Genomic DNA, 72089 nt, shown 5'->3' with positions numbered 1-72089 from the left:
ATAACTCGTTGTGCCACCATCTCCACCACCTGAGCTGGCCATTATGTGCTCTTGCCCATCTGTTATGGTCGTGTGTTTGAAGGTTGGCCCTCCAACCCCGAAGGTATAGCTTTCATTATGTAGTTGGGCATTTTTGCTTACTTGTTATGGACACTCCTAGGCATGGATTAGTGGGGGGATTCGAAGGAAAGAATGGGCTTGGTCTGTACTCTTGTCCCCTTGTCCAATTTGGTGGTTAACCTTGTATCCTAGTCATGTGGGATATCCTCTATTGGCTACTAGCTTTAGGAGTGGCACTACATCCGAAACCACAATTTTGGTTGCATGGTCCTTCTTCCTAACATCACATACATCACTCCCCTCCTCTCATTATAACCCATTTTCACATATTTCCCATCCAGTTCCACATTTTTCCATTGGGTCCACAAGGGGTTAGTCTCTCCCTCCCCTTGTCTACACTTTGGGTTGAGCCTTGAACGATGCCTCGAAGGTTGATGCAGCTATAAAGAAAGTTAAAAGCATAATTTAGCCACTTACAACAAGAAATGTACCATAAAATGAAAAAAATGGTTGGGACAAAAATTTAGTACGTGGGCAAAAACCAAACATGAGCCCTACCCCTTATATCGGCCATCAGCCTAGTTCCTAGGGCCTATATGAGCCCCCCTACATCATTAAGGAACCCATGATTGTCCCAACCTTTGGTGGGCGATGAAATGCCCAACCTTAAAGGGGTATTCACTATTATATCATTCACATCATGTTCTCATTCCCTAGAGCCCCGAGCAGTTATAAAAATAAAAATCAATAAAAGTAAAAAGGCATATGATGAAGGGTGGAAAAACAAAGGTCAAGATAACCCATGTACCACGATTGCTCCCACCTACATCTATACACCCATGTGTGGGCTTCCCTCACTCTAGCTTACCCTTGTACCATGGCATGTGGCTTGGAGCCCCCTGCTACCCCGCTCTGTTTCATCATTATATCATGACACTTGCCACATGACGAATGTACCATGGACCTATGACTCCCTTAGAGGTTGAAATCGCCTAATAGGGTTCTTGATTAACCTTCTCCTTAAACCTAGAGACACTTGTACATTGTAAAGCCCATTATGAAAGGGCGTGCCACTATGAAGTGCCCACTTCGTTCCATGATTTGTAAGCACATTTGCTCAATTGCACTAATGAATTGTGGTACTGGAAGGTGCGGAGACGCATTGGATCCTATACAAGATTGCAGATGGGTCTTCATCTTGGGGTTTAATCTCTCTATACAGGCTCCAAGCCTTCCAGAGGGTCTTAATGGCATTTATAAGGTGGGCATTGAGAGCCATGGGCCTCCACTATAATAGAGAGCAGATAGCCACGCCATGGGATCCTCAGCACCACTCATTTCTTGCTCATGTCTCACTTGTTCAATGATGATGATGCACTTGGACCACCTTGTCCAAACGGCTATGCACGTGCACCACACACTTGGCAGTTGATCCAATGCCCAGATGGGGTTTTGTCTCACCATGGGAGACAAGGAAGGGCTTGCACCATCGTTCCATCCACATTGCAGATGGGATACATTCTTGTTTGATTCAGTTGGAGACCCATCACAGCCACTTGGGAGCACCACAGGTCGTTTTTCTTGGAGATCAAGGGGCCACCCCCCTCATCACTATTATTGGAGCCCTCCTATTCATTATCGGAAAATTCCAAAACTGAAATCCTATTGCAGCAACTGGAATTTATTTTCCTAATTGTTAATTATTTTAACAATTTATCTGCTACGACAAATATCAAATAAATCACACTGCAACTTCACAAATAAAATATTGCGGAAATAATACTGCTGGAAACAAAGAAAATACTAGCACACACAATAAATTGACACCGTTATTTTTGGACAATTGTCCCTGGAAAAACCCAACTTGGGAAAACCGATGCAGTAGTGAGGGTTTTTATTATTATGCAGCAGTGAAAAATCTGAGTACAATCTGGATGCACAAACTGGCAATCCACTACAGGAGAAACTGGCCACAAAAATTAGTGAGACAAATTTTGTCTCACCCGACACTGATCCAGCTCCAAAACTAGCTCTGAATGGGCTCCACGAAACCCCTGCGTTAGCCTATGCATCAAGCCTGCGCAGCCACTGGTACACTCTGCCTGGAACTACAACTGATCAAGTCGTCTACCCAATCCAGCCTCTGAGAATGACTCACTAGTCCCTTCTGGAAATCTTCCCGGCCTCCAGCAACTGAATCGACCCTCTGTCTGGCCAAATCGAACTACTGCCTCTGAAGCTTTTGCACTGCCTCACTAAGGAAACTCGGCCCTCTTGTAGCTGACTCTCCGGATTTGGAAAATCTCCTTCGACTCACTATCCCTACCCCTCACTCACTACTTTGATCTCTGACTCTCCAACAATTGAATATTGCTACTCTGGAAATTGATCTGCCAAAGAAATCGAACTTCTGGTGGTTTGGTGTGTCTTCTCCAAGTGCCCATCAACTTCCTCTTATAATCCACCGTTGGAGCACCAACGACCAAGATTAAATCTTAATCAATGGCTAGGATCATCTTGGAGTCGATCCGTGTGAGTTTTTAAATGATTCGCACCTTGACTTAATTAATTTTGATTAATTAACCCTATTCCCTAAGTTTGGACTTAGGAAATATTTAAAAACTGGTTAATAATATAATTAAACCATCTCTAGGTGGAATATCCAGAAACGATTTATGGGTTTTGGAGATCTCATGTATTCTAGCCTCTCCAGCAAATTTTGTGGCTAGAACACATCCAATGCTACAGAAACTAACACTCCCTCTTAGCAATGATTATGTTCTCTTTGTAGTGTTGCACATCCTGCCACAACACCCTGTCTTTGTATCACCTTTGTCACACTGCTGATGTCTGGCTATTGCTACCCACCAACTACTGCGCAACTCTAATGATGCATTTGTGCTGTTGTTGACACTGTTATACTGCTGCTAACTCTGCATCTACACTGCAACTCCCTCTCATCTGTTATTGTTGCAACTGTAACTACTGCAACTGAGAAGCATCCAAAATACTGAATCAATTGTGTTCAGTATGATGTATCTGTTTCCCAAGTCTCTGACTGCTACTAGCATCTGCACCGTCACTGAAGAATCTGCGATGTTGCTAACTCTGAACTAAGCCACCTACTCTGTTGTCAACACTGCACGACGCTCCTTAGCATCCGACTGCAACTAGTTTGCAACTGTCACTCTGGTACCTAATGCGTCAACTGTCACTCTGGTACGTAATGCATCAACTGCCACTAATCCATCCTGCTACTGAATACTGTGGGCCCCCGTAGCTAGGTAATGATCCAGTGGACACCTCAAGGACCCTGCCTATTCTTTGTAGCTCTTTGGGGCTACAACTCCAAGTCACCCCACCTCACCCCTGGAGGTATGGCTACCAACATCGATCTCAGTTGATGCTGCCTATTGGCCCTGCTTCTCTGGCTTGTCCTTCTTCCTAAGAGGAAACTGTGTGTTGTAGTGACCGAGCTCACCACATCTATAGCACTTAACCTTTGACAGGTCCTTCTTCTTCCTTCTTTGTTCCCCTTGTCCCTGACTAGGACCCTTTGATGCGAGGGCCACATTCTCCTCCTCCTTCACCACCTTCAATCCGCTGCTACTGTTGCCATTGATGGAGCTCTTTAATGGAGCTCACCTCAATTCCTCCTATTGCAAATCTGACCACATCCTGTCCCATTCTGGTAGCTTATACTTTGGACAAAAACTTGCCACTCCTCAGAGACACTGTTCAGTGTCAATCTCACTAGCTCTGTTGGTTGAGGCACTGCTCCAACAACTGGAAAATGGTCTCAGACCTCCTGAATCCTGGTGAGGAAGGGATCTACACCTTCCCCCTTCTGCATCTTGATGCATCTCATCTTTCTTCCAGGAACACCTTCCACTGCTCGGAAGTGCCCTGATATAGCGTGGAGAGAGCATCCCACATCTCTTTTGCAATATCTTTGCCAGCTATGTGTGAGACTATACCCAAACTCCATCCAGGATCAATTGCTTCGCCTACGCCATCTCCTTCGTGTATTCCTTGAGTTGATCTGCATCTTGGGGAACTGCCACAACGCTGTCTATGTAGAGCTTTAGGCCATATTCATCCAACAGGAAGGACATCCTGGCCTTCCAGATGACATAGTTGGAGGATTCTCCAACCAGTCATGATCTCTAATAAGTTCAGCTGTGGTCATCTCCAGAACTGTCGAAAACCCCCTCTTTCCTTCTACCTAGTTGTTGCTCTGCTACTCACACTCCCTTTTGGAATGCGTAGATCTGCTAGTTGCTACTGCCACTCTACCTGAAAAAATTGAACTTCTGAGACTCAAAGTTCCTTGAGAGAAAATTTCCCTCTGTTGTGTGTGCTTTTCTCTTCCACTCGATGTTGGTTTTGTTGCGGCAAAACACATTGCATCCAACCAAAAAATCTACTCAGCGAAAATCTGAGTTGTAGCTGCTCCCTCTGACTGTTGGAATCACAATCCCGAGCAATTCGACTTTTCTACAACCCTGCAACTGAAAATCAAATTTTCTACCCCAAAAATTTGGCCTGCCTATCAATGAAATGCGCAACCTCTAGGAATTTTGGCCTATTCTTCCCACTAAACAATGATTCCCTTCTCTGCTTCTGAGCTTCCCAGCTAATCACTCACACTCTGATACCATGTGAAAATTCCAAAACTGAAATCCTATTGCAGCAACTGGAATTTATTTTTCTAATTGTTAATTATTTTAACAATTTATCTGCTACGACAAATATCAAATAAATCACACTGCGACCTTCACAAATAAAATATTGCGGAAATAATAGCGCTAGAAACTGAGAAAATACTAGAACACAACAAAATTGACACCGTTATTTTTGGACAATTGTTCCCGGAAAAACCCAACTTGGGAAAATTGGTGCAACAGTGAGGGTTTTTATCATTATGCATTAGTGAAAAAACTGAGTACAATTTGGATGCACAAATTGGCAATCCACTACAAGAGAAACTTGCCACAAAAATTAGTGAGAGAAATTTTGTCTCACCCAGCACTGATCCAACTCCAAAACCGGCGTTGAATGGGCTCCACGAAACCCCTGCGTCAGCCTCTGCGTCAAGCCTACGCAACGACTGGTACACTCTGCCAGGAATTGCAACTGATCATGCCGTCTGCCCAATCCAGCCTCTAAGAATGACTTGTTGGTCCCTTCTGGACATCTTCCCAACCTCCAACAACTGAATCGACCCTCCATCTATCCAAATTGAATTGTTGCCTCTGAAGCTTCTACGCTACCTCTATGCAGACTCACTAAGGTAACTCGACCCTCCTGTAGCTCACTCTCCAGATCTGGAAAATCTCCTTCAGACTCACTGTCCCTGCCCCTCACTCACTGCTTCGATCTCTGGCTCTCCGACAACTGGTTGCTGCTACTCTAGAAATTGATCTACTAAGGAAATCGAACTTCTAGTGTTCTGGTGTGTCTTCTCCAACTGCCCATCGAATTCCTCTTATAATCCATTCTCAGAGCACCAACGGCCAAGATTAAATCTTAATCAATGGCTAGGATCATCTTGAAGTCGATCTGTGTGAGTTTGTACATGATTCGCACCTTGACTTAATTAATTCTTATTAATTAACCATATTCCCTAAAAGTTTAGACTTGGGAAATATTTAAAAACTGGTTAATAATCTAATTAAGCCATCTTTAGGTGGAATTTCCATAAACGATTTATGGGTTTTGGAGGTCTTATGTGTTATAGCCTCTCCACCAAATTTCATGGGTAGAACGCATCCGATGTTACAGAAACTAACAATTATGGCACATGAGGAACTTCACTAAGCCTTCCAACGACCCTCCTAGTTATTTTATTATCATTTTGGCCTACTTAAGAGGCTTGTTTTTCATATTATAGAGCTATTTGGTGGGCTTGTTACCAAAGGGATGTTATTTTGCACATTATTTTTATTGTAGGGGCATTATTAGTCATAATTAAGATTTGAATCCCTTGGAGGATCATATAAACATAAGACAGAATCATTTGATCCCTCACCATCACTTGGATTTGGGATATATCTTTCGAAAGACTTCGGACCTACAATTTGTGGAATGATTTGGATGATTAAATGCATTTTGATGTGTGGAATATTTTTGCTATCTCTCTTGGAGCTTCTATTTTGCAAATGTTATGGATGGGTATACTCTATTGACATGTAAGTGCTCTTTTCATCCAAATTTCTTGATAATTTGTGTCTATGTATGGAACACTATGCTTTGATTTTGCTTGTGCCCTAAAAATTAACATGAATTTATTAACCACTTGTAATCTTGGCTCGTTGCATATGTTATTCATATTGGCAAAAAGAACGAATTCTCCTAGGGGTAGGCTGTGCACCTTTTACCTTCAAACTCCATCAAATCTTGCATATTGAAGTATAAAAGTCTGAAGTTTCCGTGTAGTTGCATCCATTAGTAGTGAAGCTACTTCTTTAGGCCTCCTTGAAGAGCGAAGTACCAGAATCTTGATCATTTGACTCCAATCCTCCCAATAGCCAGGCATTAGTCCTAGATCCTTGATGGTCAACCCTAAAGCTATTTTTCTTTCCCCTTTTCTTTTTTTTGCCTAACCTAGAAGGCCAACTAGGGCCTAGCACAAATTGCATTGGAGACATCTCTTTGGGTTGCAAATTGGTACTCTATTGTGTTGTCCCTTTCTATAAGTGCCCTCAAAGTTTCCAGCAATTCCTGTGGCTAGTTTGAGAAAAATCTCAAGCCCTAGCTCCAAAATCGTTTCTATTCTTCACCTTCCTTGGTTAGAGGCATTTCTAGGGTCATTTGCTCTTAAAAACTCATTGGAAGTTCACCTTTCTTCGACCCTTTTCTTCTAATACTCACTTGACCTAGTCATATTGTTGATGATCACCCCAAACCCTAGGCCTCACTTGGATCCCCTAGGTCTCTCTTGTGGTCCCAGCCTTTGTATGATCTATATTTCACAAAACCTTAAGAGAGATCCTCCTCCCTTTCTAGGAAACCTTGATCTAGGCATAACCTTTTTTTATTGAATATCCTTTCACCTAGGTTTACGCCTCTTTCCCTCGAGCCTTTTTTGGAGAGCCCTTCTTTTGCTTCTAAAACAAGCAACCTATTATATGAGCCTCTCCTTTATGTGAACTTTGGAAATCACGTTATAGTATTACAGATTGTTATTGACCTCAACATTCTAGTGATTTCCACCATATCGAGACTCCTCCCATCGGTGAAAGTCCGTAAAGAGCAAGGGACGTCGACTGAGGTGACAGTGGGTCCTTGTCCCATTGTTGCCACTTGGTCTAGTAGTAGTGTCTTTGGAACCCGTCTTAGGATCCCTACTAAACTGAGCGATAGTAGGTTGCATTGGAAATTTCATTACACTTAGCCCTAACCTTCTAGCCAGTTAGGATAGGAGTAGGTCTAGTTGCATTTTAGTTTCCTTTTGCATTGCATCCACCCTCTGTTATGCTCTCCATTTACTCTTTTCTTTCTTCTTGCTTTCGTTCTGCATCTTGCTTTCAATTCAATCTTACATTTTCTTTCTTGCTTTTGTATTTTCTTGTCTTTTCTTTTGTCTTTTGTTTGATAAGACTCTGCATGAAAACACTATTGCTTGGCTCAAAAGACAATATGGTGAAACTTGAAAAGGAAAATTATGACGACATATGATGCTTGACTAATCTGTAATCCTCTTCTTTGTCTTGGTTTATACATATTTTAAAGTCAATGACGTCCGAATGGAAAATACGATCCATTTGAACGGAAAGCCTTAAGCAGAACCATGATGCCCGCATCCATTTTAGGATCTTCATTCCTTGACTCGGTATGGTAATTGAATGTTGTTTTTTTTCCAATCAAGTAGAGAAGGGAAAGGGCAAAATCAATAACGAGAATATCAATTTCAAAGGTACATATATAACTGTGTCTGAAGGAACAACCTCTCCTGCTCTCAATAAGTTGGGATCCCTCTTTTGCCCAAGCGATATAAACGCCGATAAAATGCCAATGAGCATAAACTAGTAAAATAAATAAAAGGTGAAAGAAGATAAAGGCTTCCTGCACAGAGGTGAAGCAAGCAACTTTGTCGAGGTACTGGCCAGACTCATTAGCAGCGAAGCAATGCCTGTGTTCCTGTAGTGACTCCGTCGAGGTACTGAACAGGCTCACTAGCAGTGGAGCAACACCAGAGATGAAAACTAAGACTCTGATTATCTTAAACTTGCAATTACATATTAGCCTTATCCTAGATCGAAATAATTGTGAGATGGAAAGCTTTGTAAATGTGTTTGACCGAGAAAAGGAATAGAGACTATATTTATAACCAGGTCAAATGGGGGAGCCAAGGTAATCCTCACGATGAATCAATACTTCTTGAAAGACTGATACCTTGCACTTAAGGGTAAAGCTTAAATAGAGGAGTTGGAGTTCTACGAGTGTGTCACCAAGTGTTGACGTTGTGATCAACACCCTCTACAATTTTGCCTACACTTGAATTTTGGAGCCTACTGAGGATCTTGTGATCTATCATTCCATGGTTGCTTCATGGTCAATTAATGTTTTAGTCTTCTTCCTAGATTTTAAGTGTCAAAGTCACTTGCTCACACATGCTCGGTCCTTGATAAGTTCAAAAATGCACTTATTTCTATGCAAGCTTAGATAGGTATTGCGAAACTCCTAAAAGTAAGGCTTGCGCAATCTCTAGGAATAGTGCTTGCGCAATGTTCAGCACAAAACATTGTGCAACCTATGTCGACAGTCAGTGCGCACTCTCCATTGACAGTCTCCCTCTCATTTTGGTTACAATTGTACTACTATTCCAATTAGTTTTCTCAACTATAGCTTTTGTGCACCTTTGTTTTGCAAGTGTCGCTTTCACTTTCGTGATTGTCGTTTTTGCTTGCTTTCACTTTAACAAGTGTCGTTTTCACTTTATCTTCACTCTGGCATGTGTCACTTTCACTTTCTTCAACTTTAGCAAGTGTCATTTTCACGTTTGCTTATTGTCGCAAGTGTCGTTTTGACTATTTTCACTATGCATGTGACACTTTGGCATATTACCAGAGGCAACTCTAACACACTCTCTTCTGCGTTAGTTGATCTTATGTATCATAAGAATATGCGCTAGACACATTCCTACAGCTTAGCGCACCTTCTGGTCGTAGCCAACACTTGTGTCACAACTTGTGTTTGAAGTATCGCAATGCTATGTCTTAATTGTCGCACTTAGAAATAAGTGTCGCTTTGCTGTCGCTTCAAGGTACGCATGATGATTTCGAGTATTGTGCATCCTTCTGGCTTGTGTTTGATGGGATTCATGTGTGTGATCCTATTTGGAACTTGTTCGTACGTTCTCTCCTCTCGTGTTCCATTGGTCTGACATTTAACCATTTTTGAGCTTTTCCCTTACATTAGCATCTTGCACACTTAGACTCCTAGTCAATGGATGAGCGCATGTCGCATTTCTAGTCAACAGTGGTGCATCCCTTACCCTCTGCAAATGTGCCCTGTGCAATCTTGCATTGCAATCTCTCAGTCTCCTTCTTGCTTGCCCTTGAAAGTTGCGCCCAAGATACAATCTTGCTTGCCTCCCTAGCACATGTCGCATTCACAGTGGGCGGTGGAGCCACTCCTTCACCTCTGTAATGAGAAACTACGCATACCCTGAACTTTCCCCTCAAGTACTACGCACTGCACAGTTACAGTGAGCAGGCTTGCCTCCCTTACCTCTTACACTTGCTCATTGCACCAAGACTGAGCTTTGCCTGTATTCTTAGCGGCATGGCACAGTTCTAGTGGACAGTGCAGCCTTTCCCAAATAATTGTTGAAGAAAACTAAGTTCTTCCTCAAGCTTGCCTCTCAGTCACAACGGATGGCACAGTTTTAGTCAACAAGCCATCAGCCCTTGTTCATTAAACTTCCCCACTACACAGAGTGCATAATCCTAGTTCTCCCTCCTAGTGCATAGAGCAGTTCCAGCCAGCAGTAAAGAAGTCACCTAGTATACTATCCCTCTTGAAGAAGGGGTGAAGCTTGTAAGACAACAATTAAGAAATATAAACCCTAAGTTGGTCTCTTTAGTTAAAGAAGAAATCCAAAAGATGTTGGATGCCAAAATCATTGCCCCCATAACACATTATTCATGGATATCTAATCCTGTAGTTACTCGAAAGAAGACGAGCAATATTAGAATGTCTGTTGACTTCATGGACCTATATTGGGCATGCTTTAAAGACAACTATATGTTACCAAACATGGAAAATTTATTACAGTGAATCATTGGGTCCAAAATTATGTCCATGCTTGTTAGTAGTAAAAGAAGAAGATCAATTGAAAATTGCATTCACAACCCCATGGGCAACCTATAAGTATTTGAGAATGCCTTTTGGTCTATTAAATGCAGGTTCTACTTTTCAAAGGGCAATGGATTTTGCTTTTCGGGACCTTATTGGTAACATTGTGGAAATATATCAAGATGATTTCACTGTAGCTTCTAAAGAGAAGCAAGACCATTGTAAGCATATGAGAAAAGATTTTGAAAGATGTCGAAAGTATGGTATATCCTTGAACCCTAAGAAGTCAACTTTTGGTGTTGATCAAGGCAAGTTATTAGGACACATTGTTTCAAAGACGAAATTGGCATTGACCTAGAAAGAATAGAGTCCATCAAAAATATCATGCCACCTAAAGACAAGAAAGCTTTCAGATCTTTCTTTGGAAAATTTAACTTCATGAGAAGGTTCATTCCAAATTTTGTTAAAATACTCAAACCCCTAAATGACTTGTTAAAGAAATATGCAGTGTATACATGGGATGACAAAAGGGACCTAAATCAAGAATGTTTTAAAGAGAATTATCCCTTACTGAACTTGGAAAACTTATAACAACAAACCATTGGGTCCAAAATTGTCCATGGTTGATGGATTTTTAGGTTATAACCAAGCAATAGTAAAAGAAGAAGATCAATTGAAAATTGCATTCACAACCCCATGGGGAACCTATAAGTATCTGAGAGCTAGTCAGGAGCTAGTATTTTTTTGGGAGCATTTAGGGGACCGTTCGGGAGCGTTTGCTCCTTGACCACTCCCATACACTTCGAGAGCGTTTTACAGAAGAGGGAGCGGTCAGGGAGCGATTGCTCCCGACCACTCCCCCTCTGAAAAAACGCTCCTGTCCAAAAAAGACATGTGGCCAATAGGGAGGGCGACGGTCAACATCGAAGGAGGAGAGAGGAAAGGGATTGAGGAAAGGGAGGGAAAGGGCAGGGGGGAAAGCATAAATAGACCCTCCCCCCTACCCATTATTCACTTCATCCATTGAGAGCAAGAGGAGCAAGAGAGTTTGGAGCAAGAGAGAGTTTGGAGCTTGGAGGAGCTTGAGGAGCTTGCAAGGGGAGATTGGAGCTTGGGATTGAAGGCCAAAGAGGTAGGATCTACACTCTAATCTAGCATTTTTTTTTTTATGTTCATTGCTAAATAAATAAATTCTCTATTTCCCATTCCCATTCCTCCATTTTTTTGCAGACTCAAAACTTCAAAGTTCAGACATCATGGTTATATGGCTTGGCATTTTCTTCTTCTTGGTTCCTTTTTTGGTTATTATGGTGTTGGAGAGTAGAAGAAGGAGGGTTGATCAAGAAGAGGATGAAGAAGTGGGTTATAGTGGATTTGATGAAAACCCCGGAGAGGAGTACCTTGGTGAGGAGGAAGAGAGTGAACATGATTCAGCCCAAAAAACTAAACAAGACCAAACCCCATTGTGGAAATATGTTTCTAGGCTTGAAGGAGGGAAAGGGGCTGGAATCACTAAATTTGATTGCCCCCATTGCAACAAAACTTACATAGGTTCATACACCCGTGCCAGAAGGCACCTCTGTGGGAAAAGGTCATGGGATGAAGATAAACCAATAGGAATCAAAACTTGTGCAAGTGTCAGCGACAGATAGAGCCAAATACATAAGGGAAGAGGAGGAAGCCCAACATAAATCTAAAAAATCAAAGGCTTTCTTTGAACATAGCTCACAATCACATCAACATGCACAAAGAGCTCCTTCAGCATCCTCCCATAGAAGTGGATATGGAGGCACAGGACCAAACATCTCTTTAAGGTGTAGAACCTATGTTGCATGAAACGTCGAAATGTCTAGAAGTTTCTGAAATAGGGACAACCTGAACCGTGAACCCCGGAAAATGGGAACGCAGCCGAAACGTCGTGTATGTATATATATATATATATATATATATATATATATATATATATATATATATATATATATATATATATATACAATATTAAATAAATTACAACACATTATTTTGCAAGAAAAGAAATAATGAGACATATAAATGGCATTTTAGAAGGAAATCCAAATTTATATTAACTCCAACAGATGAATACATGATGCAAATATCCAAAATTAGCCTTTATAGATGAGGCTTTACATTCAAGACTCCAAATTAGCCTTTATATGTGAGGCTATATGTGCTAAAACTAAAATAAAACATGAACTAAAGACAATCATGGCTACATTAACATATCATTACTTATAAAACTTCTCATCCTCATCAGCAAAAATAGAACAAGATGCTTGTTCAGCAGAAGAGGCAACTCCACTAGTGCTTCCAGTTGCACTTGCATCGCCACTGGCACAAATATCAAGAGCAGAAAGAGAAAGCTCTAAATTTGGACATTCTGCATCCACATCCCATTCTTTATGAGGTCCACAATGTGTGAGAAATGAGTGAATGAAGTGTCTTTTTAAAGAAAAAAAGAGGCTCATAGGGTTTCTAGAAAATTCAATTCTTCGCATCTTCTAGAAAATTCCATTTGTAAATTTTTTTACTAAATTTAGCTAACAGTCACATAAAAAATAGTTTATTAGTGTGTTTTGGTGTTAGATGGAGCCCACGCCCTCTTTCCAGTTCTTGAGATGGTCCAAAAAGGCCCAAAATTTTTTCCATTTTTCTTTATGGTTGCCGAAACTTGGCCTGTTGAGGCCGAAACTCCGCTGAAACGTTGTTGGCCATACTGTCCAGCATTTTGAAATCTTGAAACATCATATGGTACAGTCGGTGGCATTTCGACGGCGTTTCAATGAAGTTTCGACGTTTCGGGTCGTCCCGAGTACTGGTACACCACTAAATTTGGCGTTTCCTGCAACATAGCATGGAACCATATTAGATTTCTTTGATGAAAGGTGTAGGATGTGGATTCAAAAATGTATCGGTTTCTCTATGCATGCGAGATACCATTCAATGTTCTTCGCTCACCTTATTGGCATGAAATGGTTTCTGCCATAAATGATGCCCCTAAAAGATATAAGAGCCCTAGGTATGACAAGGCCAGAACCATTGGACTTGATCATGAAAAAACAAAAATATCACATTCTTCGAGTAGAATGACAAATTCTTGGACTAAGCATGGGGTGTCCATTGTATCTTATGAATGGACAAATGTAAAGGGCAAGCCATTGATAAGTCTTCTTGTTGTGTCTGTTAGTGGTGTCATCTTTCTTTCAGCATATGATTACTCAGAGAAGTTCAAGACCGGCATCAACATTGCAGAACCATTACTTGAAACAATTGAACATATTGGGTCGTACAATGCCATCCAAGTCATCACTGATAATGCTACTAACTGTAAGGCAACGGAAGCAATTATTGAGGATAAATACCCCAACATATTTTGGTCTAGGTGTTTGGTTCACACAATGAACCTTTTAATGAATGATATTATTAAAAACAAAAACCAACAATACAAATGGATTGGTGATTTGTACAAGAGAGGCAAAAAAATGATAAAATTTATTACAAATCATAGCAATACCCATGGGATTTTCCACAGTCACTCAAGATTGGAGTTGTTGAAGATTGTGAAGACTAGATTTGCTAGCTATTACCTCACCTTCAGGCGCCTTTTGAAGGTAAGAGAATCATTGGCTAGCATGGTATCAAGTCCACACTGGCAGGCATTAAAGGAAAGGGCTACAAATGCCGCTGACAAGCAAGGTTTTGAACAGGTGGAGGAGACCGCTCTTGATGGTCTATTTTGGGCACGTGTGAGGCAAGTATTGGAATTCACCAAGCCCATTTATAACATGATTCGTTTTGCAGATACAAATAAACCAGTGATTGGGGAGGTGTATGAGTAGATGGATACCATGTTGGGGCAAATAAAAGATATTGTTCAGAAAAATGATCCCAACTTGTAGACATTGATTCACAATTGTGTGTACACGATGATATAAACTTAATGTTCCACTACATGCTTTGACGTATATCCTTATGCCAAAATACTACTCTCCATCTTGGTTGGGCCAACCTGCACCTAGGGGTGGGGTTAGGGTCAAACCCCATACAGACCCAAAGGTATCTACAAGATATATGCAAGCATTAGACAAGTTGGTACTTGACAAGGAGGAGTGTGCTAATCTGTCTTGAATTAGGTAGATACTTCAATTGCACTAGTTTGTTTGTTTCTTTGCATGCAATGGAAGATAGAGACAGATTTGATGCTCTCACATGGTGGGAAGCATATGGCAGCATGGGACTTTTGCCAAAATTGGGAAAAAAAAGTTCTCTCACAGATTGCAAATACTTCTTCTGTAGAGAGGTGTTGGAGCACCTACAGCTTCATACATAATGTGAGAAGAAACAGACTCAATGAAAACCGGGCAGAAAGCTTGTTTTAAGTGCACTACAACTTGAGGTTGTTGAGTCATTATTGTGATTGGGCTTATGAGGATCCAACATATAAAATTTGGGACAACCACCCAGAAGACGATAATTTGGAGGATGGCGCTATACATCTTGAAGAACTAGAAGCAGAACTTATGAGAGATGAAGATGAAGCAACAACAACCATGCCACCACCACCATCCAGTAGCACTGCCAATGCTCGAGTTCCAAGTCTTGTTCCTCTGCTGCCGCAGCCTCCATGTACATCTTCACATGGAGGGCATGTGCCTTCTGGTTCTCGTCGTGGGACTGTGCAAGAGGAGACTCCCAGAAGACCACCACAACCTGCTCAGAAATTAGAGATTTCTCGTGGCGACAAGAGGAAGTTGTAGATGATAGATTTACTTGTCTTTTCTAGTTTCTAGTAGTTTTAAAACTGTTGATTCTTTCATATTTTTTACCATATTTTTTGGAAACAATATATGACAATTTAAGTTTGAAGTTTGAATTTGGCAATTATAACTCATTAGTAATGAATTATGAATATGATGCATCGTGAAAGTTGAAAGTTGCTTCATTTCATGTTAGATATTCTTTGTTGTAATGGTTACACTTAGCTTACAAGTACAACTTTGGTGATCAATTATGACAACTGTTATATATTGAATTTTGAAAGCTTGAAACTTTAAGATTGATGAATCATGAGACTCAATATGTTGTATGTTACTAACTTGTGGACGTGGTTGATGAAGATTATAACTTCTAAATGATTGTTGTTATATGGTTCAATCTATGTTTTTATGTTTTTTATGTCTAATTCGTCATTCTACATGCTTTTGTCGACATATATGCATCAAAATATAAAAAATATATATTATATAAAAAAACACTCCCGAAATTGCTCCCAAACTGGGAGCTTTTGAAAATGTCACTCCCGCTCCTGCTCCCCGTTTTCGCTCCCACTCCCAAGTAACCTTGTTTCAAAGGGCAATGGATTTTGTTTATCAGGACCTTATTGGTAAAATCGTGGAAATATATCAAGATGATTTCACTGTAGCTACTAAAGAGAGGCGAGACCATTGTAAGCATCTAAGAAAAGTTTATGAAAGATGTCAAAAGTATGGTATATCCTTGAACAATAAGAAGTCAATTTTTGGTGTTGATCAGGGCAAGTTATTAGGACACATTATTTCAAAAGACGGAATTGACATTGACCCAGAAAGAATAGAGTCCATCAAAAATTTCATGCCACCTAAAGACAAGAAGGCTTTAAGATCTTTCTTTGGCAATATTAAATTCATAATGTTCATTCAAAATTTCGTTGAAATAGTCAAACCCATGAATGACTTGATAAAGAAAGATGTAGTGTATACATGGGATGACAAAAGGACCAAGTCCTTTGAAGAAATTTAAAAAATAATAACATCGGCCTTGGTCCTAGTTAGTCTTGATTACTCCAAGGACTTCATTATTTATTGTTTTGCTTCCAAGGACACGTTTTTTGGTGTTTTGATGCAAGAAGATGATGAACGGAACAAGAAACCAATAGCATTTATGGGCAAGTCTTTGCCAGTTGCAGAAATTAGATATATTATCATTGAAAAGCACGCTTATGCTCTAGTTAAGTCCCTCACACATTTTTGGGTGTATGTGGGGTACAATAGGATCCATACTTATGTCCCTTACTCGGATGTTAAGGACATCTTGACTCAAAAATGATTGCTTGGGATCAAGGGGAAAATGGGTCTATAAGATTCAAGAATATGACCTAAATATCTGACCCAATAAAATTATCAAAGCCCAAGGTCTAGCGGAAATGTTGGTAGAAGAGATGCCAAGGATTTCTAAATGGGTGAAGAGGGACAAGTTTGTGCCATCACTATTGAATTAGAGGATGATGAATCGTATTATGATGTTATATACTACTTAAAGAATTTATCCGCTTCTCTAGGGTTCGTTGATCATAAGAGAAGAGATTTAAAACTGAGATCTACGAAGTATTGCTTGACCAAGATGGACCGGGATGGATGAGCCTTGATGGGGTCATCCTTAGGTCTAGGAACAAAGGAGAAGGCGATAAATTAATTAAGGAGTTCCATGCTGGATTTTGTGGCGAGGATGATGTAGCGAAAACTACTACCCACAAAATACTCGAGGCAAGTTATTATTGGCCTACTATTTTTAGTGACACTTAAAAACTTGCCATAACTTGTCAACCATGTCAATTATTCGTTGGCAAGAAACAATTGCCCACCCTACCACTAAAAATCGTTGTTGTCGAATCACCATTTTAGCAATGGGACCTTGATTTCATTGATGAATTCAAAGACAACTCCAATAATGATCATAGATGGATTTTAACAACCGTGTATTATCTGACTAAGTGGGTTGATGTTACCCCTACAAAGAAAGCCACAAATCAGGTAGTGATTGATTTTCTAGAGGATCACATTATCACTAGATGTGAGGTCCCTACTAAGATTGTAATTGGCAATGCTAAAGCTTTTAATTCCATGGTTGTCGCATCCTTTTGTTGTAAATATGGTATTGTGTTGTCTCACTCTTCGAATTATTATCCCCAAGGGAATGGTGAAGCTGAATCAAGCAATAAAAACCTTATGACCATTATCAAGAAAATTGTAGGTGAAAACAAGAAGAGTTGGGATAGCAAAATCAAGTATGCCTTAAGGGCTAATCGCACAACTATCAAGACTTCCACGGGTTTCAACCCTTTTCAACTTGTGTACGAGACGGAGGCAAAGTTTCTGATCCAATTGTAGCTCTCTATGTTGGAGTGCCTCAAGGCATTCCCCGATCAACAAGATGTTGTACAATCTAGAATTGATCAAATCATTGAGATGGATGAATCCCGACGTAAAGCCCTCAATCAAGCAGGCAAAAATCAAGAAAAGACTAAGAGCACCTATGATTGAAAGGCTCAATCTATAGAATTTGAACCAGGAACTATAGTCTTTTTATGGGATAAAAGGAAAGCAAAGCCTAGGATGCACAAGAAATTTGATAACCTCTAAGTTAGATCCTATAAGGTAGCTGGCTTAGCTGGTACAAATGCATACCACCTTGAGACACTTGAAGGAGAGGTTGTTCTACTTCTAGTGAATGGCCAACTCCTGAAGGAATACTTTCCTAGCATAACTTGGTGTATTATATATAGTTAGTTGCATTGCAAAATTGTGTCAACATCCTAACTATTGCATTCTTCATAATGTTGTGTTTCATTATAGATTAGATTGCATTTTGGTTAGATTTTATTTTCTATATGGATTTTATCATATCATAGAAAACTTGGGTGATAATCAACACCCAATGCACATGCTTCCAAACAAGTTGATTTGAGTGTACAAGTAACAAGTCTATGAACCCAAGGATTGTTGGAGTTCTCATGAACTCCCTATTCGTGTTGGAATTTGTGACTAGGTTTGGTCGTCATTATGATGTAATTGTAATCATGACATTGTATATTCTTTATAAAGAAAGAAAAAGAAATTATATTTTATTTTTGGAGTATGGGTTTCATACTCAAGTTTGAGTCAAATGCATGTTCTTCATGCTTTTAGGTCTTCTAGGTCTTTCTAGGTATTTTTAGGATAAAGAATAATATTGGTCATGTGTCATAGTCCCATTTGGACTCATTGTGAATAAAGTTGAATATAAAATATTTATTTTGTCAAGAAAAAACCATAGAGAAGCCCAAGACCAAGTTGACCCAAGGACCAAATCTATGGAAGAATGTAAAACTAGGTTCGGTCTTCATATTTGTATTTGAGTCTTAATGAAATGTATTTATCAAAAGAAAGAAAGAAAAATTAATATTATTAATATGACTTATTAAAGCATGGGTTTCATGCTTAGGTCATCATGTTTTAGGTCAAAGTCGCCATTGAGGACTTCTAGGATTTATATTGAGTCATTAGAGTCATTTTCCATTAAAAGAGACCCTTCTTGGGCTTTTGAATCATGTAAAACGATTTATTATTGAGTCAAATAAGTTATTTGTCACCACCACGCCACGTGAGCCCCAAGGAGATCAAGTCGTCCTCAAACAGGGTAATTCGACCTCACCAGAAGCCTATATATTGGACAGTTCGATCCATTTGGAGCATACTCACTCACACAAGTTCGATTTACAGGGAAGGTCAAGATCGAAGTTTTGGGCCATCTATCTCTCACACGTGTGAACTTTCTAGGAAGATCGAAGACTCTACCACTGCATCGAAGTTGTTGCTGCCAGGTCGAAGTTGCTACTGCTAGGTCGAAGTTGCTACTGTCTTGGTCAAGAGACTTGGATTATCTCGTGAAACTATTGAAGGAAGAGTTGTTGACTGGGTTTTCCCCTAGATTGGGGTTTTGCCCTGGTTGTCCACTTACACCGGTGTCTTTGATCTTCGTGCTATTGTTTTGGTAATTGCTTGATGAACTAAGATAAAAGGAGAACACAAGAAATATAATAAGATCATAAGAATCTCACAAGTAATTATCAACATAAATAACTCTTTCTGCCTTTATGATTTTCTAGCATGGTATCAAAGCTAAGTTGAAGGGAAAGGAAAAAGGCAACTTGAAGATCTATTGAAAGAAGAATAAGGAGTTTTAAGAAGTTTTAATAAGGGTCATCAAAAGGGTCATAAAAGAAGTCAAGCCTACCATCTTCAAGGACAATCAATGAAGGGAGAAAACAAATTATAAAGAGCATCCAACTACAGGGCATGGAAGAAGAGGATAGACCTCATCCTCGAGAAGAATACAGTGTTGGATTTAGTAACAGGAAAAGTAAAAAAGCCTACACATGAGTCAAGTGATGCAAAAAAGGCAAAGTTCAAGGAAACAAAAATATTGGCCATGACACTAATGGTGGATGGAATAAGGGATAACCTCATTCCATATATATCCAACATAGATTCTACTCAAGAGATGTATGAGGCATTATCCAAATTATTCACTATCAAGAACCTTGGTCAAATTGCAAGCCTTAAGAATGAACTAAGATCTATAAAGATGACAAAAGAAGACATTGTGGCATCCTTCTTTGTGAGAATTGCTAGAATCAGAGATGAACTCTAGGCAATTGATGAGATAATACTTGAAAAGGAGCTTGTAATCATTGCACTTCTAGGATTACCAACATCCTGGAGTGCCTTTTCATCAAGTCTCAACAGCTGGAAGGAAACTCCTACATTAGAACAATTATGGAATGCATGCAGTCAAGAAAAGGTTAGAATTTTTCTGGTAAGCAACAAGGAGAATGAAGAGGAGAAAGTTTCAAATGCCTATTCTGCTCATTACAAGAAAAAAGGAAACTTCAAGACGTCTAAAGGGCCTAGAAGGAAGATAGACCTATCCAAAATTGAATGCTACAATTGTCACAAGATGGGTCACTATAGAAGTGATTGTCCTGAAAATCCTAGAAATAAGAAGAGAGAAAGGGAACATGCAAATGTTGTTGATGAAGGACCACCAAAGAAGAACAAGAAGGAAAAACCCGAAGTCAAAGACTTATTTGCTAGGGACTCTATCCTTCTACTCTAAGTTTTTGAATTGTTTTGTATTTTGATGTTTAGTACTTATAGGTTTAACATGCTTTGGAAAAACATTGTTGAATTGTTTTGTTAAATTTATAGGTATCCCTCGAGATTGGATTAAGAGGGAGCCCTCACCATTTTTCAAAGATAAGTAGCTTACTCCTTGTAATATCTTTTAAGTTTGCTTTTCCTTTTCTTATCTAGATGTGTTTATACTAGATGCTAATAACATTTCTTTTTATATTTTCCTTGTTTAGGAAAAGCTTGATGATATGCTCAAGGGCTATGAGGAAGACCTCACAAGACAAAGCATAGAAGTTCTATTGGAATTGATGTCCTATAAGGTTTGTCTAAACTCAAAGGTATGTCTTAAACTATAAGTTTTGTTTCTCTTCGTTATAAAGGTATATTCATTCATTCTAAGAAATCTGCTTTACATTACTAACAAGTGTTATGTCTAGGACCTTTGAATCATAGAGATTCTTGTTTGGGTGATTAATCATTAGATTGAATCTACCCTCATTAAAAACATCATGTTTGTGGAACCCTAATAGGTTCTCTATAAAAACCCTAACCTAAGGGTATGTCAATGCTAATGTGAAAAACCCTAGTCTACTTAGGGTTACTAATGAAATCTAGAAAATACTATTCTTTTGATGTTTGGGGTTTTGATGGTAATGTCATGTTTGGAGTTTTAGTATTATTATGAAAACCCTAGTCCTTTAGGGTTGGATGGTAATGTGTTCCTAGACCTTGAGGTTTTGGTAAATTAGGGTTTATGAGCAAAACCCTTATGTATCAAGAGCAAGCTCCTAGGAATGAAACCCTAGGTGTATGATTTGTTCGTCTGATCAAAACCCTAACCTAATCAAGGTTATTATATGTCTGACTTTAAATGTATTGATATTTGTGTCTTGAGTTTGTCCTATATGTGTTATGATATGCTTGTGCATGATTATCCTAGATATGTGTTTGTGCTAACCTAGTTGTTGATAAGTTCTAGGGTTTGTAACTAAGCCCTAGTAAAAGTTTGATATTCTAGGATATGATGTGATGATATTGTTTCCATTATAATGATAAAATCTAGGGTTCACTACAAACCCTAGTAGAAGTTGGTCATTTAGTTGAAACCTTAGATTGTGTTGTGATTGGTTTTGTTTGTTGACATCTAAGGCTTAGTATCTCAAGGATGGAATCTAGGGTTTGCATTAAATCCTAGTAGTCTAACATATGAAATCTAAAGTTGATAGATGCATTGTAAGTGTACTTGTTTCTAGGGTTTGCAATATATTATAGTAGAGTATGTCATATCTCTGGAAGAAATATTGAGACCCTAGATATAATGAAGATTGTTATCCTGATTTGCTCAAATGTCTTGATGATGAAGTCTAGGGTTTATGACAAAACCCTAGCAAGAAGTTGAAGTATAAAAGTATGTGTCTCTTGTTGTTTGTGAACCTAACTAAGTTTAGGTATTTGATAAAGTCTAATGCTTTCATTGTTGTATGATTTTGATATAGTTAAGTTCATGCTTCTATATATGTATTTGGTTGTACTTGTTATCTAAGTTGTGCAGGTACATAATCTTCAAGATGTTGAAGATATTCGTAAGTAAAGGTGATTTGATTGATAAGCATGATGAAGGAAGTTATATGAATGATGATGATCAAGAAGAATGGAAGCCATGAAAGATTCTTCGATGTCATAAAAGGAAATAATCTCCCTAAGTTAAGAGGGAAAGGAAAGAGTATAACTCCCAAAGTTGAGAGGGAGGGCATATTATAGTCATGATGGATACCTTGAAGAAGAAATTGGAGAATGAATGATAAGGTGTTGTTGAAAGAAGGAAAGTAGGATCCGGTTGTAGAATATGTTGTTGCAGGAAAGGAAGTTGTATGACTGAGGAATCTTTTGTCATGATTTGTTTGAAGCCTCTAATTCCTACTGAGATAAATTGTGAAGCAACATCAAGATGTATGAAGACCCTGAAGGTTTGTGTTTACTCATGAGTAATTGAAAAGTTGTTACTGATTGGGGTTGTGACTGTTCAGGAAAATCTCTCCAAGTTTTTGAAAAGCATGCTTGAGGTTATAGAGATTTGATGTGTTGAGCATTGAGTGTGTAAAATCCCTAGGAGGACATCTGGCCAGCATATGTGATGATATCTAGTTCCCAAGTAGTAGGGAGGGTGGCGTTGGTCATAGAGCTTTGACCTTGCATTATTCACCTAGTTCCCTGGGTTGATGGTTAGCAAGTAAGCCTAATGGTACCTAGAGAGGCTGAAAACTTTAGTCCATCTTAGTCCCACCCAGAAACATTGTCCTAGTCAAGAATCTAGTTCGTGGCACCATAAGTGCCTAAACTCTTCATGGTTCATGTGTTTTGAGATCTCCCATGTACTCGTATATGTAAGTATGAATACCTCCCTAGTTAAGAGGGAGTGTTGAAGAATGTAACTAGGTTCGGTCTTCATATTTGTATTTGACTCTTAATGAAATGTATTTATCAAAAGAAAGAAAAAGAAATTTGTATTATTATTAATGACTTATTAAAGCATGGGTTTCATGCTTGGGTCATCATGTTTTAGGTCAAAGTTCCCAATGAAGACTTCTAGGATTTATAATGAGTCATTAGAGTCACTGTCCATTAAAAGAGACCCTTGGGCTTTTGAATCATGTAAAAAGATTTATTATTGAGTCAAATAAGTTATTTGTCACCTCCACACCAAGTCGGCCTCAAGGAGATCAAGTCGACCTCAAACAGGGTAATTCGACCTCACCAGAAGCCTATATATTGGAGCAATTCAATTCATTTGGAGCATACTCACTCACACAAGTTCGATTTACAAGAAGAGGCAGCTAAAATGTGTGAAGTTGGAAAAGGAGGAGGAGAATTGCAGGGAAGGTCAAGATCGAAGTTTTGTGCCATCTATCTCACACGTGTGAACTTTCTAGGAAGATCAAAGTCTCTATTGCTGCATCGAAGTTGCTGCTGCTAGTTTCTATTAGGTTGAAGTTGTTGCTGCTACGTCGAAGTTGATGCTGCCAGTAGTTGCTGCTAGGTCGAAGTTGTTGTTGAAAGTGTTATCATCTACAGAAGGAAGAAAGGGTTGACTTGGTGTGGAGGAAGTTTGTGCCTAGGTCAAGAGTCTTGGATTATCTCGTGAAACTATTGAAGGAAGAGTTGTTGACTAGGTTTTCCCCTAGAGTGGGGTTTTTCCCTGGTTTTCCGCCTACATGTAGTGTCTTTGATCTTCATGTTATTGTTTTGGTAATTGCTTGATGAACTAAGATAAAATAACACAAGAAAGATAATAAGATCAGAAGAATCCCACAAGTAATTATCAACATAAAGAAAAAAAATCTTTTTGCCTTTTTTATTTTCTAACAAAATCAAGTAGGCCTAAAGGGAGGTAATTCGACCCTCAAGATCTTGAGGAATCAATGCTAGTAGAATTAGGGTTAGATTTCTCTTTCTTGATAATTACTTGTGAATTATGTTGGCTTCTTTTACTTATTTGTTATATTATCTTTCATCAAGCAATTACCAAATTATGTGTGTATGAAGATCACAAAAACACAAGACACAAGATGTAGGCACTCTGTCAGGGCAAAACCCCTATCTAGGGGAAAACCCAGTCAAAATCTCTTCCTTCAATAGTTTTCTTGAGACTCTTCAACCTAGACACAGACCTCCTCCAACCACCAAGTCAACCTCCTCTTCCAACAACTTCGACCCAGAATTTTGACCTTGAAGCAGCAGCACTTCAACCCAGCAAATGGCAGCAGCAACAACTTTGACTAGACAAGAAAAACTTTGATCTCCCAGAGGAATCCAAACGAGAGAGAGAGAGAGAGATAGCCCAAAACTTCGATTTTCTCTTTTCCTTCCTCTTTCTCCAACTTCGCACTTCTTTTAGCCTCCTTTCCTTCTTCGCACTTTTCCAGCTCTTTCTTCTGGATATCAAACTTGTGTGTGAGTGAAAGAGTGTTCCAAATGAATTCAATCTCCTTGTATATATAGGCTTGAGGTGAGGTCGAATTGCCCTGTTTGAGGCTGACTTGGTGTGGAGGTGTCAAATACCTAATTTGACTCAATAATAAATCTTTTTACATGATTCAAAAGCCCAAGAAGGGTCTCATAAAATGTACAATGACTCTAATGACTCAATATAAATCCTAGGAGTCCACAATGGGGACTTTGACTAATAAAAGATGACCCAAGCATGAAACCCATGCTTTAATAAGTCATTGTAATAATAATAATAAAAAAATATTTTTCATTCTTTTGATAAGTACATTACATAATGACTCAAATATATTTATGAAGACCAAACCTAGTTACATTTTTCAACACTCCCTCTTAACTAGGGAGGTATTCATAACAACATATACAAATATAAGGATAAGGAAGATCTCAAAACATATGAACTATGAAGAGTTTAGGCACCACAATGCCATGGACTAGATTCCTGACCAGGGCAATCTATCCAAGGTCCTCCAACAGTTTAGGCACTCACGATGCCATGGACTAGATTCCTGACCAGGGCAATCTATCCGGGTGGGACTAAGATGGACTAAAGCTTTCAGCCTCTCTAGGTACCATCAGGCTTACTAGCTAACCATAACCATCAACCCAGGGATCCAGTTGCGTATCCGAGGTCAAAGCTCTATGACCAATGCCACCCTCCCTACTTCGGGATCTAGACATCAAAACATATTGTTGGTCGGATGTCCTCCCAGGCAATGTGTCTCACACACAAAGCCTCAACAAATCTCTTCCAAACTTTTATCATCATCAACAATATCAACTAAACTAAGCATGCTTCTAAGATATTCAAACATCTACCTGATCGTTTGTCGAGACATACTGTAGCTTCACGATCGCATCCTGCACCAAGTTCCTAATGTGGTGGAACTTATTATTGATATGCTTCGTCCTAGTATGAAACACGGGATCTCCAGACATCTTGATGCAACTTTGATTATCACAGTTTATCACAGTAAGATCCAGAGGCTTCTTGAACAAATCTGTTAGAAGCTTCCTCAACCATACAACCTCCTTTCCTACTTCACATGTAGCCACATACTCTGCTTCAACACTACTCAAAGCAATAGGATCTTGATATCTACTAATCCATGAGATCATGGCAGATCCCAAACTAAAGCATCCACCTATAGTGCTTCTTCCATTGGTCTCACTGTCACCCCAATCAAAATCTCTGAAGCCAATCAACTTGACTTCCTTGCTATTGTACTTTAGGTAGTGATGTACAGTGCCACGAAGATATCTCAATATATGCTTGGCAGTTATCCAGTGATCATGATGAGGCTCCAACTGAAACTAACTAAGAATGTTCATAGCAAAGCATATATTCGGCCTAGTATTTACCAGATACATCAGAGAACCCACCAACTGACGATAGGAGGTAGGATCTACGAGACTTGAGTCAGAGCTCCTCAACTTCTTGAGATTGGTGATCATAGTAGTCATGGGCTTGGAATCCATCATCCCAAATTTTTGCAACAACTTGATGATATACTTTCCTTGCCCCAAATATATCTCCCCAAGCTTTTGCCATACTTCCAGACCTAGGTAATAGTGCATCAGTCCTAGATCCTTCATCTCAAATTTGGTTGCCAGCATCTTCTTGCATTCTTGTATCCTTCGCTCCACACCTATAATGAATAAATCATCCACATATAATAGAATAATGATTAGCTCATTATCCACAACCTTGATGTAGAGATTTGGATCAACAAATCTTTTCAAGAACCCAATTCTTAGAAGGTATGAATCCATTCTTAGATACCATGCCCTAGGAGCTTGCTTCAAACCATATAGGGCCTTCTTGAGTCTACAGACATTAGTATCTTTGTTATTTACTTCAAAGCCTTCAAGTTGCTCAATGTATACTTCCTGATCGATAGTCCCATTCAGAAATGATGTCTTCACATCCATTTGATGGATGTTACATCCCATTTTAGCAGCCAATGAAACCAAAGATCTAATGGTAGTATACCTTGCAATGGGTGCAAAAGTTTCTTCATAATATATGCCTTCCTTTTGAGAGAAACACCTTGCAACAAATAGCTTTGTAGCTTTGTATTTGTCTATACTTCCATCAACACCATGCTTGATCTTGTAGATCCATTTGGAGGTGACAATTGATTTGTCACTAGGTCTAGGAACGATTTCCCAAACCCCATTCTTCATAATGGATTGATATTCTTTCTGCATTGCCTTCTTCCATAATTCCTTATGAGCAGCGTCTTCAAATGTAGATGGTTCAGCTTCAATTAGTTTTGTCATATATGCAGCATATCCAGAATATCTTTTCGACCTTTTACTTTCTATAAAGGTTCCTTTCGTAGCTCCATATCCTTTAGTATCTTCAAGCATAGTTTTTAACCAAAGTGGCCTCCTCCTTGTGCTTGGCATGATCAAAGGTTGAATAGGTTCACTTGGTCCTTCTTCTTCTTGAATTGTAGATGGATTGTCGTGTTGAACTTCTTCTTCGAATATAGGTATATCTTCGTCATCAAAATCAATAGGAATGTCCTTCGATCTTCTGTACACATGATTTTCATCAAATATAACATCCCTGCTTACTTCAATATGTCTTCCTTCCTTGATGTAGATTCCAATGTTCCACCAAGGTTCCGGGACGAGGGGGCGAGGGAGCGAGGATATGTGGGAGCGGCCTATGCAAAAGCTCCCCACCAATTTTTAGGAAACGTGGGGGGACGTCAGGGTCTTAAAAACTTATAAATATAAAATATAATTTATAAATTGAGTCCACTATGACAATTGGGTTTGAATTGAAAAGCTGCAAAGCATGATCATTGATATGAATATCATTATCTAATATCATATAAATTTAAAATTCTAATTTATAATCATACATCATACATTATGATTAAAGTTTAAACCATATTGATGTTCCACTTCCTACTATGAATATTGAAAACTAAACAATGAATATTGACATAAAATTATTAAAGTCAAGTCTGAAACATCATACATCAAGAGTCAAAATTTTATAGAATTATAAAAGACTAAAGTCAAGTCTGATACATCAAGAATCAAAATTTTATAGAGTCAGAATAACATAAGAACATCAACATATCAAAAGATAAATGAGCATAATTTTGCTCAAGCGTCAAGGTAATGCCCCACTAGTCTCTTCATCCAGCTGCTACATGAATAAATCAGGATAAACCATATCACCATCTGAATTTGAATCTGAATCTGAATCACTAGCATTCTCAAACATGCTAAGTGGCACACCAACCAACCCCATCTGTCTCTCATCAAGTCTCTCCTCCATATCTACCTGTGCATCATCCTCTGGATCAACATCCCATCGTGTTGTTGGTCCCTTCAAATACTCAAGTGTCTTCATATGCTCAAGACGTAGGGCACTGTGCACAGCAACTAACTTCCTGCTCTTTTAGAGATAAGCTTGTTCCTCTTGATAGAGTGGATGAAGCTATATGTGGACCAATTCCTCTCTGCTACAGAGGAACTAGGAACATCTTGCGAATGGAGTGAGGGGTCAGGGCAAATAATGAATTAAATTTATAAAAAACAAATTGAAACCCTAAAGTATTAAAATTAATGTTAAATTTTAATTATAGACAAAAGTTTATTTTAAAAAAATCGGGCCCCACGACCCCCCCCTCCCGACCCCCTTTTCAGAAACGACCCCTCAGCACAAGGACACAACCCCCTGGCACGTCCCCCTACATACCCTGCTTTTTGGGAGCGTAGGGAAACGACCCCTTCTCGTCCCCAAGTCCCCAGAGCGCGGGGGAGCTAGGAAACTAGACCCCTGGGGGGGGGGGGGCGAGTCCCCGTGGAACACTGGTAGATTCTATATGCCTTTGAGGAGAGACTATAGCCAACGAAGATCCCTTTGATGCTTGTAGAATCTAACTTCTTTCGTTTGTCCTTTGGAATGTGGATATAGGCAGGACTCCCAAAGATTCGAAGATGGTCCACACTTGGCTTCTTCCCTGTGAATGCTTCCTCAGGTGTCATATTTTCAAGAATTCTATGAGGACTTCTATTTTGAATATATATCGTTGTCATTGTTGCTTCTCCCCATAGAAATTTTGGTAAGTCTTGATCAAGGAGCATTGTTCGTATACCTTCTTCAATTGTCCTATTCTTTCTTTTGGCCACTCCATTTTGTTCGAGATAGTAGGGAACAATAAGCTCCCTCTTAATTCTTGCTTCTTTACAATATGCAATCAATTCTTTAGAAGTGTATTCCCCACCATTGTTGGATCTCAAAGTCTTTATTTTTCTTTCGGTTAGGGTTTCCACTTCAGATCTAAACTCCTTGAATTTTTCAAATACTTCATCATTTTTCTTGAGAAGGTAGAGCCATGTCTTTCTAGAGTGATCATCAATGAATGTCACATAGTAAAGATGACCTCCAAGTGATTTGTCAGACATAGGCCCACACACATCAGAATGAATGAGGTCTAATATTTCTTTAGACCTTGTTTCACTATTTGAAAATGGTTTTCTTGTATGTTTACCCAAATAGCATCCCTTGCAAACTCCTTCACGATCTTCTTTGATATCGGGGATGCCATGAACTAGTTGATTAAGAGTGGGAATGACCTTGTAGTGAAGATGACCATATCTTCTATGCCATAGCTCAATGGGATTGATTTCCATATGAACTAGGGCTTGAGGAGGTGGTGTAATGACTCTATACAAGCTTCCTTCACGAACTCCAATAACCCTAGCTTTATCAATACTTGAATCTTTTCCCCAAACCAAGACCTTTCCATCAACAAAAGCAACTCTATCCCCTTTATCTTCTAAGCAATAAATTGAAAGAAAATTCTTTTTCAAACCTGGAACATATAGTATGTTGTTGAGATGTAGTTTAGCTCCATTCTCCAGCTTCAAAGATGTTGATCCCAGGCCTCTAACAACATAGCTTTTGTTGTCTCCCAATTCCACTACATGAGAAGATGGTTCCTTTGATAGAGTTTGAAGTTGTTTACTTTCCCCTGTCATATGCCTTGATGCTCCACTGTCAATGATCCATGCATTATCATCATTAAGTGAACTTGTAAGTGCAACTAAGAACCCTTGACTTTTGACCTTGTTGAATAAGTAGTAGAAGATCTTCTTGATCCAGCTTCCTGCAGTATTGAATCCCATTCTTATCATAGAGGGATTAATCATTTCCTTCAAGCCAACGAAGTGATCTTCAATCTTCTTTGACCTTAGCTCTGATGTTGAGAAATCAATGCTAGTAGAATTAGGGTTAGATTTCTCTTTCTTTATAATTACTTGTGAATTATGTCGGCTTCCTTTACTTATTTGTTATATTATCTTTCATCAAGCAATTACCAAATTACATGTATGAAGATCACAAAAACACAAGACACAAGATGTAGGCACTTTGCCAGGGCAAAACCTCTATCTAGGGGAAAACCCAGTTAAAATCTCTTCCTTCAATAGTTTTCTTGAGACTCTTCAACCTAGACACAGACCTCCTCCAACCACCATGTCAGCCTCATCTTCCAGCAACTTCGACCCAGAATTTCAACCTTGAAGCAGCAGCTTTGACTAGACAAGAAAAACTTCGATCTCCCAGAAGAATCCAAATGAGAGAGAGAGAGAGCCCAAAACTTCGATTTTCTCTTTTCCTTCGTCTTTCTCAAATTTCACACTTCTTTTAGCCTTCTTTCCTTCTTCGCACTTTTCCAACTCTTTCTTCTGAATATCGAACTTGTGTGTGAATGAGAGAGTGCTCCAAATGAATTCAATCTCCTTGTATTTGTAGGCTTGAGGTGAGGTTGAATTGCCCTATTTGAGGCCGACTTGGTGTGGAGGTGTCAAATACCTAATTTGACTCAATAATAAATCTTTCTACATGATTCAAATGCCCAAGAGGGTCTCATAAAATGTACAATGACTCTAATGACTCAATATAAATCCTAAGAGTCCACAATGAGGACTTTGACTAATAAAAGATGACCCAAACATGAAACCCATGCTTTAATAAGTCATTGTAATAATAATAAAAAAAATCTTTTTCATTCTTTTGATAATACATTAAATAATGACTCAAATATTTATGAAGACCAAACCTAGTTACATTTTTCAACACAAGAAAGGCAATATAAAGGAGTGGAGCTCGACTCATTTGGTCACTCATCTCAAGCAAGTTCGATTTGCAATAGCGAAGGTGAAGAAGAGTAGTTGAGATGACGAATAAGAGGGCAGGAGTCTAAGTCTATCAAAGAATCTCTTTCCTTGTCTCGCTAGGTGTTATCACTCCGTAATTTTTTAGGTTGCGGAAAAAATCGCAAAGGTAACCACAAAACCACTTTGGAAACTAGGAATCTAGCCCTTCTAGTTTCAGAGAGGGATCTCTCTTTATGTTTTAGCTTTGTTTGACTGAAGATATTAGGCTAGCTATTAAGTTCAGGTTTGGGTTTTTTGTGTTGTTGGGTTGAAACCGGGAAGAAAGCCCATTGGGCAAATGGACTCACAGGTTTGAGGTGATCAAATACAAAGTTTACAGGCTAAACTTACAGGGCAGGTTAGGCAAATTCACTGGATCCTTTAAGATCTATGATGTGAAGGAGAGGAAAAGATTTAGAGATCCAATTAAAAACAGAGCAGTTAAGAATTTTGATTTTAATCTTCAGTAGAAAACATAAAAATTATTCTTAAGCCAGAGACAGAGTGTACATTTAAACAAATTTTGTTCTTTATCTTCTTAGAATAATTCAGATTTTAGAATCACATATGATAATAAAGAGAAAACAAATTGACAAAGAGAGATGCACTTCACCAATAAAAATGACACAAGAATCCTATAATGATTGCACTGTATTACTGAAAATCTGATCAATGGTGGCTCTGTGAGCTGCTTTACAATACAAGTCCTTTTCTTCAAAACAAGTCCCAACCCTTCATACTTCGAATTATGAAGTACTTATAGAAAATATTACAAAATATCTTGATTCTAAAGATCAAGATAGGATCCTAATAATATCTAAAAACTGATTACAAAAGTAGTACAAAAATTTAGGAATTTTTGAACTGTTGGAACTGCTAGCCCTATTGTTGAGGATGATTGTTGATGACTGAGCCTCCAAATTTGCTGCGTTGTTTGCCTTGCTGTCAAAGATAAAAATTACTCAAGTAATTCACACAACTTGTCCCATCTGTCTTCACTTGGGATAGAAAATTTAACTAATTTTCTATAGGTCTCATCCACATTTGTGTACTTCTAGAAAGTTGGTTTGATGATGAACAAATGTCTGAGCTCATGACTAATGAACAAGTCGAAATCTAAGGCCTCCAGGAATGCTTTCCCTGTTATATGCCCCTTTATACCTGCAAATCTTGACTTGTCTTGGGCAATAGTGCATAGTTTCTCCTGGTACTCTGTCAAGCTCATGAGTTTATCTCCCACACCAATCAGTCCTGGTAGACCTTTCCGTTGAGTACCTACATCTTCTTATAAAATCTCTAAAGATTGGTTTCTAGGTTTTTACATTTATTGTCCAGTTGTAGCATAAGGTTTCTTTTGGTGTGCATCCTCTTCACTTCTAGAATAGTCTTTGTCCTGTCTTGAATTCCCATATGCTCTAATTCTTCTCTGTTTTTGGAATTCAAGATTTTGATAATTGTTGTTGCTTCCTCAGGGTTTTGTCCTTATTACCTCTTTGGACCTCTGTATTAATTCTTGTTGCTCGAAAATAATTTGTATGGAAGGCCATATTTATGTGATGGCTTCATTGATTTCTGTCCATATGTTTTCTCTAGCTTGGGCCAGAGTTTGAGTCATAACTGATTCACTCTGCAACTGTTCAATTTTTAGATTAAGCTAATGGGTTTTCTGCAACTCTGCCACATAAAAATTATCAATTTTTAATTTATGTTCTGACAGTGTCTTGAGTTGAGCTTTTAACTTAGCAATTTCTATTTCCTGAATGGACAGATTGTCCATGGCTTTAACAAGTTCACTTGCAGAATCCGATGTTTGTGCTGGTGTTGAAGTTGATGTAGATGCTCCTGGGGTTGTGGTCACTAAAATTGGGACTGCTATAAGTGGAACTATGGCCAATTGTGATGCCTGCTCTTTTTCTTTGAGCAAATTCTCTAGTTCTACTTCCATGTCCCGAATCTCACTGTTTTGTTCAATCATTATTCAGAACATATCCTCTTCTATCTCTATGACTTCCTTACCCTGTGGATCTTCTGTGGTAGGCAATTTTAGTTGCTTCCTCAATGCTACTATATCGGCATCCTTTCTTTTCACAAGCTCTTCTGCTGCCTTTATATCTTTGGGACAGTTTGATCACCAAGTCTTCCACTGTGTGTTGTTTAATGGTACCTACAACTTAGAAGCGGACATGGCAACATTAGTTAGTGTAGAATACATCATTTCACTGGTTTGTTTGTGCATGTCCATTTGATCTATTGGATGAATTTGTTGTGTATCAAAACTAAACACAGATTCTTTATAATTTGCTGGTGTCCTTGGGGCTGGCACTTTAGCTTCAAGGAATGCAATTTGCATTTTGCCCTTTTCAGTGTCAAATGCTGAAAGGAGTTGTGCTATGATGTGGTTGTCTGCTTCCAAAATTGTGTGTAGGTTGTGGCTTTCAGCATCTCATTCCTCTTTTTGATTACCCTATACTTGGCAAAAATATTAGGCTCAGCATTGGCTTGAGCCAAGTCACCTGTTTGTGGTGTTTCTGGAGGATCCATGGATGTTGATGAAGAGGGTGATCCTGTGAAGATGTCATCTTTCCTTGTACCTACAAAAATGTCTTCTGATGTTGTTGAAACATGTTTACCTGTCATGACTATAGTAGTATGTCCTTCTTCATCCTGCATAAAAACTAGTGGTGGATTCTTTTTAGGCTTCTTTGTATAGATTAAGAACTGCTTGGCTTCAATTTTTGTCACTGGAGAAGAATCTTCTTCTCTGGGCCTTTTATCATGCTTCTCCTGAGGGACTGGTGTCTGTGAGGTGGTTGTAGATAAAATCTGCTCCTCAGCTTCCTGCAAGGTGTTCTCCTCCCATTGATCTTTGTTCATGTATTGCTCAATCTCTGGCCGAGGAGTATGTGTGTAGGGAGTAGTCTTTTGCTCCACCCTTAGCTTTGAAATTAGACCAAAAGGGTCATAAGACCAAGTAAAGCTCAACTTGAAATTTAATTGCTTCAACAGCAAATCAACTTCTTTACTAGTTGTTTTAGTATTGCACACAAAAGGTCCAACCTGTGCTTTGATTTTAAATTGTGCCTTCTTCTTAGCTGCCACAAAATGTAAGTCATCCATATGTATCATTTGTTTGATGTACTCTAATGAGAACAATCTCATGGGAACAAATTTTGGCAGCCTATAGGGTGGCAATTCACACCCATAGACTCTGATCTTAGTGTAGTTCTGGTATAAATACCAGTCACCTATCTTCACCTGGTCACTAAGATGCAAAACCTTTTGAATATCTACTCCTATCCTAGGCTCCAAATCACTATGTAGTAGACAAATAACTGTGTACAAGAACTGATCAACATAGTCTGTGAAAGTAAACTTTGTGGAGTTTTTCCTAACCAGAGAGGTCTAATGTATGACTGATTGAGCATTACCCTGCTCATCCATCTTCTGCAAAGTAAAGGGAAACATGTCTGCTTGATGATAAATAAACATGTAAACTAAAACAACAGAATATTTGAAAGCTCCCTCTGTAGGAAACTTCATGAATTGATCATGCATTGCATCTGCAATAAATTCACTGTAATTAAAAATAACAGGTTTCTCACCAGTGGTAAAAATTGACAAGAAGCCAACAATGGCCTCATCAACCCACTAATCAGAGTGGTAACCGAGAATGTATGAAATAATGGTGATGATTTGTTTGGTTACCTCAGGGAACATAGAAGATGAGTATGGAGGGTTTGTTTTAGGTAATTGGGCATCTTCAGGAAGAAAGATTTCAAATATCTTCGCTCTTTGTGGGAAGGTTAAATTCTTGTAGAACTTTGTGAGAGAGTCTACTGACAGTGGCTTGGAAGACTCTGGAATTATTACTTGGAGCATTTGAGATATGGCTTTAGCTGTGATGGTGATCAGAATTTCACCATTGCGGCTCATAATTTCTCTTTGGGAGGGTACATAGCTCAATTGACACCAAGAGACTAGCTCAAGGAAATGATGGGTTTGTGGGAACATGAATTGGGGGAGGGTAGACTCCCATAGATTCAATTCATCACTTTGGTCTAAGAATTTCTGCTTCAACCAACTGTGAAGTTCGAACAAGTCGAACTCATAGTTTGTCTCAGCGATTTTATATTGTAAATCGACTAAGGGTAGATGATCCAGATCAATAGGAGGGGGTAACATGGGATTTTCCTCTAGTTTCTTTCCCTTGTCCTTAGGGGTTCTACTCTTAGGAGGCATTATCGATCTTTAAAAGCAAAAACAGAGGGATGACGACACTAGGATTACCTGGAATAGGAAGTTGACTACAGAATGTTGGAGTGGGGTCTCTAATAGCGATTGGATCACTGTCGTTGGGCAATTGTCTGGTTACTGCGACAGCGTGGAGGATTGAAAACTTGAACAGGTCATGCAAAACAGCGAAAGAAAGGAATTTTTTATGGCTTAACGGTGCTTAATAAGGTAATTTTGAAGTTACCGTTTGGTTTTTACCGTTATCGAGAGTGGGTCCGTTGCAACGGGGCGGGAGAGATTTAATTGGCGTAATGGTTTGTTGACGTGGGCAGGGGAGTACCAGATGGCAGCCTTTGATTGGGAGTGGGACGGATTCTCGAGACAGGTTAAACAGAAGGGAAGGTTGTGGGAGTGGGGTCCGCGAGGCTGAGTTGGCAGACGGTGAGTGGGGTCGAGAAGGGTGTCGTGGCGGATAGGGACTGGTGGAGGGGTGAGCGGTCAACGTTGGAAGACTTTTCGAACGGGGGGGTGGTGGCGCGATGAGTGAAAAGGCAGGGGGGTGCAAAACACTATGGGTGTGACACGTAGAAGAGTGGGTCCAACCCTTTCGTCCCCCACCCCGCGCCCGTGGATAAAACACGATGGAGCTTAGGGGGCCCGAAAACACTCCACCGTTGTTGATCCGGGCAGGGGCAATCTTGTTAAATTTAGGTATGTTCTATGCTTAGAGCAATTTATTTCAATTTTCACAGTTAGCTCAATATCTTTTCCAGATTAGCAATCACATCAACATAATAGTAAATTGCAGATAGAACATAAACATAAATCGCAGAAGACAAGCCAAGACAAGGGGACACAAGATGTGGCGCTAGCCAGGGACAAACCCTAATGTGAGGAAACCCTCCATCAATTCTTCTTATATGTTCTTCAATAGTTTAGAAGAGAGAGAGAGAGAGAGATAGTACATATACAACAGAAGTCAACACTTTGACTTATCTAAATAAGAGCATAGATCATCTCTAAGAAGATGATACATGAGGTAGCTGAACTCAGTTGAAGACATGCTGCTTCACCTGATTCTCCAAGGTGACTCCATCGCCTTGTTGCACCTAATATTGTGTTGCTCCTCATCATTATGCTGCACCTCACTGTGTTGAACCATGTTGCACCTGCTGTACCATGTTGCCACACTGTTGTCCCATGTGCCATTAGTGCACTATGATTGTTGCACCATGTATTTGTTGTCCCATGTATCCACCATGAACCATTGCAGCACTATGTACTTGTTGTCCTATATCCACCATGAAACATTGCAGCACTATGTACTTGTTGTCCTATGTATCCACCATGAAACATTGCAGCACTATGTTTGTTGTCCTATGTATCCACCATGAAACATTGCAGCACCATGTACATTTTTGTCCTATGTATCCCCCATGAAACATTGCAGCACTATGTACTCGATGTCCTATGTATCCACCATGAAACATTGCAGCACTATGTTTGCTTGCCATGAAACATTGCATCACTATGTTTTCTTGTTGTCCTATGTATCCACCATGAAACATCTAACACCACCTATCCGCTGTAAGTCAACAGTTTTGATTGTTGTTGTTATGACTGTGACTGGTTAGGGTATATATGATTGTTGTAATAACCTCTAATTAGTCACCAAGACAACCCTCCTTAGCTGCGGCCTACCCTTGGAGAAGTGGTGGCTCCCCTCAATGTTGTTCTAGGCATAGACAACGCTCAATACACCTCCACGCTGCCCTGTTTTGGAGTGGCTAGGCCTGCGGCCTACCACAGACCTCCATTGCCACCTACAGCCCACTCAAACCATCATGTGTTGCCCTCCAAACAGCTTGTAGGGCTTGCGGCTTTACCCACAACAGCCTACACTACCCTTCACCAAGAGTTGGGCACCTAAGAATACCTCCACGCTGTCCTGAAACAGTCTACCCTTGTCTCAGCCCTCAAAGGAGCTACCTCGGCCTCACTTACAACACCTCGACCCTCCAAAAGACCCATGAAACAAACCTTCCTTTGTTGCGGCCAAGACCTTCTGTTGATTGCGGTTAGGGGATCCTTTAGGACTATGGCTAGAGCAGTTTTTTTAGCCTTCTTTCCTCCTGCGTTAGGGCTTCATCCTCCTAGATTTCTCTTCCACTAAAACCCAAAGCGAGTGGAGAGAAATCAAGAGCGAAGTGTGTGTGAAATGACTTTCAAGTCATATCCTTTTATACTAAAACGTTGAGCACATGTGGGGGTTATTTGGTTGTTGGCCAACCTTGACGAATTGTCCCATAACACAAATAAATTCATATCTCCATGAATATTTATCGAAATCGTATGATCTTTAGATCAATCCTACACCTCTCGATGAGAGGGATCCAAGAAAATTATCAGTTGCCATAAATAAGATGACCCACGCGGAATTTGGCCCTAGTTGCCAATTTTAACAGATCTCAACCATTGATTCTTGTGCAGTTGATAATCATATGCTGACGCAACCTTTTGGTCACATTCGAACTTTATTAAACCTTTGAAACATTTATGAATAATATATCCTATTACAAATAATTAATCACATTTAACCACATGATTAATTTATTTCAAATCTAATTTAACTAATATAAACCAAATTAATCAAACCTAGGGCGCATTTGGTTTTGCAAGCCCCTTTTATTGATTTTTCAAAGGTTTTTGATTATTTTACTTTGTCAGTTAACCACAAGGAGGGAGGGGGGGGGTGTGGGCGCAATGAGTGAAAAGGCAAAGGGGAAGGGGGGGTACAAAACGCTGTGGGGGTGACACGTAGAAGAGTGGGTCCAACCCTTTCGTCACCCCCCGCCCCGGTGGATTACACAAGATGGAGCTCAGGTGGCCCAAAAACACTCCCCCGCATTTGATCCGGGAAGGGGAGATCTCAACAGTTGATTCTTGTGCAGTTGATAATCATATGTTGACACAACCTTTTGGCAACATTCCAATTTTATTAAACCTTTGAAACATTTATGAATAATATATGCTATTACAAATAATTAATCACGTTTAACCACATGATTAATTTATTTCAAATCAAATTTAACTAATTTAAACCAAATTAATCAAACCTAGGGCGCATTTGATTTTGCAAGCCCCTTTTATTCATTTTTTTGAGGTTTTTGATTATTTTTTCTTTGTAAGTTAACCACAATTAAATGGTGTGATTAACCCCACTAATCTTGCTCAATCACGATTAAACTATGTGATTGATTTATTTACTCACGTAATTAAGTTTATTTTCAGCCTAATCACATTTAAACAATGTGATTAGACTAACTATTTCTAATTTTCCTATTTACAATGTGGCATTTAAACAAGCTACACACTTTATTTACAAAAATTCCTGCAGTATGCTTTCATGCAATTTTGATTTTTCTTGGTGGCATTTAGTCTTGCTCACCTAGGGGGACATTTTCATATATTTTTCTCTTTTTGTTTTTTCTTTTCTTTTCTTTCATTTCTTTCTTTATTCTATTTTTTCTGTCCCCTACAATTTATTTTTCTTTTTCTTTATATATATATATATATATATATATATATATATATATATATATATATATATATATATATATATATATATATATATATATATATATATATATATATATATATATATATATATATATATATATATATATATATTATTTTATTTTTTCTTTTATTGGAACTAAATTTCAAACATGAAACATTATTTACATTTTTCAAATATAAATCATCAGGTAAAAACAATTCGTCCTATGAAATATAGGACCCTAACACTAGGGTTTGTGAAGTTGCCAGTTGCAGGAAGCCAAAATTCTAAAGCAATTGCAAAAGGCCGAAACTCTGTTGCAGGGGCCGAAGTTGCAGCATCAAGGAAGCAGTATCAAAATTCTGAAGATATCTTAAGGAAGATCTTGTTGGGGGCTGAATTAGAGCTTGGAGGGTTTGTTGGCTTTGGTCGTTGGGTCTTCGAAGTCTCTTTTGTAAGCAGATTCTAAAGAAGAAGAGAAGCATTTTCTGGGTTTTCCCCTTGGAAGGGTTTTGCCCTGCCTTGGAGCCTATATCTTGTGTACTTTGTTTGTTTGTGATCTTCATTGTTTTGGTAATTGCTTGATGAAAAGAACTAAAGAAGTAATAAAGAACCAACATCACAAGTAATTATCATGATAAGGAAAATAAGTTCTAATCTACAAGTCTCCATATTTTCCAACATGGAATCAGAGCTGAAGTGCAAGTAGGAGCCTGAAGATCACATCTTTGTTGGCACTATTGCAAGGGTTATAAGGAAAGGTTTCAAGGTTCTTGGAAATCTCAAGAATTGTCTATTGAAGATGGAAGTTTGTTCTCGACTTTATCCGACACATTCAAGGATGAGAATGTATGGGTTATTAACAGTGGTGCCTCTAAACATATGACGGGAGAATGCAGTCAACTCGAAACCCTATCTAAGGGGAACTTATCTCATTCTATCTAACTTGGAGACAATAAGAGCTATCTAGTGAAAGGCATTGGGTCTACATCATTGGAGCTTGATTCAGGTGGAAGCATTCACCTCAACAACATTTTATATGTTCCAAGTTTGAAGAAAAACTTACTATTTATTTCTTGTCTAGAGGATAAAGGTGATAGAATTGCTTTTGTTGATGGCAAGGTTTTGGTTTGGGGTAAGGGCTCAAGTATTGATGATGCTAGGGTAATTTGGATTCGTGAGGGGACATTATATAGACTCTATACACCTCTGGCCCAGGCTCTAGTTCACTTAGATGTGAGTCCTTCTGAACTATGGCATAGAAGGTATGGACACATTCACTTTAAGAATTTTCCATCTCTAAGTCAAATGGTCAATGGTATCCCCAAATTGAAGGAAGAACATGATGGGACCTGTAAGGGATTTGCTCTAGGCAAGAACGTAAAGAAACCATTTGCAAATAGTGACACCAAATTTAAGGAAATTTTATGTTTCATACACTCGGGTGTATGTGGACCTATGGCAATAAAGTCTCTTGGTGAGCATCAATATTATGTAACCTTCATTGATGATTACTCAAGGAAGACTTGGTTATACCTTCTCAAGAACAAGGATGAGGTATTCGAAAAGTTTCAGGAGTTCAAGAATGAAGTGGAAAACATAACCAAGAGAAAGATCAAGGCTCTGAGATCCGATAATGGTGGATAATATACCTCCAAAGAATTAATAGCTTTTTGCAAGGAAGCAAGGATTAAGAGGGAGCTCATTGTTCCTTATAATCCTGAACAGAATGGCGTGGAAAAAAGGAAGAATAGAACTATTGAGGAATGTGTTAGGGCTATGCTACATGATCAAGATCTCCCTCAATTTCTATGGGGAGAGGCACGCATGACAGCTATGTACTTACAAAATCGAAGTCCTCATAGGATCCCTAACAACATGACTCCAAAAGAAGCATTTACAGGAAAGAAGCCAAGTGTGGATCGTCTTCGAATATTTGGGTGTCCTATGTATATTCATATACCCAAGGACAAGAGAAAGAAGCCTGATCCTACCAGTCTAAGGGCATCTTTGTGGGATAGAGTGCTTCATCAAAAGCATATAGAATCTATATCAAGGAGGATTGTCGAATTGAAGTAAGCATGGATGTCATCTTTGGTGAAAGCATAGCTTACAAGAAATCACGGGATGTTCCAATTGACTATGATGGAGAAGAGATACCTATCTTTGAGGATATCTCTAGGGACAATCATGGTCAAGAGCAAACATCTACTCAAGAAAATGTTGAAGGTCCTTGTGAACACATACAACAAATGATTATCCCAAAAAGTCGGAAGAGACCTATTTGGTTGAAAACTACTCTTCAAGAAGCAGAACGACATACAACATCAGGGAACCTCCAGGGAAAGTAAAAGACCAAAGAGGTATTCTAGATATGTTGCATACATGACAAGGCTTATTGAAGCGGAACCTTCCTCCTATGAAGGTGCAGCTAAACATCAAGAGTGGAGGAATGCTATGTAGAACAAATACCAATTCATAATGAGGAATGATGTCTGGGAGATTGTCCCTAGGCCAAGTGACAAATCTATAGTCACTTCAAAATGGATTTACAAGATAAAGCATGTTGTAGATGGGAGCATAGACAAATACAAAGCAAGGTTTGTAGCAAGAGGCTTCTCACAGAAAGAAGGAATTGATTATGAAGAAACCTTTGCTCCCACAGCTAGGTATACAACCATAAGATCATTGGTTTCATTGGCTACTACTATGGGATGGAACATCCATCAAATGGATGTCAAGACAAATTTCCTGAATGGGACCATCGATGAGGAGGTTTACATTGAGCAACCTCAAGGATTTGAAATAAATCAGAGGGAGACTCATGTTTGCAAATTGAAGAAGGCTCTATATGGCTTAAAGCAAGCACCTAGGGCTTGGTATGCAAGAATGGATGCATACCTATTGAGACTTGGTTTTACCAAGAGTATTGCAAACCCTAACCTATATATCAGGGTGGTCTAGGGTGAACTAGTTATCATACTCTTGTATGTGGATGATCTACTAGTTATAGGTGTAGAGCATCGGATTTAGGAATGTAAGAAGTAGTTAGCAACCAAATTCGATATGAAGGATCTTGGGATTATGCATTATTATTTGGGACTAGAAGTATGGCAGAAGCCAAGAGAGATATATCTTGGTCAAGGTAAGTATGTGATCAAGATGCTTCAAAAGTATGGCATGATGGATTGCAAGCCTATGATGACTCCTATGATTACCAATTTAAAGAAGTTGAGGAGTTCAAAATCTAGTCCAGTGGATCCTACTTGCTACAGACAATTGATTGGGTCCTTGATGTATCTAGTAAACACAAGACCAGACATTTGTTTTGTAGTAAATGTCCTAAGTCAATTTCAAATGGAGCCAAAACATGATCATTGGATTATAGCCAAGCATATCCTAAGATATTTACGTGGGACTATACATCACTGCCTCTAGTACACTGGTAATGAAGTCCAACTCATGGGATATACAAATTTAGATTGGGATGGCAATGAGACAGACGGAAGAAGCACGACAGGTGAATGCTTCAACCTAGGATCCTCCTTGGTCTCATTAATGAGTAGAAATCAGGATACAGTTGCTTTGAGTGGTGCTGAAGTTAAATATGTTGTTGCAAGCAAGGTTTGTCGGGAAGCAATTTGGCTCAAGAAGTTGCTATCAGACTTGTTTGAAGGACCACTTAGCCCTACATGGATACATTGTGATAATCAGAGTTGCATAAGATTGACGGAAGACTCGATGTTTCATGCTAAGACAAAGCATATAAACAACAAGTACCACTACATCAGAAGCTTGGTACGAGATAAGGTTGTGGAGCTGCACTATCTACCTACAGATGAACAGGTAGAAGACATACTGACTAAAGCATTACCAAATAGGAAGCTTGAGTACTTGAGAGATAAGCTTGGTTTGGTGGATATCTCTTCCTTGATTGAGAGGGAGTGATATCGAATAGTTCTTGTCTTTATGGGTCAGGCACTAGACTAGGACTAACAGTCGTAAGTCTTAGTGAAGGCCATAAAGAAAGAATGGAGTCTGGAGGATTGGATAAGCATCTAGATTTGAACTTCTTATGGATTGGAGAATCCAAGGAAAGAAGTTGATGGCCAATGCCCTTTGAGGATGAGGTAGGGCATCCAAGATAAGAGTAGTCGAAGAGGATCGATATTCTTTGAGGATCCAAGTTTTGGAATCAAAGATAAGAATAGTCCTAAAAGGGCATACCTTGTAGACATTCAGATAGGGTATGTGCCTTGAGAGGTAGTGTGGCAGCTCACGTAAATCCTCCCAGCATAATGTTCATAATTAAAGATAAGTTTGTCCAGATAAGGCCTTTAGGGATAGTGTTGGTTATGATAAAGAAGCTTGACAAAAGATGGCTTATCAATCTGACTCTTCTTATGAGAATGCTTCAAGATTGAGGTTCCTTGTACCATGAATACCTCTCTAGTTAAGAGGGGGTGTTGAAAATTGTAACTAGGTTCGGTCTTCATTATGATGTAATTGTATTCATGTCATTGTATATTCTTTATAAAGAAAGAAAAATAAATTATATTTTATTTTTGGGGTATGGGTTTTTGAAGAATGTAACTAGTGTCGGTCTTCATAATTGTATTTGAGTCATGATGTAATTTATTTGTCAAAAGAAAGAAAGAGAAATTTTATTATAAAAGAAAATTATTTATTAAGCATGGGTTTCATGCTTTATTATTTTATTTTTAACGGAAAGCCTCCATTGTAGGCTTCTAGGGTTTATGTCATAAGTCCTAGTCCATGTCATCATGTAATAGACCCTTCTTGGGATTTATTTGTCAAGAAAGAAAATTATTTTTGATGTAAATTGAGTCAAATAGACCTCCTCCACCAAGTCGGCCTCAAAGAAGACAAGTCAGCCTCATTAAGGACAAGTCAGCTTCAAAGGGAGATAGAAACCACTATATAAAGGCAACAACTCCACTGCATTTGGAAGACAAGACAAGCAAGTTCAATCTACAGTTGCAGGAGGAGAAAAAGAAGAGCAAAATACCTAAGAAGAGGAAATCCCAACGAAGAAGAAGGAAACATTTGTCAAGCAAAAGGAAGCCGAATTTTCTCTCTATACTACCACACGTGTGAAGTTTCTGGGTTGCAGGAGGGTCGAAAATTTCAGAATTGCAGGAACGCTGAAATTCTAGGAGTTGGAGGGCCGAAATTCTGTGTAGCAACTGGATTGACGATGGTTGACGAGAAGAGACTACTGGAATTTGCATAATCATCTTGGGAGGCTGACTTGGTGGAGTGAGGAAGGTCTTTTGGTCTAGTCAAAGGTATTGGTTCGTCTCAATTTGATTTGAATCTATTAGTGGAAGAGTTTGACTGGGTTTTCCCCTGCAAAGGGGTTTTGTCCCTAGCAGAGTGCCTACTTTTGGTGTCACTAATCTTCATGCTTTTGATTTGATGATTGCTTGATGACAAGAAAATAAAAGAAGAACTTAAAGAAAGCTAATAAGAATACAAGAATATCACAAGTAATTGTCAACATAAGAAATTCTTCCTCCCATTCTGATTTTCTAACATGGGTTTCATACTCAAGTTTGAATCAAAAGAATGTTCTTTATGCTTTTAGGTCTTCTAGGTCTTTCTAGGATAAAGAATAATATTGGTCATGTGTAATAGTCCCATTTGGACTCATTGTAATGAAGGAAAATATTTATTTTGTCAAGAAAAAGCCATGGATAAGCCCAAGACCAAGTCGGCACAAGGAACAGATCAAGTCGACTTGAAGGGAGGGAATTTGACCCTCAAGAAAGGCTATATAAAGGAGTGAAGCTCGACTCATTTGGTCACTCATCTCAAGCAAGTTCGATTTGCAATAGCGAAGGTGAAGAAGAGTAGTTGGGAGGACAAAGAAGAGGAGTAGAAGTCAAAGTCTATCAAAGAATATATTTCCTTGTCTTGCTAGGGTTTGTGAAGCTGTCAATTGTAGGAAGCCGAAATTCTAAAGCAGTTGCAAAAGGCCAAAATTGTAGGGCCAAAATTTTGTTGCAGAGGGTGAAGGTGCAGCATCAAGGAAGCAGTATTGAAGTTCTGAACTTGTCTCAAGGAAGATCTTGTTGGGGGCTAGCTTGGGGCTTGGAGGGTTTCTTGTCTTGGTCTTTGGGTCTTGGAAGTCTCTTTTGTAAGAAGATTCTAAAGAAGATGAGAAGGCATTTTATGGGTTTTCCCGTTGGAGAGGTTTTGCCCTGGCTTAGAACCTATATCTTGTGTACTCTATGCCTTTGTGATCTTCATTGTTTTGGTAATCGTTTGATGAACAAAACTAAAAAGGTAATAAAGAACCAACTAACATCACAAGTAATTATCATGATAAGGAAAATAAGTACTAATCTACAAGCCTCCATGTTTTCCAACAATTCGAGCATGTGGATCATGTGCTCTACAGTGAGCTCATGTCCACAAGTTGAAGCCAAACGTTACCCACCAAAATGTGTTAAACCCTATAGGAGAAAACTTTTCTCCTACATTAGACAGCCAACTAGCAACCCCTTTCATTCAATTATTGACGACGATATGTCATATGCCTCTATCATTTGCGTCAACCATGCACCTCTCACCATCCAACATTCCTCTTAGATGAAGGTGGGTTGCTACTCAATAGGTACTTTGATCATTTTGCGATCAGGTGCTTATACTTATTGTTTTGGGCATTTAGTGTGGATAAAGGGGTGATCTGGAAGATTGGCAGATCTATAAATTTGTTCTCTCACCTTACCGGGGGGCTAATCCTTAGCCCTAGTCCAGTGGGACCTCCCTTGAGGCGTTAGGGTTATAGGAGGGGCACTACTTGGAAAAACTTGCTAAAATTGGCAACTAGGGCCAAATTCCACCTTGGGACAGCTCATTTGATGGAGATGATGATTGCATTGGATTCCTCTTTTCGAGAGGTCCAAGATTGATATAAATATCATCTCATTTGGACAAGCAGAAGTGTGATTTTGAATTTATCACAACACATGCAAATTGTTCAGGTCGGCCTCAACTTAATGTAGGCTCAAGAAGCCCAATGGATGTGTCTCTTCACCCACAACGAAGTGTATAAATAGAAGAGACCTCACACCTCATTTGGACATCCATCACTCACACATTCTTCTCTCTCTCTTCATCAGATTGGTTCGTACAGCTCTTGGGAAGCCTCTTTCTCTCTCACACGTGTGGCTAGGAGGACAGTTTTTCTAGGCAGAATTATAGGCCAAATTTCAGACTTCGGGAACAAGTTTGACCAGCGTTGACCAAGGTGCATTTGACTGAGTTTGACTTCGGTTTTTGGGTCAAAGATTCGATTTTCTCAAGCCACATTGTTGGGCACAAAAATCAAGGAATTTTGGGCTGGTTGACCTGTGTTGACTTCAGGTTTGACTATTGTTTGACCACAGAAAATTACAACAATCTTCTCTCTCCTTTGACAAAGTTTGACCGAGTTGTTTTGGGTTGAATTTATCCTCCTTATCAGGCCGAGTTTGACCAAGGAAGACCGAGTTGCTTCAAGGAAGAACTGTTGTTTTTACCAGTGTTGACTTTCTGGTTAGGGCTGAAGTTTGACTGCAGCTGACTACAGAATTTTGACAGGGTTGATTTGACTTTGAATTGGGCTTATCGATTTGACTTTTGTACTCTCTCTCTGTTGAACTATTGAATAATAATAAGAAGATTTGATCAAAGGGTTTCCCCCACACTGGGGTTTTTCCCTGGCATCCGGCAAATCCGGTGTTCTCTTGCCTTGGCTTGTCTTCTGCATTTATTTTATGTTCTATCTGCATTTACTATCAATGTGATTAATGGTTTATGTGATTGCTACTGGAAATAATTGGAAATTGTTATTAGGTTGCTAAAGGAACATTGAAGTAAATTGTGCTAAGCATAGAACATACCATTGTTATCTAAATTAATATAGTATCAGAGCACAGGTGAAGACAAACCCCAAGCAAGAGTGAGAAAAGCAATCACTAAGGAAAGTTGTTGGACAATAATTTTGAGCTAGCTTCAATGACAACTACATCATACTTCAAATCCGATGACAATCTTAAGAACAAATTTGACTATCATGCATGGAAGATGTCTGTGGATTTGACTATGGAAGAGAATGACGTTATGGACTATGTCAAAAGGAAGAGTGGTGGAGCCTCCTCCAAATCCACCCGTTGCTGCAAAAACAAAAGTACAAGAAAGGTGAGGTCAAAGCTAAGAAAATTATTGTTGATTCCATTCACAAGCCTTTGGTTGCCCATATTTCTAATTTGGAAACATCTAAGGAGATGTATGACAAGCTGGTTGGGATGTGCAGCTGGAAAACATACAAGGGAACCATTCCCTTCAAGTGAAATTCAAACCACCGATATTCTTCAATTGGTTCATTCTAATCTATCAAGTATGTTGCCTGTAACATCTTTGGGGGGGTACTTGTACTATAAAAGTTTTATGGATGTCTTCTCTCGCAAAACATGAATCTATTTCTTGAAGAAGAAGGACGAAGTGTTCAAATGGTTCCACTCTTTCAAAGCCTTGGTCGAGAATCAAACAGGGAAGAAGATCAAAATATTGAGGACCGATAATGGAACTAAATATGAGTCAAATGAATTCAATGACTATTGTAGAGAAGCTGGCATTAAGAGGGAGACCACTACTGCATATACTCCTGAGCAAAATGGAGTTTCCAAAAGGAAGAATCGAACAATCATAGAAGCTACTCATGTTATGCTTCATGACCAAGGCCTACCGAAGTTCTTATGGGGAGAAGTTGCCAACACTATTGTATATGTTCAAAATAGGTGCCCGCATCAAGCATTGGACTTCAAGACACCTAAAGAAGTTTTCACCAGTAAGAAACCTGATGTTTCTCATTTTAGAATTTTTGGTTGTCCCATATATTTTCATGTGTCGAAAGAGAAAAGAAACAAGCTAGATGCGTCTAGGAAGAAAGGAATTTTTGTGAGCTGCAGTGAAACTTCAAAGGCATATAGAATCTATGTGTCTGGTCAAAGAGAAGTGGAAATAAGTCATGATGTCACCTTCGATGAAGATTTTGCCCTTGGGAAAGTCAGAGATCTTCCTATCCCTAGGAAGGACAATGATGATGATGCAGGAAAGAAGGATGAATCTTCGACAGATGATTTGATGCCCGATGTTGAAGGCCTGATGGATCCCATTGATCCACCTCCTAGTGAGCCCTCTACCTCAAGGAAAAGACCTTTGTGGCTCAAAGATACTCTTGAAGATGTTGAAAGACATGTTGCACCAAGGGGGACATTTCGTGAAAGCAAGAAGCCGAACAAGTACCAAGGGTACTTAGCTGCTATGAGTACCATTGTTCAATCTGAGCCATGTACATTCGAAGAAGCTGTGAAGCACCAAGTTTGGAAGGATGCAATGAATGAGGAATATGAATCGATCATGAAGAATGTGTCTAGGATGTGGTTCCTGGACCCAAGGACAAGTCAGTGGTCACTTCAAAATGGCTTTACAAAATCAAACATGGAGCTGATGGGAGTGCTAAAAAGTTCAAGGCCAAGTTCGTTGCTCGAGGCTTCTCTCAAAAGGAAGGAGTGGACTATGATGAGATATTTGCACCGATTGCCCGATACACCACTATCTAATCCATCATTTCTCTTGCTACCTCTCAAGGATGGAGCCTACACCAAATTTCTTGCATGGCTCGCTTAAGGAGGAAGTCTATGTAGAGCAACTTGAGGGGTTCGAAGTTCAAGATTGAAAGACACATGTATGCAGGTTGAAGAAAGCCCTCTATGGGTTGAAGCAAGCCCCTAGGGCTTGGTATGAGAGGATTGATAGCTATCTTATGAAGTTGGGTTTTACAAGGAGTGAAGTTGACCTGAACCTATACTTCAAGGTTGAAAAGGACAGGCCTCTCATTCTGGTCCTTTATGTGGATGATCTTTTTCTGACAGGTGCAAACACTCTCATTTATCAATGCAAGAGAGAGTTGGCTTCCAAATTCGAGATGAAGGACCTAGGTTTGATGCACTACTTCCTAGGCTTGGAGGTCTAGCAAAAACCAGGCGAGATTTTCCTTTCTCAAGGAAAATACATTGTGAAGCTACTCGAGAGATGTGGGATGGTGGAATGCAAGTTTGTGTCTACTCCGATGGAACTCAACTTCAAGAAGCTATGTGGAAGTGTTGTTGGGCCCGCATTGGCAAATCCTTCTGAGTATCGACAACTTGTGGGGGCCCTGATGTTCTTGGTAAACTCTCGTCCAGACATATGCTTCGTTGTGAATACATTGAGTCAATTTATGGTCGAGCCTCATCACATACATTGGATTGCTGCCAAGAATCTCTTGAGATATCTCTGTGGCACAATCAACTATGGTTTGAGATACACTGCCAGGAATTTGAGGCTACATGGATATACTGATGTTGATTGGGCTGGCAGTGTGGTGGATCGTAAGAGCACGTCTGGGTGTTGCTTCTCTTTAGGGTCTGCTTCAATATCTTGGATGAGCAGGAAGCATAAATCAGTTGCTTTAAGCACCGCTGAGGCCGAATACATTGCTGCTAGTATGGCCTATTGTGAAGTTGTTTGGTTGAGGAAGCTCTTCAGTGAGCTATTTGAGCACGTGTTGGATACCACCATGATCTTCTGCAACAACCAAAGTGGGATTCGCCTTTCAGAGAATCCTGTGTTCCACGACTGCTCCAATGTTAAAATTGGCAACTAGGGCCAAACTCCATGTGGGTCATCTTATTAATGGCAACTAATATTTTTCTTGGATCCGTATCATCGAGAGGTGTAGGATTGATCTAAACATCATCCGATTCCGATAAGTATTCATGGAGATATGAATTTATTTGTGTTATGGGACAATTTGTCAAGGTCGTCTAGCAACCAAATAAACCCCACATGTGCTCAATGTTTTAATATAAATAGAGGTGCCTTGAAAGTCATTTGGACACACTCACTTGGGATCTCTTCCTCTCTACTTGTCTTTGGGTTTCGATGAGAGGGGAGATCCTAAGGGATAATGCTGCCCTAATGGAGAAAGGTTCTACGCTATCTAGAGGGAGTGCCCTAGGCTCTACGCTATCCTAATGAAGAAACCCTAGATGTAGGAGGAAAGGGAGATCTAGCACAGTGAAGGAGGCCTAACAGCAGACCCTAACGCAATCCTATCATGCCCTAATCTATACGTTGTTCTAGAAGGGTTTGAGACAGCCCTTAGATGCAACTAAAGGGATACCCTAACAGCAATAAGGAGGCTCCCATTCGCTGCCCTAACCTGCCCTCATACGCTGTCCAAAGGAGCCCTTATACGCTGCCCTAATCCACTGTCATAAGGAGGCCTTAAGTATGCTCTAACCGCAGATATAAGGTAGGGTTACAACTGAGTTAGATGTTCCCTAACCGCAGATCCAAGTGGAGACTTAGCCGCAGATGAAGGAGAGCTCTAGCAGCCGTTAAGGGAGAGGTCTGGCTGCAGTTAAAGGAGGCCTAAATCTGCAACAAAGAGAGGCCAGATCCACAGCAAATGAGGAGACCTATACGCAGCTAGGAGAGGAGGCCTAATCTACAATCAAGAGGAGCTCCTATACGTTAACAAACGAAAGTCCTAATCTGCTGTCAAGCATAGCCAAGATCTGCAGGAGAAATCTAAGTGTGTTGTAGGTGACAGCATGGAAATGTGCACTGTAGGTGTTACAGTGGGACAACAGTATAGTTGTACATGATCAATACATGGACAGCAAGGTATAACATGTCTAAATAGGACAGTTGCAAGCATGATGACAATGGGACAGCAATGAAGCTTGGTGGAGCAAGCAAATAGGACAGTTGCAAGCATTATGACACATGGGACAGCTGCAAGCATGGTGAAGCATGGACAGCGGTAGCATGGTGAAGCATGGACAACGGTAGCATGGTGAAGCATGGACAACAAAAGCATGGTAAAGCATGGATAGCAGCAAGCATAGTGTTGCAAGTACATTGGGACAACAATATAGTACTTGGTGCAACAAGTACACAACAGCAATGGTGCACCAAGTACACACAGCAGCGATGGTACAGCGAGCACATGGGTGATAGCATGGTACAGCAAGCACATGGGTGATAGCATGGTGCAGCAGTGGCACGAGGTACAACAGTGCCAAACACTGGGACAGTAGTGCAGCATGGTGCAGCATGGTGAGGTGCAACATGATGACGAGATGCAACACAATGATAGGTGAAGGAGTCACCTTGGAGACTCAGTTGAAGTAGCATCTCTTCAACTGATCTCATGTATCATCTTCTTAGAGATGATCTATGCTCTTATCTAGATAAGTCAAAGTGTTGACTTCTGTTGTAAATGTACTATCTCTCTCTCCCTCTGCTGAACTATTGAAGAACATATAAGAAGAATTGATCAAGGGTTTCCCCACATTGGGGTTTGTCCCTGGTTAGCGCCACATCTTGTGTCCTCTTGTCTTGGCTTGTTTTCTGTAATTTATGTTTATGTTCTATCTGCAGTTTACTTTAATGCTGATGTGATTGCTAAACTAGAAAGGTTATTGAGCTAACTGTGAAAATTGAATTAAATTGCTCTAAGCATAGAACATACCTAAACTGAACATCCAAGCACATTGATATCAGGTACCACTTTATCCGAGATATGGTACAACGGGGAGCAATAAGGCTCCAACACAATAGGACGGATGAGAAGGTTGTAGACATTCTCACGAAGCCCTTAGGGAAGGTCAAATTCTTAGCCTTCCGTGAGAGACTTGGAGTCGTGGAAAGACCCACCTATGAGGGTCCCGCATGCGTTGGACACTGAGCTCTGGGAGCTCTTAGGGGCTTGGGGTACTTCTTGGAGCTATGAGCGACCATAGGGTGAGTGGTTCACTTTCCTCTAGTGATGCACTATGTACAGGGTGAGTGGTTCACCTTCCCCTATGACACCCCATGATGGTTGACATGTGTGTAGGGTGAGTGGTTCACCTTCCCCTACGATTTCGGACACATGTATGTAGGGTGAGTGCTTCACCTCCCCCTATAGTTGACATATGCATAGGATGAGTGGTTCACCTTCTCCTATCGATGCCCCAACATACATCCTATCCATGGAGTCTGGGACTCATGGGAAGTACCTCTCATATGGCCAATGAGTTGGAAAAAGTGGTTAGGAGCCATACCACTACTGATGGACGCATCGTGTATTGTCGTACTCCCTGTGACTAGGATGCATGGTGTTCAACAACTTGATCTAGGATCATTTGAGGTTCTACCTCTGGACTGACTTTTGGAGAGTCTTAATCAATTCTTCTTCATTATTTCTTCATGGTTCAACAAAGCAGAGATCACAGAGATGGTACATGACAACAGTATGGCATAATGACGACAGAGGGATTGGCAGGTGGAATTCTCCCTAGTTGAGAGGGAGAGTTAAAATTGGCAACTAGGGCCAAATTCCACCTTGGGACAACTCATTTGATGGAGATGATGATGACATTAGATTCCTCTTTTTGAGAGGTCCAAGATTGATATAAAGATCATCTCATTCGGACAAGCAAAAGTGTGATTTTGAATTTATGACAACACATGTGCAAATTGTTTAGGTCGGCCTCAACTTAATGTAGGCTCAAGAAGCCTAATGGATGTGTCTCTTCACCCACAACGAAGTGTATAAATAAAAGAGACCCCACACCTCATTTGGACATCCATAACTCACACATTCCTCTCTCTTCATTAGATTGGTTCGTACAGCTCTTGGGAAGCCTCTTTCTCTCTCACACATGCGGCTAGGAGGACAGTGTTTCTGGGCTGAATTATAAGTTGAATTTTTGTCTTCAGGAACAAGATTGCCAATGTTGACCAAGGTGCATTTGACTGATTTTGACTTCGGTTTTTGGGTCAAAGATTTGGTTTTCTCAAGCCGCATTGTTGGGCACAAAAATCAAGGAATTTTGGGTTGGTTGACTTGTGTTGACTTCAGGTTTCACTGTTGTTTGACCACATAAAATTACAACATTTTTCTCTCTCCTTTGACCGAGTTTGATCGAGTTGTTTTGCGCTGAATTTATCCTCTTGATCAGGCCAAGTTTGACCAAGGAAGACCGAGCTACTTCAAGGAAGAATTGTTATTGTTTTACCAACGTTGACTTTCTGGTTAGGGTTGAAGTTTGACTACAGTTGACTGCAAAATTTTGACAGGGCTGATTTGACTTTGAATTGGGCTTATCAATTTGACTTTTGTACTCTCTCTCTATTGAACTATTGAATAATAATAAGAAGCTTTGATCAAAGGGTTTTCCCCACATTGGGGTTTTTCCCTGGCATCCGCCAAATCCAGTGTCCTCTTGTTTTCTACATTTATTTTATGTTCTATTTGCATTTACTATCAATGTGATTAATGGTTTATCTGATTGCAATTAGAAATAATTGGAATTTGTTATTGGGTTGCTAAAGGAACATTGAAGTAAATTGTGCTAAGCATAGAACATACCATTGTTATCTAAAATTAACAAACCTAGATTGAAATAGCATGTCCATTCTCCATTACACCATACTTGACACTTTCCATGTCACATTATAAACCCCTTATATACCATCTCCATTCTTCTAGTCTAACCTGCCATTGGTTCATTGGTATTTAGCACCCTCTTATCCACATCCTTGAGTAGGGTCGAGAAAACAATGCCCTGGAGGTTCATGCAGCTAAAAGAATAGAAAAGCATAATATCTCTACAATGAAAGAAAAGAAAATCAAAATGAAAAAGATGGTTGAGACATGAGTTAGCGCATGGGCAAAATCCTAGCATGAGCTCTACCCTCCTCATTAGCCATCACTCAATTCTTGAGCACTTGATGCTCCATTTCATCAAAAGGAACCCTTGCATGTCCCAAACCTAATGAGTGATAAATTGTCTCATCTTAAGGGGTAAAATTGAATGCTATATCATAAAGAGCAAGCTCTAACCCTTGAGCTATGCACCTGAAATAAAAGCATAATTATGAAGAAGTAAAAGGCACACTAGAGGGGTGAAAAAAGCAAGTTGATTAAGGTAACTCATGCCTCCATTAGCGGTCCCTTTGACCATGGGACTTGGCCATGAAGCCTTTCCCCTCCATTGTCACTTATTTATAGCAACACCTATTGATTGAAGGGTTAACCTTGGAAATGCCACCTCCCCTTGGGGGCTGGAAGCACTTAATAGGGTTGACTATTAGCCACCCCTACCAAGGTAGGAAACACCTTTACAATACTTGGTCTAGTTAGATATTGGAAGGTGATCCCAGTTTCAAATATTAAAATGCCCTTAACATACAAGTTTGGTCCACTTAGATGCTTATATGATCTTATATGCCCTTAACATACAAGTTTGGTCCACTTAGATGCTTATATGATCTTAGTCTCTAATGAATAGTTGCTTTCACTTGAGTTTAAGTTGGTCTAGCCAAGTGGTCACAACAGCACAGGCCTTGAGGGCACCCACCCCACAAGTGCCTAAGCCCTATAAAGAGGTGGATGACTTAGTAGATGCAGCATTTCCCACTTACAGCAGAGCATTAGGCAATATATGATGAATTGAGCAGTTGACGCACAATCCGAAGTTCCCCCAAGACCCAGGACATTGATCTTCTTTCGCCTAACATAGAGGATTCTTGATGATTGCACCATTGGACCCAACATGACCCCAAGTTGTCCTTAACACTGCCTAATGGGAAGGCCATGTTTCAGAGCCCCTATGAGGAATCAGGATGGTCTTCCATGAGATAACTAGGGAGGGCTTGTTGCACCTAATGGAGCCCTAATGGTGGAGAAAAGAGGCTCTGCGTTGACCCCTGGAGACCCATGGAGATGACATGGGGGGCACCCAAGCTTGATTTAGGACCTTTTGAGCTACTTTAAGGTTGGATTTAAGAACTACTCCTCAAATGATGGATGATTATGATGCTTGGAGACATCTTCAACTTTCTCTTCTTCATCACATAGTTTTTGAGCCCAAAAATGGCATGACATCATCTTAGAGGCTTATGGCTCACACGTGTGGGTCTATTTCGGCATAATTTCATGTTGAGTTGGTAGGTTGGCATGTAATCCAAGGTTTACTTATGTTTACTCATTATCAAACTTGTTTTAGGGGATTCTTCGATAAATTTAGGTGAGGTAATCCTCATATAAATAAAAGGTCACCTCACTATTTCATCATTACTGGTAGACTATTTCGCCCTCTTAGAAGATTTCCGCCTAGCTCTTGTATCTTGCTACTCTTGTGGAGATGTTATCTTTGTGGATATTTTGCTATTGGAGGCTAGTCTTTTAGGCAGATGTCAATTTGGGATAATGAAGGATTGTTCATTGGTATCTTGTGAGTACTTTTATTATTTAATATATTTTTTGTGGTTATGGTATGCAATTTCCTTGCTAGGGTTCCTATATTCCTTGTCTAAATGCATATTTTGTATGAAAATTTTGGTGAAATGTTGCATGCTTAATTAAGAATATTGAACATCCCTTGAGAACCTCCTAGAGAGCTTTTCTCTTGCTTCTATCTCCGTATAGAAATATAGCTAAGGTTTTAAAAGTGGAAACTTAGGGTTTCTCCCCTTACTCCTTTCAAGGGTTTGATATTTCCATAGTAATTTTCCTTTAGACTCCATTACCCAAGTAGTTTGCAAGCACTTGCTTCCACATAGATGGTCAAAACTAATAAAAATTCATTCTTTCCTCTCTCTTAACCAATTTCAGCCCTTCAAGGCAAGCCGCTAGGACTAGGGCTAGGGCTAGGGCATAGGACCAAATTCAACTATGGTTGAAGTGTTGATTTGTTTCGAGGTTGCTCTTGTTAATTAAACCTTGTAGCACCTAAATCATGTATTTTGCATGGTTGGAATAGCCTCCCTAGGGCTGATGTCACAAACCCTAGGCAATTCTACCCTAGGGAACCTTAATCTAGCATCAAGGCTTCAACTTAGGGCTTGTTGAAGGCTTGTGGCTCCATTTTTGTTGATCATATCTTTCTTACAAGCCTTTTATTGGTCTTATATGCCTAAGTGCGCCACTTGTGGAGCATATCATCCAAATCCTAGGCTATAGGCCTTCCTTGTAGGTTCCTTAAAGGGTACGCTATTCCTTAATACATTGGATTAAACTTTGTTCTTAGTCTAAGTACCCTAACCGAGCCTATTAAAACTGTCACCTTTGAGCTATTGCCTGAGAATATCTGTTAGGTGGCTTATATTGAGAAGCCTCCCTTATGGTGAAATTCCACTAAAGAGCAGAAGGTCGAGTGTTGAGGTGATAGTGGCCTCCACCCTATTGTTGTATCTTAGTCCAACCCTTGTCTTTTGAGGTCTCTCACAAAACCTGCTAGATTTTGAGGCAAAAGGCATCATACATTTGACCCTTGTGCCCATAACTACAACACATTTTACACCCAATCATAATCAACATCCTATGTCAACAGAATCTGTCCCTAATCAACATACTCCTATAGAGAGTAACAACATTACAAATCAAAGAAAACATGAGGAATCTCATTAGTAAAGACAACCTCAACTATGACCTATTTTCATGCCTGCAGTCTCTCAAAAACACAGTTGATTGATAATTTGCCAAGCCCAATAGGTAGTTGAGACACAGCATACTATTTCACCACTGGACAATGAGCCTTCAATGTTGTGGACTCAATCAAAAGTCATCTCTGCACCATCCGCTTTTATTATCTCAACTTTAATCAACATCTCTCCTTCCAGCCATTCAAGATTTCTCTCATAGTCTTCTACTCCCTTAGAAGTTTTCCAGACACTTCATGGGAATCTCTAGAAATTGAGTATTACACACTTAAGCAGGAAGCAGGACTTCATACAACAAGCAATCTTATCTTGCTCTTGACAAGGATTCGCTCAACTTCTTGCTCCCACACATGTCAGAGCTAATAAAGTTACAACCATCAATGCCCAGCATTATCTGTGCAGTTTCTCCTATTCAAGGTTCACCTCAACCCAAATGACTGAACAAAATATCTTCTACACAAGTGCTTCAACTAACTACTTTAAGATCTGTTATACAGCAAGGAGGACATTCAACATCTTTCCACTTCAAAGTTCAAACTCCTTTAGACCTCATAGTATTTTGCCCTTTTTAAGCACAAAACATTCAGAAGATGTTCTTCCAATGCTACTATCAGCAAACACACAAGATCATACTGTAAACCCAACTACACACCTACAGAGTATTACATCTTTCATTGGAAAGGGTATACCATCAACAGAAATCGGGAAAATAAAAATTTCTCACAAGGAAGGAAATGATGAGACTTCATAATCAAAGTCAAAATTATCCATAATTCAATAGATGGGAAGTGGATATATAAAAACTTTTTATCTTTCTTCTCATCCAAGTATTCCTTCTTTGGATGAGCTTTATTTACAAGCGCAAAGATAGAAGCTTTGTATGTCACTTTTGCATGTACATATCAATTTCAGTTCTCGAGTACTCTAAATATAGATATGTCAATAATAGAGTGAAACATTGCGCAATCATAAATCTTCAAGTTTCTTGTACTTGTTTGATCGTGGTTTTTCGCTTTTGTGTTCATTGTATTCCAGATTTCAGTTGTGAACATGCATCAGGTAATAAGTTCATTAGTTCTCATTGATGAATATCTAATTTAAAAAATTTATGGTAAAGTTATGTTGGAAAGTATCCTCAAGAACTCTCTTTTAAAGAACATTTTCAGCACTGTGGAAAAGATAAGAGGTGGCAGCCCCTGGAATTTGAGGAATCTACAAAGGAAGTTACAAGCGAGGATGAGAATAGCTCAATTGATGAAATAGATATTGAAGATCCTTGCCTTAATGATACTCTTTATTAACATTAGAATAATGATAAAGATTTAAAGTGCTTGGTGCATTATTTTGGAAAATAATGGGTACAGTTGAGCCCAGATTGATAACTTGAGTGAGAAACCCCACATATCCCTGTTTTTTAGTATATTTTTTATTGTATCATGCTAAACACGCTAGTATCTTGCTTGTACTCTGACATGTAATGAAAAGTAATGTAAAATAATGTAATTTGTAGTACACTAGCTTGGGGGTCAACCTGTGGACCCAAGTAGCATAACTCACTACAAAAGTTAGCTATTTATACCTGATGGCATGAATAAGAGGCAACTAAGTGAGAGTTTGGATCTATTTCTCTGTATCAAACTAGTGGAATGATTATTATCGACTTTCTGGCAGTCAGAAATATCTGTGTTGTGTGATTGTTTCTTGTCTCTTGGTTTAAGTGCACTAGTGAGCGCAGAATAGCTAATGTATTGGGTTATCTATTGTGTTGTTTTGCTTTAGCTCACATATGTGAAATTAAAAGTGGCCACATTATCATTCACATCTACCCTCCAAAAAGGATAAAAAGTGCTAAAATGCATAACTTCTAACAACTTTATGGTTTAAGTCGTAATGTTTTCATAAACAATAAATATACTAGTAGGCTAATGGAATTCAATGTTTTTTTAAGTCAGAGAGTTTTTAAGTCGTAATGTTTTCATAAACAATATACTAGTAGGCTAATGGAATAATGGAATTTTCATTTTAGCACACACACAAACCATTAGGTTCAATATTTCAGTAGAGGTGCCTAGATTAAATTTTGACTATGATAACATGTAGATATTTTGAGATACCCCAAAATTAAGTATCAAACAATATGCTATAAACTTCAAATGCTAAAGTTATGATCATTCCAAGTTACAAGTAAAGAACCTTGGTAATTTCTAAAAGTTCTATGTTTAGAATCAGTTGCCCCTAAGGCATTGACATGATATGCAAATCACTATCCCTTCATATTTAAACACTATTAATAATACATAGAATTATCCAACAACCCTCTCTACGAGTATAGATCTCACCCATAAACTAGGTTTCCTGTAACAAAATCATGGGTAGTTTCCTTATGAGGCAAAAATTCATCAATGTATGACAAAATCAATAAGGTTACCTCATAAATGAAGCATTCTCCTTTTATGCTTAAATATGTAAGTCACCATTCTCTAATGTCTGAAATTTAAGACATACAAGAGGTTGCAAAGCTGCAATGGAAGACAATTTCCTTCTATTGGAGAAATTCAACCATAAATGACCCAAAACAATGAAATATTGCCTCTAGACAATAATGTCTCACTTATCCTCGGGATTATCCTACTCTTTTGTTGAAGAAAAGTGTAACTAGGTTTGGTATTTACAAATGTAATTTTGATCTTTGTACTTGTCAAGAAAAAGAAATATTATTTTTGTAAATTATAAGAATGAGTTTCTTGCTCACTTCATAGGTCTAGGAAAGTCAAAGAATCAAAGTCATGTGTAAGGAGCTCTTCTTCAGCCTATGTGTAAATGTTTACTAGTCTAAAAGGCCCTCCAAGACAAGCACAATCCTCCAAGATAAGCACAAGAAGAAGTCTGCAAGCTAAACGATGAAGAAGATAGTCATGTCAGCCTGCAAATATATATAAAAGACAAGTCGGCTCAAATAATAGACACATCTTTTCAATGGACACGTCAGCTAATTATGGAGAACGAACTACTATAAATACCCAGCTAGGGTATCTGCAAAAGTGCAGAACAGAATCTCAGACAAGTCTCTGAAATCTCAGATGGGTGCAGGCAGACAGAATCTTGGATATCTCTGAAGTTTCGGTGGAGATTACAGTAAGTAATCGCAGTCTTAAGATCTCGCATTCCTCTCTGAAATCTGGGTTAAGTTAAGTGTTACAGGAATCTTGGATGGAGACATTATTACAGTATTTCGGATGGAGAAAGTATCTATGGTTGTCGGATGAATGATATATAGGAGTACACACTCTCGGCATAAGTATTACAGAGATGTATGCACAGCATGACAATGACAAGGATGATCTCAGTGAAAAGAACAAAATCATATACTCGGTGAAGTTTTCAATACAGTCATAGTTCTGGTAACAAGGATGATCACAGTCTCAACTTAGAGAAAGGATCTCATCATACATCAAGGTGTCATCACAGTCATGAAAGATTATAATGAAGACTTCGGTGCAGCAATGATCTCAATGAAGGAGTAGTCATGATGCAGCAGTGATCTCGGTGAAGGAGCAGTCATGATGATGATCTCAGCAGTGACAAAGAAGAGGATTGGTGCTTGGGCTTGGAGTGGCACAATAGGTCAAGGGTCAAAGGTCTTGGTATTCATCAATTGGAATCTCTATAAGAAGAATTTTGTGCGGGTTTTCCTCCCCAAGAGGGAGAGATTTTGACCCTGGCAGAAAGCCAACATCTTGTGTTCCTGTCTCTTTGTTTTGGTAGCTATTTGATGAACTAAAGAAGACACACTCTAATAATAATAAGTGAAGAATGGAATAAGAAGAAAAATTGAAAACACCTCACAAATAGTTATCATGCCTAGAAGAATCTAGTTAACTAACTGCCCTAGATTCTTCAACATCTTTGATACAGAATCACTTTAATTCAGCCCAAAGGTTAGAAAATGATGCAAAAATATATGGAAATGATCAATGATAATGAAGCAATGAACAAATCAGGAGAGAGTCTCAATTCTTTATACCATTTTTGTATTAGAGTCATGCGACCTTCTCTATGCTGACTTACTACTAATATGGCTAGCATGCCCCCTAATTTAGGCTGACTACCTTATTCCATGTCTGAGTGGCATTGCCATTTAAAAGAGAGGTGCTTAAATTCTTGCCTAACTTTCTTCTGCTCATCATTTAATTTTATATATTATCCTAGATGCCTAAGTACAACAATAAGAACTTATACATCAAATTAATTGCCCTACAATTTTTCTCTTTGACATCAAAACTGTTTAGTTATCTTCACACAGTCAACGGTGGGTTTACTGTAGGTGGTTTACAGTGGCACACAGTATTAGCACACAGTCACCTATTTACGTGGTTTCTTGTCTCCATTGTAATGTGTGTGGCTTATTGTCTCCATTGTAAAGTGCATTGAATGGCCAGATTGGCCAACAATAATAAATATATCTATTGGAAGTTGGTTTTCTTGATTAAAGGGTTTCCAGCATAAATCTTGGCTTTTATGTCTGCTTGTTATTTCTGCTATTTTCTCTTGTGAATTTGAAAGTGTATCAAAGCCCAAGTAGACCTAGACTCTCTCACGAGAATGGTTTGAGAATGGGAGACGTGGAGAAAGGGTATGGAATTCATTAGGTTAAAATTTGATGCAGAAAGCATGATGGTTTCCCAGTAGGCTGGAATGACGAATGAAAGAGGCAGCAAATTTGCAGTTGTTGTTGTGCAGTCCATCCTACAGACTGAAAATGAGAAAGTCTTTGCTGGAGAACTTCCCACACAACGGTGACGAAATTCCAGTGGTTGAAGCAAGCGTTAGCAGAAGCACACCGAGGCCAGGTGGAATGACGTGAAAATATTGCATGTGAAGACCTTGATTCAAGGATTCATCTATTAAGGTTGAGACTTGACTTTAGGTGATACAAGTAAGGGGGCTATTATAACAATCCCAGATTCTCAGATAAACTTAAAAGTGGGATTCTTAGGTTAACCTTACTTCAATCAAGGGTCAGTTTACTGTAAGTGGTTTATGGTGGCACATGATAATCACGTGAAGGAAGCCTATTTAACTGGCATATTGTCTCAATTGTAAAGAGCCTCAAGTGACTGGTGTTCACTGGATTAGCCAAGGGTAATGTATATATCTTTGTGTGGTTTTCCCGGCTATGGGTTTCCACTTTAGATCAGGTCTTTGATATATGGGTGCATGCTTGTGTTTATCTCTCTCCTGCAGATGTAAAATTCAACAAAAACTAGAGCCGCAACAACAGCCATCATCCTAATGAGTGTATTGAACGGTGAACCTAATGTTGAGATTTGTGTATATATTCTTATAGCAGAGTGGATAGGCTTGCACCACAGTACAAACCAATATTTTACTGGGCCATGCATGTAAGTTTTCCAAAACAAAGAAAGCATAACATAATTGGAAAATACATGCCAACAAATAGAATAGAATAACTATATACTTTTGTGCGTTGAAAGATATTGAAAGAACAAACATTAATCAGGAAAGAGAAAGAGAAGCTAAAAGAATTTAGCTTACTGAAAACAGAATTATATTAACATTAGAAGAAAAAACAAAGATACCTTTATTATAGAAAAAAATGACGAGCCTTCCGGTGGAGGCAGCCGTCTTGTAACATTGTCGATTTTATCTGGTGTCTGTCCTTCATAACCCTCTGGCACCATCTTGTTCAACTGTGTTAAACGAGAATTTTGTCTTTTCAAATACTGAATTGCCTGTCTCATAGAGTCCCTCTCCTCTTCCAATGACTGTATTCTATGAATAAGTTGTTTAACTTCAGCTTGGACAGAATCATATTCAGTCTCAGGCTTCAATTCCACAGGATGACTGTCAACAACATGCCCTGCTGTATATATGTCGCCATCAAAATGTACAGACATTACTTCCTTGCTGACGACAGTATTATATGCCCCATTCCCTTTCGGAGAGTTGCATCTTATTGACCTTGTAGTTATGTTTTCTTGGTCAGAAACATCACTTCTGCTAGATTTTATGTTGTTTTCATCATCCATAGGTTGAGTAAAAGAAGCATTTATGGAGATTGACCCCTTTGGAGTCAACATGCCTACCATGTCCAATTTGTCAGTTTCTTCTACAATCTCTTTGACCATCAGACTGTCAGACACCACTTCATCCTCTGCAGAGAGCCTCTGACAGGACTTCGATCCTTCCTCAGAACTGGGCACTGGTTTGGTTTCTAGCACCTTCTTTGTCAAATTGTGTGAGCCATGTCTCTGGGAAGATGAATCTCGTTCTTCAAACAGATCACTCATACCAGACTTTCTGTCTCTTTCATTCTCACACTCAGTAACATTTTCTCCTAAAGATGAGCTGTTGACATTGGGAACTGATAATCCATCACTCCCATCTGAACTTTCTTCATCAGCTTCTCCCTTGCTGGAAAGCCTTCGAAAAGATTTATTCGACCCATCTCTCAAACTAGCTGAATAGGCTGTTAGATTTCTTTGAAGCACCTTCCTTGTTGCAACCCATTCAATATCCAACTGATCGTTGTGTGTCCCTTTCTCTAGCTGCTGCACCCTCTGGAACAACTTCTCAACACATTCCCATAGAGTTAGGTTATCGTCTGCTAGGGACTTTTCAATGGCATCTACTGCTATGTTCTCTGCCTCGTCAACATCAAATTTATTGCAACCATGCCTTCCATTCAAATTAAGGTATTTTGCTTCATTCAAACAAGAACAGTCGTCTGAAAACAGCAGATTGGAAGGACCACAATCGAAGCCATGTCCCGGCAAAATTTCCGAAAAGAATGCATCTCCCTGGGCGTGTTGTGGCCGCGAAGAACTTGCAGCATCACTCCATTTATCCAGACATATCCTTCCACTCTTTGCTTCCTTGGCATCACTGTGAACAAAGTCTCTTGTCTGTCCATCCCAGAAATCCAAGCTATCTACTGTCTCCGTATTAGAATGTATCCTCCTGTTAGAATATTCAGATGTAGAGAAACAGCCCTCTCTGTCATTCAACCCAGACCTTTCAGGAGACCTAATATTCCCATCCTCAAATTCGTCAAAACCAAGGCTCAACATCCTATGCTTAAAAGATAGAAGCTCAAACTCCAGCGCTTTAATCGCCTGATCTTTTCTATAGAGCAAATTTTCTAAGGACAACAATTCCTGTTGATCATGTGCAAGTTTTTGCTCAGCAAACCTTTTGAATTGAGAGGCTTCCATCTGCGCCTCAGCCTTTTCTTTCTGGAGACGCAAAATCATAGCTAACGTTTCGTCTGCTGCAGATGCCGAAGCATTTCTCTCTTCCTCTAGCTCACTCTGCAGTTGTTCTATCGCCTGATGTTGGCTCCGAAGGGCCTCTCTCAATGCATTCAACTCATTCCCGATGTCCGTCTCCGCCTCTGCAAGTGTCGAAGCTTCTATCTGTTCCAAATCACCTTCCAGCTTTCGCTTCACACGCCGTCGCCATTGATAAGTATGTACGGCCATCCCCGTGGTATTGCAATTAAACTGCTTGAGTGAATTCCTGCAATCATAGTTCATTGGCTCTCCTTCGTAAACAGAGATAACTATAACAAACCCTATCTCTGCAATCTCTTACTAGCATTTCTTTAAAAATCTTTTGGCTCCTTCAATTTTCTTGCCTTCGCCTGCACAGGCCGCGTCGTCTAGCCAAGATTAACATAAAAATGCTTCAGAATGCTATGTCCTATCTAATTTATCGTTTTCTCTACAGACTTTGTTTCTATTTAGATGTATAGTACCTCCTGAACGTCAATTTTGACAAAATAAAATCCAATTTTGCCTCTTTTCACAAGTTCCGACTCTTCAGTCACAAGTTTTAAATCAATTTGCTTCTGAAAAAAGTTTTAAATCAATTTCGACAAATGCAGTCTCAAATTGAACAAAACTTCTCTCATGTTTCAATTCGCACAAACGCATCCAAAATCTTCACACCCTCTGCATCGTTCTTTAAAACAAGAAGCTAAAAATAAACAAAATTTGTCCATTTCGCCACTTTCAAAAAGATAGCAGCAAATTCTGGCATGGACGAAGCCAAACGGCCTAACACATGCTTTCGCATTCACAGATCGACAGTTCAGAACTGCATACCTGGTTTGTAAATTGCTGCATCCTTTGTCGATTTGTGCGCCGTAAAGGCCAGAGGTGCACAGTTTGCCAGGAAAGGGGCTGATCGAGATAAAATATATTATTAAACGCTCTCGGGCGTTATACGCCAGCTTTATACTGCATCTTGTCGCCCGATTCCAACATTGTTGTATTTAAGTTTTTCTATTTTTACATCCTTCCGTTATCTCTTGATTCTCGGGTTTTACCAGAATTTGGGATTTGGAGTTCGAATCTTCCAACCTGGCCGCTTCATCTAGTCAAAACTAAAATATGTAGTTGTGGCCTTGCTTCGTCCTTGGTCAGCCTTATACTGAAAAGTAAATTTATTAGTGGTCGCGTAAGGAGTGTAATCATGAGAATATTTCATTGACGAGTTGGAATTTTTTTTAAATATATTTATAATTTCATTGAAAAAAATAAATATATTTATATTAGTTGTTTCTCTAAAATTAATAAGATGTATAATTATTTTTAATATATGTTTGATCAATAGGACTTAAACATGTTGTGTTTGAGGTGCCTAATCAATACAAGTTAGACATTTCATTTAATAACTCACCTCAATCACTCTATCTACCATTACTTTACATAATTTCTCAACCACTCGATCTACTATTACTTCACATAATTTTAATATATGTTAAGAGTGGGAGTGTGAGGTCAGTGTAGGCAATTCAATTGGTTGTTTCTTATATTTTAATAATAATTTTAATATATATTGAAATTCTTTAGGTAGAAATCATATTATAATTGCATAGTCAAGTGTGGTTCATAGTCACGACTCATCGAATATATGGTAAGAGTGGGAGTGTGAGCCAAGACAACTCAATTGGCGATCCCCATGTTATGAAATATTATACTAACCTAGATCCATGTAACTCTAGATCTAACATGAGTCTAGAGGGATCAAATTTCTTCACCTTAAAACTTCTTTTGGAGTGCAAAATATAACACTCTTTTTTACTTCTAATTATTTTACATGAAATTATATTACTTCATATGGAAAATTAGCTAAACATGCATAGCATATTCATTTATGTTTTTTATTATTGGGGGCATTGTTTTTTATTTAGAGAATATTTTATTTGTATTTTAAGAAAACACATGTCAACTCCATAGTGAGAACGGGCATACTTACACATCACCATAACATTGGGTTGTAGAATGAGCCTTTAAGCTTAATAAATTGTGAAATTCAAGGTTCAAACATTATATTATATGACATGTAATTGTGCCTTGCTTAGTCTAGAAAAAAAGGGAATGTGAGATTATTAAAAATGTGTGTGAGATTATTATTCTAAGTAAATTTAGTAGTTATATTTTGTGAGTTCTAATTTTACATTCTTTTTTAATATATATTTGTTGTGTTATTTAATAGAAAAAAATAAATAAAAAATGGAAAACATTAATACATGATATAAAATTAAATGATTAAAAAAATTATTTAAAAAAACTAGATTTTATTTTTTATCATTTAATTTTATAGAATAGGAAATAATTAATATACGATATGGAATTAAATTATAGAAACTTGTGCTTTAAAAAATTGGATCTCCGTGATAAAAATTTAAGATGAATTTATAATGGGAGGGAGCACCTCATACAACTACATTTGATTTGTATTACTTCTTGCAAATTTTTACAAAGCTAGAAGTTATTATAGCAAAGTCATTGAACTTGAGTGGAGAGGATTACAACCATCCCTCTCAACAACCCAAAATAAATCTAATTAACATAACTAGCAATTGCCCCAGAAGGTGCGAAGAATGGTCAATAGAAGTACTAAATTGAAACAATTGTATTTTGGTTTAAAATAATAAATGTTATAATAAATTTCGTTTGTTTAGTGTATTTTTGTCTTTTTGTCCTTCTAATTTATAATTTGTAATCATATGCATTAAGAACTAGCCTAGTGCCCATATCAAATAAATATTATGAGCCCTTCAAGCTCTTTAAGAAAATGCCTCAGAAGGATGTGTTTCCATGTTACAATGTGATGATTACAAAGTTTGTGCAGAATGGTTGTTCGAAGACGCCCTAAAGTTATTTCAAAATATGTATAGGATAGGCGTCAAGCTAGCTTGGCATCCTATGCAAGCTTGGCATCCTTGGGTTGTGGGAAACATATCCATGGAGACATAATTAAAAGTGGATTTGAGTATGATATCACTATGGCAAGTGCAATTGTAGACATGTATGCCAAATGTGGTGCTATATATAATGCGCGTAAAGTGCTTGATGAAATGCTTGGCGGGGATGTGGTCTCATGGAATGCAATGATTATGGGATATGCGATACAAGGGTGTGGGAAGCCTTTCTGAAAAAATGAAGCACTATGGCTTGAAGCGAGACCATGTGTCCCTTGTTGGTGTTTTGTCTGCATGTTGCCACACAAGCGTAGTTAACAATGCCTAGAAATACTTTCATAGCATGAACATGAAAACTGAAAAAGTTAAGGTAGAGTTCTATATTTACAAATCATTTGAAGACTAATTCCATTGGTGGACAATGAGGTCAGTAAGGGGGGGAAATGTGTCGCGGTGATTAGTGGGTTAAATTGGAACAATGAGCAATGAGATTGCTAAATTAAGTGGAATATCTAGTGTGGACATGGATCAATGAATGAGAAAAACGAAATATATCGAACAAGAAAACATATGTTGAACAATGAAATGTTGGAGTGTTTAGGCAACCCCAAAGCCTTTAAAAAAACCTTATTAGATGATTAAAAACAAATTGAGAGGTAATCGTCAAATCCCTAAATAAAATAAACATACATTAAATTATGAGTATATGATTTGTGAATTTTAATATAGTTTTTAATTAGATTATGTGTTTTTGTTGTTTAAAATTTGTTTTTAAATGCATAAATAAATCCAACACCATTAAAATCTTTGAGACACTCTAATGATATAAAGTTCATCTCAAACAAAATCTCCAATTTTAAATAAATTTAACCAAAAAAAAATATCAAAACACACCTTCAAAATGTAAAACAGTTGAACTACGACATATAAAAAAAAACACACTTAATGATGTAGTTGTGGCTTTGATATGTGGCATTTTGTAATAGGATAAAGAGTGTGAACACTTGGTAGCTTACAAGTTGCCTTCAAAGGTTATTGGAGCTTCAATGTTTTTTTTATTAGGATGTCCATTATGGTGGAAACTATAGTAGCTAATTGGTTGTATTTGAGTTGCAACTACAACAATTCCTCCTAAAGCTCTTGAAGAGTTTTCTCCTAGGAATGGGAAGAATGCATCCTTGAAATACTATGAGTAGAGGGCCTCCCCAAAATTTCAGACTTCCAATAGCTTCCCCCAGCCAATTGTCTAAAGTATGAGACAAAGTGCTAAGGTAGCTTGAACCATACTGAATGCAACATGAAGAAATGGGAACTCGATGTTAAACTTTCTTGTCGTAAAATGTGAAGGGAGTAAACCACCACCCATGTCAAATTCATTAAACAACAACCCAGCGAGACCTAAAGTAATTAGGTCATCATTTGGGGCTATCACAGAGTCCTCCACCAAAAGCGAGATAATGGGAGAAATTCCATGAAAATCAAATCAATTACAAAGGCATGAACAAAAATAGGAAGGTTCTTACTGGGCCCTCTGCTACCATTCTGATCCACAAATTTGAGCATCTTGCATAAACCAGATACTAGTAAACTATGAAGCTTCACCTTGATGCTAGTATAAAACCTCAATGTACCATTTCTTACCACGGAAACCCCAGATTCCTCCTGATAAAGAAAAGAGGACACATCAACGATCTGACCTTAAAACTAGTAAATATAGCACCTTCGCACTCTTTGGCCTACAACACAAGCATTCACCAACTCTGCATAGAATATTCAGAAGATACCAACCAAGGTTCCTAGGGTTAATGCCCACTACCTCGTAGGTGGGGTTCCTTCCTAAGATCTGCCTCATTGTGATTAACATCCATAATAATGGACTCCACATAGGTGGGTATTGTCTTTGCCCTCCTAACACACAATTCAACTTAATGACCCTGATGTAGCATACACACCTTGGTCTTCATCTTGATGCTAGTACAAAACCTCAATTTACCCTTTCATACCACGAAAGCCCCAGATTCCTCACGACAAAGAAAAGAAAACACATTAGCAATCTAACCATTGACACTAGTAAATGTAGCACCTTCACACTCTTTGGCCTACAACACAATGCATTCACCAACTCTCCATAGAATATTCAGAAGATATCAACTAAGGTTCCTAGGGGTAATGCCTGCTACTTCACAAGTGGGGCTCCTTCCTAAGATTTGCCTAGTTGTGATTAACATCCACAGTAATAGACTCCACATAGGCAGGTATTGTCTGTGCCCTCCTAACACACAATTCAACTTAATGATCTTGATGCAACTCACACACCTTGGCCATCACCTTGTCCCTTGCACATTATTTAAAATCAATCGATCATCCATCAACCAACACCACTTGTCATATTCAAGAAATGGGGTGGTGAGACACCTTCTCATTCAAGTAGAGGGTGCATCTTTCATAGTTTGTAGCTTGATTTGCTATTGCTTTGTTTTAACTTGAGAAATCCCATAATGTGAACTCCTTCACCACCTTCAGATGTATTTTAATCTGATTGACAATGGAATTGAGAGTAAGGTCGAGGGAAAGGAAGATAAAATAGATATATCAAACAATGACTTTGAAGTTCTTACTATAATCAACTTTTAAATGTGTGAAGAAAGAGCTCAAATGACTCATGAGAAGAAAGCACATTATTCTATCTCATTAATGACATTACCAAAACTCCATAAATAAAATAATTCACTTTTTCCACCTAATACACTATAACCGTAATGATAGTAATACCACTCATATAAATATATATAAAAAATAGCTAAAAAAAAATACATAATTTATTTATACCACATATATAAATTTTAATATTAAATATTTTATTTTCAATTATTTTATATTTAATATCATCACACTTTAACATAATATAACTTGTTTTTTCATACTCAATATAATTTTTATATAAAATAGGTTAATCAAAATTTTCAAATATAATCCTAAACATCATATATTGTTTTAGTTTGAGTATGTAAGTGTTAACATAATATAAGTCGTTTTTTCATATTCAATATAATCTTTATATATAATAGGATAATCAAAATTTTCAAATATAATTTTAAACATGATACATTGTTTTAGTTTGAGTATATTGATTTTTATGCATGATACATTGTTTTAGTTTGAGTATATTGATTTTTATGATTCAAAATTATATTGCTTCTTGCTTTTAGAATAGAATTATGATTACACAAATTTTACTTCAAAAAATTAATTTATTGTTTTATTTTATAATTGTAATATTTTATTATTATATATAAATATGTGGTTTTAGTTTTTAAATAATGTTTAAAGAATTATAAAATCAGAAATAATTTAAATATATTATAATATATTATAGTTTGAATTTTTTAATTATTATTATTATTTAAGATATGGTTAATTTTTTTAATTATAATTATTAATTATTAATTAATTATATAATTTTAATATCATACTATTTTAAAAATAAATCAATTTATTTATATATTTAAAAAACATTTTTAATTATATAAAATTATAATTTAATAAAAAACTATATAACTTAATATCACTAATAAATTTCTTTATTTTTAAATTAAATTAAATTTTGATTTAATATAATGATAAACCTGAAATAATATATCTTTAATGATAAGTTTTTTTTGGGAATCAAAATTTGCAAAATCAACAATTCAATAAAACTATAGTTTTAATTTGAATATCATACTATAGATAGTTTGTTAAAAGATTCCAGACCACCCCTTTACATGCAACAAGAGGAATGGAAGAAATATTTTTACATTCTCAAAGTCGATTACACATAAATTTACTCTTGATCTTCACCTCAAAATTAGAGTTTACATTTTTGCTTTGTATTCTTGTCACCACACAGCTTAGCACACTCCTTGATTAGGCAGATAAAGTTGAAGTTGTCATCATGATAATAAATTCGTCGAAGCTCACGTATCCATCACCGTCAGAGTCGACACCTACTATCATATTCTAACAATCCAACGCTCTCCCAAGTTGTTGAAAACCCTCAAATGTTCATCGGGGAAATGAGAACATTGTTGTCAAAATCGAAGATACCAAAGATGATCTTCATCTCCCCAACATCGCGTTGGTCATCCACAGCGAAATCTGAGAAATCTGAGAAATTGATTAAACTGTCATCGTCAAAATCCACTAGGCTCACCAAAAGTTGGAACTCGTCATCTCTGATAGAGGAACTAAGGGATGGCATGAGCATGCCCAATTCAGATCCTATCATCGTCTAATTCCACTCATGACTTCAACTTCACTGGGCAACCATACACTTGGCAGCTTGCAAGTGGCCTTCCACGGACGACGAAGGTCGGTGGCGAACCGTCCCCTAAAGGAATGCCTTCGGCGTAAATATATCACACCTGTTACATTCTTCCAACGCGCACCTCAACTTAAGTAATTTTAACGAGAAACAGATATCACGGGCACAACAAAAGGATAGACTAAAAGATTAGATGTCACGGGCACAACAAAAGGGTAGACTAAAAAATTAGCTCTACTGATTCAAAATAAAGCTTATCAACTTAATTAATATGAATACATATTAAAAAAACCAAAAATAATTATAATAAAATAAAAATCTAAGAAAATATCATAAACATATCTTTTGAATGTATATGCCACTGAAATATTATAAGATGTATGCTAAATATATTATTCTATATTTTGTTCCTTAGAAACTTAATAAAATTAAAAAAATAGTTTAACAACAAATAAAAGATTATGGGTCTTTACCTTGATTATATTTGTAAATGTTACTGGACCTTAATTAATATCTTCATTAAATTCTAAATTGGATTATCAAATTTTTTTAATTAAAATAATTCATAATATTAAACATTAAAAAAATTAAAATGTTTAGGATTTAAAAAATAAAGAAAATATTTTTTAATAAAAAATCTAAATACAATATAAGAATTATGTGGTTCTTGGTTTCGAATTTCCTTAAACTCGCAAGCTTACTCAAGGGCTTTAGTTTGGCTCCATGGTTTGTATGAAGTAGACTGCAGATAAGTCCACCAAAGGGTTGACCTCTCAGCTTGTCACCAAGGCTTCCAGTAAGTTCGCCTTCCAAATTATTGATGTGATGGTGCCGCACAGATATCGTTTTGATACAGACTCGTCGTCAGTTTTGACCAAAACAGTACTATGCTTTTTACCTAAATTTTGCCTTTTCAAAGATTGTTTTAAGACACTCCACAAGAATTTACCTGGTTTTGTGTTTCAGAGGCTTGTCATGTTTTCGTCGTAGGGTTATTTGTAAATACCACTTCTGTGTTTTCATTTATTTTTTCTTCAAATTAATTTACATATTGCACACTCGTTTCCACGCTACGAGAGGACGTCTGCCAATTGTTTGAACAAATATTGGCTCAAAAAAATGATTGCAGACCAATTGTTCGAAGGAATATTGGCTCAAAAAAATGATTGCAGACCAATTGTTCGAAGGAATATTGGCTCAAAAAAATGATTGCAGACCAATTGTTCGAAGGAATATTGGCTCAAAAAAATGATTGCAGACCAATGTTTTGTCATTTCCTAAGCAGCTAGCAGTTCTACCGTAGGACTACAGGTAGTCGCAATTTTTTATTGCCAAAATAGAGAAAAAGGGTTCTTATCTAAAGATGCCGGCCAAGTGTTTGACAAAATCTTTAGTTGCCAAGTGTTTGACAAAATGCTCGTCCGTCACGCATTCGCGAAAAGGCCTGTAAAATGCTTGTCTGTCAAGTGTTTACAAAAAGGCCTGCAAAATGATCGTCTGTCAAGTGTTTACAAAAATGCCTGTTAAATAACTTTTTGTTTGGAACCCTAATTACAAGGCAATACTTCAAAGTGTATGTTAATGGCAAGCACAAATTTCAGATAATGGTAAAGACTCTTTGTTGGGAGTTCTTAATTTTATCGGTACATTAAGATGATTAAGAATGAGCATCAAGTAGGATTTTTATAAATTAGCAACTGTTTGATGATT

The 72089-nt window shown here is 38.4% G+C and overlaps 1 protein-coding gene across 1 annotated transcript; it reads right to left on the bottom strand.

Moving 5' to 3' along the window:
• Positions 1–13035: 13035 nt before the first annotated feature.
• On the bottom strand, positions 13036–64279 carry LOC149231408 (uncharacterized). The gene is made up of 4 exons (XM_089381627.1): positions 63972–64279; positions 61446–63384; positions 14944–15090; positions 13036–13206 (listed from the first exon to the last, which is right to left on the bottom strand). Exons 2-4 carry the CDS (start codon positions 63345–63347, stop codon positions 13036–13038), a joined length of 2220 nt encoding a protein of 739 aa, XP_089237753.1. The 5' UTR covers positions 63348–63384; positions 63972–64279.
• Positions 64280–72089: the final 7810 nt, after the last annotated feature.

This window comes from Pinus tabuliformis, chromosome J (assembly GCF_031772625.1).
Source record: "Pinus tabuliformis cultivar Carrire ecotype Pingquan chromosome J, CPIR1, whole genome shotgun sequence".
Classification (NCBI taxonomy): domain Eukaryota; kingdom Viridiplantae; phylum Streptophyta; class Pinopsida; order Pinales; family Pinaceae; genus Pinus; species Pinus tabuliformis.
The sequence above is the reverse complement of the archived record's forward strand: the minus strand, read 5'-3'. Positions and strand labels throughout refer to the sequence as shown.

Excerpts from the sequence above, each read along its gene's own strand:
- LOC149231408 (XM_089381627.1), bottom strand. The coding sequence starts at position 63,347 with ATGGCCGTACATACTTATCAATGGCGACGGCGTGTGAAGCGAAAGCTG. Across the intron at positions 15,091-61,445 it reads CATTTTTTTCTATAATAAAG|GTTGTGGTGGTCTTCTGGGA; the intron begins GTATCTTTGTTT and ends ATTTCTGAGCAG. Across the intron at positions 13,207-14,943 it reads ATTGGCAGTGCTACTGGATG|TGGTGTACCAGTACTCGGGA; the intron begins GTGGTGGTGGCA and ends CGCCAAATTTAG.